The 72089-nt window shown below is 49.5% G+C and overlaps 2 protein-coding genes across 2 annotated transcripts; both read right to left on the reverse strand.

The window, feature by feature from the left end:
- Positions 1-999: 999 nt before the first annotated feature.
- Positions 1000-21901, reverse strand: LOC309561884 (dual specificity protein phosphatase 7-like; the record flags this gene model as incomplete). Its single annotated transcript, XM_082265947.1, has 3 exons — positions 1000-1640; positions 9203-9631; positions 21565-21901. The coding sequence occupies 3 exons, from the start codon at positions 21899-21901 to the stop codon at positions 1330-1332; spliced, it is 1077 nt and encodes a 358-aa protein (XP_082122073.1). The 3' UTR covers positions 1000-1329.
- A 3978-nt stretch (positions 21902-25879) lies between these two features.
- Positions 25880-56537, reverse strand: POC1A (POC1 centriolar protein A; the record flags this gene model as incomplete). The annotated part of the gene is made up of 11 exons (XM_082265697.1): positions 56492-56537; positions 55175-55259; positions 53080-53251; positions 50444-50623; positions 44157-44264; positions 43384-43499; positions 37389-37522; positions 35021-35089; positions 27710-27862; positions 26735-26899; positions 25880-25969 (listed from the first exon to the last, which is right to left on the reverse strand). Exons 1-11 carry the CDS (start codon positions 56501-56503, stop codon positions 25880-25882), a joined length of 1284 nt encoding a protein of 427 aa, XP_082121823.1. The 5' UTR covers positions 56504-56537.
- Positions 56538-72089: the final 15552 nt, after the last annotated feature.

Raw genomic sequence — 72089 nt, forward strand, 5'->3', positions numbered from 1 at the left:
TACATAAAAAAAAAGAAATAAAAAGAAATAATAAAATAAATACTTTGCAATGCTATGTACTGGGTAATTGTCTTGCAATATATATATATATATATATATATATATATATATATATATATATACACACATATATAATTTATTTATATATATATATATTTTTTTTATGTACAAGACAATTACCCAGTACATAACATTGCAAAATATTTATTTTATTATTTTTATTTACTTTTTTTGTATGTACTAGACAAATACCCAGTACATTGCAAAGTTTTTCTTTGTCTTGTACATAAAAAAAATAAGTACACAAGACAATTACTGAGTAAATAGCATTGCAAAGTATTTTTTTTTTTTTTTGTACAAGACAATTACCCAGTACATAGCATTGCAAAATATTTCAATTGCAATCCTTTGTACTGGGTAATTGTCTTGTGAAAAAAAAAAAAGAAATATTTTGCAATGCTATGTACTTGTCTTGTACATACAAAATAAAAAAAAAAAATTACCAGTACATAGCATTGCTAAATATTTTTTTGTTGTTTTTTTTTATGTACAAGACAATTACACAGTAAAAAAGCATTGTAAAATATTAGTATTTTTTTTTTTGTAATATTCTTTTATGCAAAATATTTCTTTGCGACAACTCGTTCAAAATATCCAGAAAAGGTTACTTTACAAAATAGGCATTGGCATTTTTTTGTTTTTTTTTGTTTTTTTTTTACACAAGACAATTACTTAATAAGCATATAAATAGCACTGCAAAGTATATATATATATTTTTTTTTTTTTTTTTTTGTACAAGACAACCCAGTACATAGCATTGCAAAATATTTCTACTGCAATGCTTTGTACTGGGTAATTGTCTTGTGAAAAAAAAAAAATAATAATATTTTGCAATGCTATGTACTGAGTAATTGTCTTGTGCAAAAAAAATTAAATAAAAATGGCTCTGCCATTGGATAATAAAGCACCATAAAAGAGAATATAAAACGGATAAAAAAGAAAAAAAAAAAAAATAGACAAATAAAGTTGATTGAACCCTGCCGTTATTTTAGGTTTTGATTGAAGGAATGCTGATTTGACGTTAAGTGCAAAGATCAAGAATAATTCTCCGATCGTTATTTGTATATAAAAAAAAGAAAGTTAAGTACTTACAATCACAAAAGTTTTGCATTATTACTATATATACCGATCGATATATATGTATATAGATAGGTATATAAAGGTATATAATGTATATAGACAGACTCCATGCAGACCTGATGCTCATTAATGCTGTGCCCACCACTCATCCGCACACAATACTCCCATACTCTGCTGATTGGGTGGGGATCATGTGATCTCCAGGCTGTCCAGCTGGAAGAGGTTGTTATTGGTGGGCGTGGTAAAGTAGAGCTGGTTGCCGGTCGGTGGGCGGAGCTCACAAGGGCTCTTCAGTCCCAATGTCCGTTCGAAGTCCAGCAGCTGCCCCATGAAGTTAAAGTTTGGGGAGATATTCGACTTTTTCCTCTTCACAAAGTCGTAGGCGTCGTTGAGGGACAAGTTGAGTTTCTGCATGAGGTACGCCACCGTCACCGTCACCGAGCGGCTGATGCCGGCCAGGCAGTGGACCAGGACCCCGCATTTGTTGGACCGGGCTTCTTCTGCAGGAAAAGGGAAATGGGAGGCGGTTACAGGTTATCGGTGCGGAACCGAAGATCAGCACTGCACAAGAGGAGCCGATGGGCATTATTAATGGGACCGTCCACCCCAGAAACTGGGATTCCAGAGATTCCAGCATGCTAAACCCACTGACCGTTTCTTCTTCCTTGAGGAGTCCATTAGTGAGGACACCTACTATGTCAATGATGAGGGGTTCCCACCATCCCTGTGCTGAGTTCCCAGGTCTGTACACCTGCTGTGCCCATTATGAGGGGTTCCCACCATCCCTGTGCTGAGTTCCCAGGTCTGTACATCCACTGTGCCCATTATGAGGGGTTCCCCCCATCCCTGTGCTGAGTTCCCGGGTCTGTACCCCCGCTGTGCCCATTATGAGGGGTTCCCACCATCCCTGTGCTGAGTTTCCGGGTCTGTACACCCGCTGTGCCCATTATGAGGGGTTCCCACCATCCCTGTGCTGAGTTCCCAGGTCTGTGCACCTGCTGTGCCCATTATGAGGAGTTCCCACCATCCCTGAGGGATACACAGACAGCAGAGAGGCTCCAACCCTTCCTTACTCCAAACACAACAGAAACATTGCATTTTGATGGAGTTGGGTGGGGGTTGGAGAGGTTTTTGGGGTGTTGAGGGATTTTTATTTCAGATGACATTCTGCTCCTGGAAGTCAGGAAGTTCCTTTACTCCAGAGATGAAGGCGTCTGTTTGCAGCTGATAAGGAGTTCAGGTTTCCATAGTGAAGGTCGCTCTTATCTCATTTTTTCTGACTCTAAAATGGGAAGAGAATCAGTCACAGTGCAGGCGCCCATTGTCACCCCGCGGCCTGGACTCTGAAAAGGGGGGTGCAGCACACCCCATAATAACGCCCATAACAACCCCATAATAAACATATAATAAACCCCATAATAACCCCCAATATAAACCCCATAATAATCCCCATAATAACCCCCAATATAAACCCATAATACCCCCATAAAAAACATATAATTAACCTCATAATAACTCCCAAAATAAACCTATAATAAACCCATAATAACCCCCAAAATAAACCCATAATAAACCCCATAATAACCCCCAAAATAAACCCCATAATAACACCCAAACTAAACCCATAATAACCCCCAATATAAACTCATAATACCCCCATAATAAAACTGATAAAAAGTTAAAAACCCTCCTAATATACCCATAATAACCCCCATAAAAACCCATAACAACCCCTATAATTACCCATAACCACCGCCATAAAAACCCCCATAATAAACCCTGCATTAAACCCATAATAAACCCAATTAAAAAAAAAAAAAAACATACCCATAATAACCCCCTAAATAAACCCATAATAAACCTGATAAACCCCCTTAATATACCCATAATAACCCCCTCAATAAACCCCATAAAACACCCATAATTAACCATACCCAACCCCATAACAATTGCCATAATTAACCCATAAAAACCCCCACAATAAACCAGATTAAAAAAAAAAAAAAAAAACATAATATACCCATAATAACCCCCTTAATAAACCCCATAAAAAAAACATCACAACCCCCATAATTAACCATAACAACCCCATAAAAACCCCCATAATAAACCCGATAAAAAAAACATAATATACCCATAATAAACCCCAAAATAAACCCATAATACCCCCATAATAAACATGATAAAAACCCCAATAATACCCCCATAATAACCCCCTCAATAAACCCCATAAAAAACCCATAACAACCCCCATAATTAACCATCATACCAAATCCCATAACAATCACCATAATAAACTAGATAAAAAATATATATATATATATATACCCATGATAACCCCTTTAATAAACCCCATAATTAACCCATAAGAACCCCATAATACACCCAGAACTACCCCCATAATAAACCTATAACAACCCCCGGCATAGGACAGAGGAGTTGAGGATTCCGGAGATCTGTAGCACCGGGGCGCTCTTATAGGAAGTGCGCAGTGCAGGAATTCTGCTTCTATTTTTGTTGCATTCAAACTAGGAGCGCAACTACTGATCAAGGGGCCCCATAGCGAGGTTCTGATGGGACCCTCAGGCAACTGCCCTACTGTAATTGAGCTTAACACAAGCAAGCACAGGCAGCAGGAGAGCAGTCAGCACAGTCAGTACAGTACGAGGGTGCAGAACCGGGGATGCACAGTCAGTACAGCGCAGAGCAGGGGATGCACAGTCAGTACAGCGCAGAGCAGGGGATGCACAGTCAGAAAAAGTGCAGGGGGTGCAGACCTGGGGATGTGCAGTCAGTACAGTGCGGGGGGTGCAGAGCCAGGGATATATAGTCAGTACAACACAGAGCCTGGGATGCACAGTCAGTACAGCGCAGGGCAGGGGATGCACAGTCAGTACAGCGCAGGGCAGGGGATGCACAGTCAGTACAGCGCAGAGCAGGGGATGCACAGTTAGTACAGTTCGAGGGTGAAGAGCCGGGGATGCATAGTCAGTACAGTGCGAGGGGTGCAGAGCCGGGGATGTGCAGTCAGTACAGTGTGGGGAGTGCAGAGCCGGGGATGCGCAGTCAGTACAGTGCGGAGGATGCTGAGCCGGGGGTGCGCAGTCAGTACAGTGCGGGGGATGCAGAGCCGGGGGTGCACAGTCAGTACAGTGCGGGGGGCGCAGACAGTACAGTGCGGGGTGCAGCCGGTACAGTGCGGAAGGTGCAGTCGGTACAGTGCAGGGGGTGCAGTCAGTACAGTGCAGGGGGTGCAGTCAGTACAGTGCAGGGGGTGCAGTCAGTAGTATAGTGCGGGGGGGGGGGGGAGCGGAGCCGGGAATGCACAGTCAGTACAGTGCAGGGGGGTGCAGAGCCGGGGATGCAGTCAGTACAGTGCGGGGGGGGGGGTGCAGTCAGTACAGTGCGGGGGTGCAGTCAGTACAGTGCGGGGGGGGTGCAGTCAGTACAGTGCGGGGGGGGTGCAGTCAGTACAGTGCGGGGGGTGCAGTTAGTACAGTGCAGTGGGGTGCAGTCAGTACAGTGCGGGGGGTGCAGTCAATACAGTGCGGGGGGGGGGCAGTCAGTACAGTGCGGGGGGTGCAGTCAGTACAGTGCGGGGGGGGGCAAGTCAGTACAGTGTCGGGGGTGCAGTCAGTACAGTGCGGGGGGTGCAGTCAGTAAAGTGCGGGGGGTGCAGTCAGTACAGTGCGGGGGGTGCAGTCAGTAAAGTGCGGGGGGTGCAGTCAGTAAAGTGCGGGGGGTGCAGTCAGTACAGTGCGGGGGGTGCAGTCAGTACAGTGCGGGGGGTGCAGTCAGTAAAGTGCGGGGGGTGCAGTCAGTAAAGTGTTTACCAATAAATTTCCATCTAATTGCACTTTTTTTATCATCTCAGATCTCAGAGCCCCTCAATGTCCTCCGCAGCGAGTGCTGACAGAGGTGGTGTAGTAAAAAGTAGTATCAATAGTAATGATCATCACCGGGGGTGCAGGGTCGGTATCATCACCGGGGGTGCAGGGTCGGTGTCATCACCGGGGGTGCAGGGTCGGTATCATCACCGGGGGTGCAGGGTCGGTGTCATCACCGGGGGTGCAGGGTCGGTGTCATCACCGGGGGTGCAGGGTCGGTGTCATCACCGGGGGTGCAGGGCCGGTGTCATCACCGGGGGTGCAGGGTCGGTGTCATCACCGGGGGTGCAGGGCCGGTGTCATCACCGGGGGTGCAGGGTCGGTGTCATCACCGGGGGTGCAGGGTCGGTGTCATCACCGGGGGTGCAGGGTCAGTATCATCACCGGGGGTGCAGGGCCGGTGTCATCACCGGGGGTGCAGGGCCAGTGTTCTTTACTGGAGGGTGCAGGGCCGGTGTTCATCTCCGGAGGGTGCAGGGCCGGTTTTCATCACCGGGGGTGCAGGCTCGGTGTCATCACCAGGGATGCAGGGCCGGTTTTCATTACCGGGGGTGCAGGGCCGGTTTTCATTACCGGGGGTGCAGGGCCGGTTTTCATCACCGGTGGTGCAGGGCCAGTTTTGGGTGCAGGGCCGGTGTTCATCACCGGGGGTGCAGGGCCGGTTTATCATCACCAGAGGGTGCAGGGCCAGTGTTTATCACAAGAGGGTACAGGGCCGGTTTCATCACCGGGGGTGCAGGGTCGGTTTTCATCACCGAGGGTGCAGGGCCAGTTTTGGGTGCAGGGCCGGTGTTCATCACCGGGGGGGCAGGGCCGGTTTCATCACCGGAGGGTGCAGGGCCAGTTTTCATCACCGGGGGTGCAGGGCCTGTTAATCACCAGAGGATGCAGGGCCGGTTTCATCACCGGAGGGTGCAGGGCCAGTTTTCATCACTGGGGCTGCAGGGCCGGTGTTCATTACCAGAGGGTGCAGGGCCGGTTTCATCTCCGGAGGGACGATGTTCATCACCAGAGGGTGCAGGGCCGGTTTCATCACCGGAGGGACGATGTTCATCACCAGAGGGTGCCGGGCCGGTTTCATCACCGGAGGGTGTAGGGCCGGTTTCATCACCGGAGGGTGCAGGGCCAGTTTTCATCACCGGGGCTGCAGGGCCGGTGTTCATCACCAGAGGGTGCAGGGCCGGTTTCATCACCGGAGGGTGTAGGGCCGGTTTCATCACCGGAGGGCACAGGGCCAGTTTTCATCACCGGGGGTGCAGGGCCTGTTAATCACCAGAGGATGCAGGGCCGGTTTCATCACCGGAGGGTGCAGGGCCAGTTTTCATCACTGGGGCTGCAGGGCCGGTGTTCATCACCAGAGGGTGCAGGGCCGGTTTCATCACCGGAGGGACGATGTTCATCACCAGAGGGTGCAGGGCCGGTTTCATCACCGGAGGGACGATGTTCATCACCAGAGGGTGCCGGGCCGGTTTCATCACCGGAGGGTGCAGGGCCAGTTTTCATCACCGGGGGTGCAGGGCCAGTTTCCATCACCGGGGCTGCAGGGCCGGTGTTCATCACCAGAGGGTGCAGGGCCGGTTTCATCACCGGAGGGTGTAGGGCCGGTTTCATCACCGGAGGGCACAGGGCCGGTTTTCATCACTGGGGGTGCAGGGCCGGTTTATTATCACGGGATGGTGCAGGGCCGGTGTTCATCACCGGGGGTGCAGGGCCAATGTTCATCACCGGGGGTGCAGGGCTGGTGTTCATCACCGGGGGTGCAGGGCCGGTTTATCATCACCAGAGGGTGCAGGGCCGGTGTTCATCACCGGGGGTGCAGGGCCGGTGTTCATCACCGGGGGTGCAGGGCCGGTGTTCATCACCAGAGGGTGCAGGGTCGGTTTCATCACTGGGGGGTGCAGCGCCGGTGTTCATCACCGGGGGTGCAGGGCCGGTGTTCATCACCGGGGGTGCAGGGCCGGTGTTCATCAGCGGGGGTGCAGGGCCGGTTTTCATCACCAGAGGGTGCAGGGTCGGTGTCCTCCTTTATACGGAGTGTTATCTTCCTATGCACACAGATATTAAAGGGTTTGGATTTTCTTAACAGTCCCTCCCCCTCCCCCTTCCAGTGCAATGTTTCAGGGAGAGGCCCGCCTTCCATCGCTGCCATCCTGATGCCAGGCTCCTCCCAGGACCAGCGGAGGTCTGTCTGTGGATGTTGTTATGTGAGGAAGCCCACCGGATAGGCTCCTCCTCCTTCTAGCGGTACCGCCTGCTGCAGCAGGTATGAATGTAAAACCCCTCTGTTACCAAGGAATTGGGGTGATATGAGGGGTGAAGGTGCAGGAAATGGGGTGATATGAGGGGTGAAGGTGCAGGAAATGGGGTGATATGAGGGGTGAAGGTGCTGGAAATGGGGTGATAAAAGGGATGAAGGTGCAGGAAATGGGGTGATATGAGGGGTGAAGGTGCAGGAATTGCTGTGATAAGAGGGGTGAAGGTGCTGGAAATGGGGTGATAAAAGGGATGAAGGTGCAGGAATTGGGGTGATATGAGGGGTGATAAAAGGGATGAAGGTGCAGGAATTGGGGTGATAAGAGGGATGAAGGTGCAGGAAATGGGGTGATAAGAGGGGTGAAGGTGCAGGAAATGGGGATGAAGGTGCAGGAAATGGGGTGATAAGAGGGATGAAGGTGCGGGAATTGGGGTGATATGAGGAGTGAAGGTGCAGGAAATGGGGTGATATGATTGGTGAAGATGAAGGAATTGGGGTGATCGGAGGGGAGAAGGTTCAGGAATTGGGCTGATCTCAGGGTTGCAGGAATTTGGGGCTGATCTGAGGGGTGTAGGAATCGGGGTGATCTGAGGGGTGCAGGTATCTGGTGATTTAAGGGGTGCAGGAATTGGGGTGATTTGAGAGGTGCAGGGATCGGGGTGATCTGAAGGGTGTAGGCATCATTGATCTGAGGAGTGCAGGAACCGGGGTGATCTGAGGGCTGCAGGTATCGGGGTTATCTGAGGGCTGCAGGTATCGGGGTTATCTGAGGGGGTGCATGTATCGGGTGATCTGAGGGCTGCAGGATTGGGGGTGATCTGAGGGGTGCAGGAATCGGGGAGATCTGAGGGGTGCCGGAATCGGGGTGATCTGAGAGGTGCAGGAATCGGGGTGATCTAAGGGGTGCAGGAATTGGGGGGATCTGAGGGGTGCAGGAATCGGGATGATCTGAGGAGTGCAGGAATCGGGGTGATCGGAGGGGTGCAGGAATCGGGGTGATCTGAGGGCTGCAGGTATCGGGTGATCTGAGGGGTTCAGGAATCAGGGTGATCTGAGGGGTGCAGGTATCAGGGTGATGAGGGGTGCAGGTATCGGGGAGATCTGAGGGGTGCAGGAATCAGGGTGATCTGAGGGCTGCAGGATTGGGGGTGATGAGGGGTGCAGGTATCAGGGAGATCTGAGGGGTGCGGGTATCGGGTGATCTGAGGGGTTCAGGAATCAGGGTGATCTGAGGGGTGCGGGAATCAGGGTGATCTGAGGGGTGCAGGATTGGGGGTGATCTGAGGGGTGCAGGATTGGGGGTGATCTGAGGGGTGCAGGGAACGGGGTGATCTGAGGAGTGCAGGGATCGGGGTGATCTGAGGGGTTCAGGGATCGGGGTGATCTGAGGGGTTCAGGTATCGGGTGATCTGAAGGGTTCAGGAATCGGGGTGATCTGAGGGGTGCAGGTTAGGGGGTGATCTGAGGGGTGCAGGAATCGGGGTGATCTGAGGGGTGCAGGTTAGGGGGTGATCTGAGGGGTGCAGGAATCGGGGTGATCTGAGGGGTGCGGGAATCAGGGTGATCTGAGGGGTGCGGGAATCAGGGTGATCTGAGGGGTGCGGGAATCAGGGTGATCTGAGGGGTGCAGGATTGGGGGTGATCTGAGGGGTGCAGGATTGGGGTGATCTGAGGGGTGCAGGGATCGGGGTGATCTGAGGAGTGCAGGGATCGGGGTGATCTGAGGGGTTCAGGGATCGGGGTGATCTGAGGGGTGCAGGTATCGGGTGATCTGAAGGGTTCAGGAATCGGGGTGATCTGAGGGGTGCAGGTTAGGGGGTGATCTGAGGGGTGCAGGAATCGGGGTGATCTGAGGGGTGCAGGTGTTGGGTAATCTGGGGGGTGCAGGAATCAGGGTGCAGGAATCGGGGTGATGACTTACCAATGAAGGAGATGGCCTCGGGGAAGAACTGGGAGAGGTTCTGGCTCCAGTGGTCGGAGATGGGGATCTGCTTGTACTTGAACTCCCCGTTGTGTTCGAAGGTGTTGGGCAGGTTGGGGGTGACATTCAGGATGTATTTGATGTTGTATTTCCCCAGAATATCCAGGTTGGCGGAATCCTTCGCACAGCCGAGGTACAAATACGGCAGGATCTGCACCGGGAAAGTCGACTGGTTGCTGAGGGTGGGGCTGCCTTCCGATTCGGTCGCACTGATTGGCTCCCTGTCAGACTCGCCGTCCGAACCTTCGGAACTGATCCTCAAACCCCCCAGGCCGAGGACGCATTCTGGAGTGGGATCGGTGGGGGAGGGGCTGTCGAGGCCGGCCTCACAATGATCGGGATATTCCCTCTGGAATTTGCTGTAGCCCCCTACAAGATAAAACAAAGGTGACATCAGAGGAGCACCGATGACATCACTACATACATATGATGACATCACTACATACAGTGAGTAAAATAAGTATTTGATCCCCTTAGTAGTTGGTGGAGAAACCCTTGTTGGAAGCACAGAGGTCAGACGTTTCTTGTAGTTGGAAGCACAGAGGTCAGACGTTTCTTGTAGTTGGCCCCCAGGTTTCCACACATCTCAGGAGGGATTTTGGTCCACTCTTCTTTACAGATCTTCTCTAAATCCTTAAAGTTTCTTGGCTGTAGCTTGGCAACTCAAAAGTTTCAGCTCCTCCATAAATTTTCTATAGGATGAAGGTCTGGAGACCCCATGACCTTAATGTGCTTCTTCTTGAGTCACTCCTTTGTTGCCTTGGTGGTATGTTTTGGGTCATTGTCATGCTGGAAGACCCATCCATGACCCATCTTCAGTGTTCTGGCTGAGGGAAGAAGGATCTCATCCAAGATTTTACAATACATGGCCCCGTCCATTGGACCCTCAATGCGGCAAAGTCGGTCTGTACCTTTATCAGAGCAACAGCCCCAAAGCATCATGTTTCCACCTCCATGCCTGACTGTAGGGACGGTGACTGTAGGGAAGGTGACTGTAGGGAAGGTGACTGTAGGGACGGTGACTGTAGGGATGGTGACTGTAGGGACGGTGAGTGACTGTAGGGACGGTGACTGTAGGGATGGTGACTGTAAACACCATCCCTACAGTCACCATCCCTACAGCCGCCATCCCCTACAGTCACCAACTCTACAGCCACCATCCCTACAGTCCCTCACCGTCCCTACAGCCACCATCCCTACAGTCACCGTCCTTACAGCCACCATCCCTACAGACACCATCCCTACAGACACCATCCCTACAGTCACTCACCGTCCCTACAGTCACTCACCGTCCCTACAGTCACCAACTCTAAAGTCACCATCCCTGCAGTCACTCACTGTCCCTACAGTCACCTTCCCTACAGTCACCATCCCTACAGTCACCATCTCTACAGTCACCATCTCTACAGACACCGTCCCTACAGTCACCTTCCCTACAGTCACCTTCCCTACAGTCACCGTCCCTACAGTCACCGTCCCTACAGTCACCGTCCCTACAGTCACCATCCCTACAGTCACTCACTGTCCCTACAGTCACCATCCCTACAGTCACCATCTCTACAGACACCGTCCCTACAGTCACCTTCCCTACAGTCACCTTCCCTACAGACACCATCTCTACAGACACCGTCCCTACAGTCACCATCCCTACAGTCACTCACTGTCCCTACAGTCACCATCCCTACAGTCACCATCTCTACAGACACCGTCCCTACAGTCACCTTCCCTACAGACACCATCCCTACAGACACCGTCCCTACAGTCACCTTCCCTACAGACACCGTCCCTACAGTCACCATCCCTGCAGTCACCTTCCCTACAGACACCATCCCTACAGACACCGTCCCTACAGACACCGTCCCTACAGTCACCTTCCCTACAGACACCGTCCCTACAGTCACCATCCCTACAGTCACCATCCCTAGAGTCACCATCCCTACAGTCACCATCTCTACAGTCACCTTCCCTACAGTCACCTTCCCTACAGTCACCTTCCCTACAGTCACCTTCCCTACAGACACCATCTCTACAGACACCATCCCTACAGTCACCATCCCTGCAGTCACCTTCCCTACAGACACCATCCCTACAGACACCGTCCCTACAGACACCGTCCCTACAGTCACCATCTCTACAGACACCGTCCCTACAGACACCTTCCCTACAGTCACCATCCCTACAGTCACCTTCCCTACAGTCACCATCTCTACAGACACCGTCCCTACAGTCACCATCTCTACAGACACCGTCCCTACAGACACCGTCCCTACAGTCACCTTCCCTACAGACACCGTCCCTACAGTCACCATCCCTACAGACACCGTCCCTACAGTCACCTTCCCTACAGTCACCGTCTCTACAGACACCGTCCCTACAGTCACCATCCCTACAGACACCGTCCCTACAGTCACCTTCCCTACAGTCACCGTCTCTACAGACACCGTCCCGACAGTCACCTTCCCTACAGTCACCATCTCTACAGACACCGTCCCTACAGTCACCATCCCTACAGACACCGTCCCTACAGTCACCTTCCCTACAGTCACCGTCTCTACAGACACCGTCCCTACAGACACCGTCCCTACAGACACCGTCTCTACAGTCACCTTCCCTACAGACACCGTCCCTACAGTCACCATCCCTACAGACACCGTCCCTACAGTCACCTTCCCTACAGTCACCGTCTCTACAGACACCGTCCCGACAGTCACCATCCCTACAGTCACCATCCCTACAGTCACCATCTCTACAGACACCGTCCCTACAGTCACCATCCCTACAGTCACCATCCCTACAGTCACCTTCCCTACAGTCACCATCCCTACAGTCACCATCCCTACAGTCACCATCCCTACAGTTACCATCCCTACAGTTACCATCCCTACAGTCACCATCTATGCAGTCACCTTCCCTACAGTCACCATCCCTACAGTCACCTTCCATACAGTCACCATCTCTACAGACACCGTCCCTACAGTCACTATCCCTACAGTCACCATCTCTACAGTCACCGTCCCTACAGTCACCGTCCCTACAGTCACCGTCCCTACAGTCACCGTCCCTACAGTCACCACCCCTACAGTCACCATCCCTACAGTCACTCACTGTCCCTACAGTCACCATCCCTACAGTCACCATCTCTACAGACACCGTCCCTACAGTCACCTTCCCTACAGTCACCTTCCCTACAGTCACCATCTCTACAGTCACCATCTCTACAGTCACCTTCCCTACAGTCACCATCCCTACAGTCACCATCCCTACAGTCACCGCCCCTACAGTCACCATCCCTACAGTCACCATCCCTACAGTCACCTTCCCTACAGTCACCATCCCTACAGTCACCATCTCTACAGTCACCATCTCTACAGTCACCATCCCTACAGCCACCGTCCCTACAGTCACCGCCCCTACAGTCACCATCTCTACAGTCACCATCTCTACAGACACCGTCCCGACAGTCACCTTCCCTACAGTCACCATCTCTACAGACACCGTCCCTACAGTCACCATCCCTACAGACACCGTCCCTACAGTCACCTTCCCTACAGTCACCGTCTCTACAGACACCGTCCCTACAGTCACCATCCCTACAGACACCGTCCCTACAGTCACCTTCCCTACAGTCACCGTCTCTACAGACACCGTCCCTACAGACACCGTCCCTACAGACACCGTCTCTACAGTCACCTTCCCTACAGACACCGTCCCTACAGTCACCATCCCTACAGACACCGTCCCTACAGTCACCTTCCCTACAGTCACCGTCTCTACAGACACCGTCCCGACAGTCACCATCCCTACAGTCACCATCTCTACAGACACCGTCCCTACAGTCACCATCCCTACAGTCACCATCCCTACAGTCACCATCCCTACAGTCACCTTCCCTACAGTCACCATCCCTACAGTCACCATCCCTACAGTCACCATCCCTACAGTTACCATCCCTACAGTTACCATCCCTACAGTCACCATCTATGCAGTCACCTTCCCTACAGTCACCATCCCTACAGTCACCTTCCATACAGTCACCATCTCTACAGACACCGTCCCTACAGTCACTATCCCTACAGTCACCATCTCTACAGTCACCGTCCCTACAGTCACCGTCCCTACAGTCACCGTCCCTACAGTCACCGTCCCTACAGTCACCACCCCTACAGTCACCATCCCTACAGTCACTCACTGTCCCTACAGTCACCATCCCTACAGTCACCATCTCTACAGTCACCTTCCCTACAGTCACCTTCCCTACAGTCACCATCTCTACAGTCACCTTCCCTACAGTCACCATCCCTACAGTCACCTTCCCTACAGTCACCTTCCCTACAGTCACCATCTCTACAGTCACCTTCCCTACAGTCACCATCCCTACAGTCACCATCCCTACAGTCACCGCCCCTACAGTCACCATCCCTACAGTCACCATCCCTACAGTCACCTTCCCTACAGTCACCTTCCCTACAGTCACCATCCCTACAGTCACCATCTCTACAGTCACCATCTCTACAGTCACCATCCCTACAGCCACCGTCCCTACAGTCACCGCCCCTACAGTCACCATCTCTACAGTCACCATCTCTACAGTCACCATCCCTACAGTCACCATCCCTACAGCCACCGTCCCTACAGTCACCGCCCCTACAGTCACCTTCCCTACAGACACCATCCCTACAGTCACCATCCCTACAGTCACCGTCCCTACAGTCACCATCTCTACAGACACAGTCCCTACAGACAGGCACGGAGGTGGAAACGATGCTTTGGGGCTGTTTCTCTGCTAGAGGGACAGACCAACATTGCTGCATTGAGGGGAAAATGGGCGGGGCCATGTTTTGTAAAATATTGGATGAGATCCTTCTTCCCTCAGCCAGAACACTGAAGATGGGTCATGGATGGGTCTTCCAGCATGACAATGACCCAAAACATATCACCAAGGCAACAAAGGAGTGGCTCAAGAAGAAGCACATTAAGGTCATGGAGTGGTCTAGTCAGTCTCCAGACCTTAATCCTATAGAAAATTTATGGAGGAGCTGAAACTTCGAGTTGCCAAGAAACCTTAAGGAATTAGAGAAGATCAGTAAAGAAGAGTGGAGCAAAATCCCTCCTGAGATGTGTGCAAACCTGGGGGCCAACTACAAGAAACGTCTGACCTCTGTGCTTCCCAACTACAAGAAACGTCTGACCTCTGTGCTTCCAACTACAAGAAACGTCTGACCTCTGTGCTTCCCATCTACAAGAAACGTCTGACCTCTGTGCTTCCAACTACAAGAAACGTCTGACCTCTGTGCTTCCATCTACAAGAAACGTCTGACCTCTGTGCTTCCAACTACAAGAAACGTCTGACCTCTGTGCTTCCCAACTACAAGAAACGTCTGACCTCTGTGCTTCCCAACTACAAGAAACGTCTGACCTCTGTGCTTCCATCTACAAGAAACGTCTGACCTCTGTGCTTCCCAACTACAAGAAACGTCTGACCTCTGTGCTTCCAACTACAAGAAACGTCTGACCTCTGTGCTTCCATCTACAAGAAACGTCTGACCTCTGTGCTTCCCAACTACAAGAAACGTCTGACCTCTGTGCTTCCATCTACAAGAAACGTCTGACCTCTGTGCTTCCATCTACAAGAAACGTCTGACCTCTGTGCTTCCAACTACAAGAAACGTCTGACCTCTGTGCTTCCCAACTACAAGAAACGTCTGACCTCTGTGCTTCCCAACTACAAGAAACGTCTGACCTCTGTGCTTCCAACTACAAGAAACGTCTGACCTCTGTGCTTCCCATCTACAAGAAACGTCTGACCTCTGTGCTTCCATCTACAAGAAACGTCTGACCTCTGTGCTTCCATCTACAAGAAACGTCTGACCTCTGTGCTTCCCAACTACAAGAAACGTCTGACCTCTGTGCTTCCCAACTACAAGAAACGTCTGACCTCTGTGCTTCCAACTACAAGAAACGTCTGACCTCTGTGCTTCCCAACTACAAGAAACGTCTGACCTCTGTGCTTCCATCTACAAGAAACGTCTGACCTCTGTGCTTCCATCTACAAGAAACGTCTGACCTCTGTGCTTCCATCTACAAGAAACGTCTGACCTCTGTGCTTCCATCTACAAGAAACGTCTGACCTCTGTGCTTCCCAACTACAAGAAACGTCTGACCTCTGTGCTTCCATCTACAAGAAACGTCTGACCTCTGTGCTTCCAACTACAAGAAACGTCTGACCTCTGTGCTTCCCAACTACAAGAAACGTCTGACCTCTGTGCTTCCATCTACAAGAAACGTCTGACCTCTGTGCTTCCCAACTACAAGAAACGTCTGACCTCTGTGCTTCCAACTACAAGAAACGTCTGACCTCTGTGCTTCCATCTACAAGAAACGTCTGACCTCTGTGCTTCCCAACTACAAGAAACGTCTGACCTCTGTGCTTCCAACTACAAGAAACGTCTGACCTCTGTGCTTCCATCTACAAGAAACGTCTGACCTCTGTGCTTCCAACAAGGGTTTCTCCACCGACTACTAAGGGATCAAATACTTATTTTACTCCCTGAACTGCAACTCCATTTATAACATTTGTATCATTTTTGGTTGATATTCTGTCTCTATCATATAAAATACACCGATGATAAAAATTATACACCCGACATTTCTATGTAAGGGGGAAAACTTACACAATCTGCAGGGATCAAATAACAACCCCCCCCCCCTGTATATTCTACGATGACATCACTGCATACAACCAATCACCTTCACTGCTCCCCAATCCGCTACTACATAAGGATCAGATTTCAGAGAAGCTCCACCCATTATCATTAAAAAGCCGTCCTTAGTCTCCACTCAGTGACTCCGCCTAGGCTGAGATGATGTCATCAGTCTGCTGCAAGCAGAAGGAGGCATTTCCTCAGTCTCCCCTCCCCCAGTGATCAGACTGTACATTGTAACCTTGTAGAAGGAGGAGGAGACATTTCCTCAGTCTCCTTTGGAAATGAAAGGTGGAATTGGATTGGTTGCAGAGTGTCTCCAGTCTTAGTATTGTGGAGGGGAATGTATTGGGGGGGGGGGGGGGCAGTATCCTCGCTGTCCTCCAGTGTCATCAGACGCGGATAATTGTGTCACCCCGGTGACTACGTTATCACTGCGCGGGATCTCCGAGGAGGACGGGGGGATGGTGAAAGGTCTCACACACGACTCCGCACACGCGTGTCTCCGGATCTAACAATTCCCAGGATTTCCTTTTATTAAATTATGTTTCCAAATTGCCACAATTGATAGAAATCTACTTTGTGAACCACAAACCCAGATATTACCTTGTAAAAGTAGCAGTGACATCATCACTGGGCTGTACTACAGAAAACTACAGGAGGGGGGGAGGACACCAGACCAGTCCCCATGTACAAGGAGAGGGAGCAAACATGTGGGAGGGGCCAGTAGGCTCCACCCACTGCAGACAATTAAAGGAGGGGGCGGAGAGAGGACCAGTCCCCCTGCACAGAGAGAGAGAGAGCAGAGCTGTGGGAGGGGACTGGCAGGCTCCACCCACTGCAGAAAACTGGATGGCAAATTCTGCAGATGAAGACTCAGCGGGGTTCAAAGGCCAACTACAGCATACTGAACAACCCTCCCTGAACAGGGGCGGGGCCTTCACACTATCCGTCCTCTATATATAACAACCCACACCTTCCATCATATGAATAGAAGGATTAACACCTATGCAAACTCTCTGACACCTCCCACCACCCACAACTCCGCCCCCCCCGACACATCAGCAATCTTGTCTCCATACATTACCCAAACTGTCCTCTAAGCTCGCTCCTCCCACAACCTCCAGCCCTGCTCCTCCCACTACCTCCAGCTCTGCTCCTCCCACAACCTCCAGCCCTGCTCCTCCCACTACCTCCAGCCCTGCTCCTCCCACTACCTCCAGCTCTGCTCCTCCCACAACCTCCAGCCCTGCTCCTCCCACTACCTCCAGCTCTGCTCCTCCCACTACCTCCAGCCAGCCCTGCTCCTCCCGCTACCTCCAGCCAGCCCTGCTCCTCCCACTACCTCCAGCTCTGCTCCTCCCACTACCTCCAGCCAGCCCTGCTCCTCCCACTACCTCCAGTTCTGCTCCTCCCACTACCTCCAGCCAGCCCTGCTCCTCCCACTACCTCCAGTTCTGCTCCTCCCACTACCTCCAGCCAGCCCTGCTCCTCCCACTACCTCCAGCTCTGCTCCTCCCACTACCTCCAGCCAGCCCTGTTCCTCCCACTACCTCCAACCAGCTCTGCTCCTCCCACTGCCTCCAGCTTCACTCCTCCCACTGCCTCCAGCTCCGCTCCTCCCACTGTGCCTTGAAAAAGTATTCAAACCCCTTGAAATTTCCCACATTTTCTCATGTTACAACCAAAAATGTAAATGTATTTTATTGGGATTTTATGTGATAGACCGACACAAAGTGGCCATAATTGTGAAGTGGAAGGAAAATGATAAATCATATAAATAAATCAAGTGTGGGGGGGGAGGGGGGGCATTTGTATTCACCCCCCTTTACTCTGATAACCATAACTAAAATCTAGTGGAACCAATCGCCTTCAGAAGTCACCTAATTAGTAAATAGAGTCCACCTGTGTGTCATTTATTCTCAGTATAAATACAGCTGTTCTGTGAAGCCCTCAGAGGTTTGTTAGAGAACCTTAGTGAACAAACATCATCATGAAGGCCAAGGAACACAGCAGACAGGTCAGGGATAAAGTTGTGGAGAAGTGTAAAGCAGGGTTAGGTTATAAAAAATCTCCCAAGCTATGACCATCTCACGGAGCGCTGATCAATCCATCATGGGAAAATGGAAAGAGTATGGCACAACTGCAACCCTACCAAGACATGGCCGTCCACCTAAACTGACCGGCCGGGCCCCTACCAAGACATGACCGTCCACCTAAACTGACCGGCCGGGCCCCTACCAAGACATGACCGTCCACCTAAACTGACCGGCCGGGCCCCTACCAAGACATGGCCGTCCACCTAAACTGACCGGCCGGGCCCCTACCAAGACATGACCGTCCACCTAAACTGACCAGCCGGGCCCCTACCAAGACATGACCGTCCACCTAAACTGACCGGCCGGGCCCCTACCAAGACATGGCCGTCCACCTAAACTGACCGGCTGTCCACCTAAACTGACCGGCCGAGCCCCTACCAAGACATGGCCGTCCACCTAAACTGTATGTAGCGTACTCCTGAGCCCTGCACCCTTTACTTGGCTTGCTATTTGGGGCACTGGTTAAGGGGGAGGAGCCAGGAGCGTCAGTGAGGGATCTGAGAAGAGGAGGATTGGGGCTGTTGCACCCAGGGCAGCCGCCCCTCCTGCCCACCCCTTGTTCCGGCCCCGTTATCAATACACACAGACAATCATCATCACCGGGAGAGAATACAGAGGGGGGGTGAAGCCTCCAATAATCGCCATCATTGGAAACCCGACCTCCATCTATTATCATATTCTACACACACCGCATCTGAGCCTCAGGAGTGTCATTTTAGGACCCGTCTGGTGATCAGTGCAGAGCATGCTGGGAGTAGTGAAGGTGTGGGTGGGGTTAGGCAGTGGGCATCTCACCTGTCAGGTAGGAGGGGCATGCTGTCAGCAGTGGTGGGTGGAGTTAGGTACCGTGCAGTTCTCACCTCTCAGGTAGTAGGAGGGGCATGCTGGGAGTAGTGTTGGTAGTGGGTGGAGTTAGGTAAGGGGCGTGTCTCACCTCTCAGGTAGAAGGCGGGAGTATGCTGGGAATAGTGATGGGTGGAGTAAGGCAGGGGGTGGGTCTTACCTCTCAGGTAATATGCAGGGTATAATGGGGTAGGGGGTGGGCGGAATTAGTCAGGGGGCGGGTCTAACCTCTCAGGTACTAGGAGGGGTATGCAGTGGTAGGTGGAGTTAGTTAGGGCTGTGTCTTTATGTCTTACCTCTCAGTAGGCGGGGAATGATGGGGGTAGGGGTGGACAGAGTTAGTCAGGGGCGGGTCTTCTTACCTTTCAGGTAGGAGGGGTACGCAGTATTGGCCGTTGTTAGGGGGCGGGTCTTACCTCATAGGTAGTAGGAGGGGTATGCAGTGGTGGGCGGGTTTAGTCAGGGGCTTACCTCTCAGGTAGGAGGAGTATGTAGCAGTGGGCGGAGTTAGTCAGGGGGCAGGACTTACCTCTCAGGCTCTCAGGTAGTAGGAGGGGTATGCAGCGGTGGGTGGAGTTAGTCAGGGGACAGGTCTTACCTCTCAGGTAGGAGGAGGAGTATGCGGCAGTGGGCAGTTAGTCAAGGTGCGGATCTTACCTCTCAGGTAGTAGGAGGGGTATGCAGCGGTGGGTGGAGTTAGTCGGGGGCGGGTCTTACCTATCAGGTAGTAGTAGGAGGAGTATGCGGCAGTGGGTGGAGTTAGTGGGGGCGGATCTTACCTCTCAGGTAGTAGGAGGGGTATGCAGCGGTGGGTGGAGTTAGTGGGGGCGGATCTTACCTCTCAGGTAGTAGGAGGGGTATGCAGTGGTGGGTGGAGTTAGTCGGGGGCGGATCTTACCTCTCAGGTAGTAGGAGGGGTATGCAGCGGTGGGTGGAGTTAGTGGGGGCGGATCTTACCTCTCAGGTAGTAGGAGGGGTATGCAGTGGTGGGTGGAGTTAGTGGGGACGGATCTTACCTCTCAGGTAGTAGGAGGGGTATGCAGTGGTGGGTGGAGTTAGTCGGGGGCGGATCCTACCTCTCAGGTAGTAGGAGGGGTATGCAGCGGTGGGTGGAGTTAGTGGGGGCGGATCTTACCTCTCAGGTAGTAGGAGGGGTATGCAGCGGTGGGTGGAGTTAGTGGGGGCGGATCTTACCTCTCAGGTAGTAGGAGGGGTATGCAGTGGTGGGTGGAGTTAGTCGGGGCGGATCCTACCTCTCAGGTAGTAGGAGGGGTATGCAGTGGTGGGTGGAGTTAGTCGGGGCGGATCCTACCTCTCAGGTAGTAGGAGGGGTATGCAGCGGTGGGTGGAGTTAGTGGGGGCGGATCTTACCTCTCAGGTAGTAGGAGGGGTATGCAGCGGTGGGTGGAGTTAGTCGGGCGGATCTTACCTCTCAGGTAGTAGGAGGGGTATGCAGCGGTGGGTGGAGTTAGTGGGGGCGGATCTTACCTCTCAGGTAGTAGGAGGGGTATGCAGTGGTGGGTGGAGTTAGTCGGGGGCGGATCCTACCTTTCAGGTAGTAGGAGGGGTATGCAGCGGTGGGTGGAGTTAGTGGGGGGCGGATCTTACCTCTCAGGTAGTAGGAGGGGTATGCAGCGGTGGGTGGAGTTAGTCGGGCGGATCTTACCTCTCAGGTAGTAGGCGGGGTATGCAGCGGTGGGTGGAGTTAGTGGGGGCGGATCTTACCTCTCAGGTAGTAGGAGGGGTATGATGCAGTGGGCGGAGTTAGTCAGGGGCGGATCTTACCTCTCAGGTAGTAGGAGGGGTATGCAGTGGTGGGTGGAGTTAGTCAGGGGGCGGATCTTACCTCTCAGGTAGTAGGAGGGGTATGATGCAGTGGGCGGAGTTAGTCAGGGGCGGATCTTACCTCTCAGGTAGTAGGAGGGGTATGCAGCGGTGGGTGGAGTTAGTCAGGGGGCGGATCTTACCTCTCAGGTAGGAGAAGTATATGGCAGTGGGTGGAGTTAGTGGGGGCGGATCTTACCTCTCAGGTAGGAGGAGTATATGGCAGTGGGTGGAGTTAGTGGGGGCGGATCTTACCTCTCAGGTAGTAGGAGGGGTATGCAGCGGTGGGTGGAGTTAGTGGGGCGGATCTTACCTCTCAGGTAGTAGGAGGGGTATGCAGTGGTGGGTGGAGTTAGTCAGGGGGCGGATCTTACCTCTCAGGTAGTAGGAGTGGTATGCAGTGGTGGGTGGAGTTAGTTGGGGCGGATCTTACCTCTCAGGTAGGAGGAGTATATGGCAGTGGGTGGAGTTAGTTGGGGCGGATCTTACCTCTCAGGTAGGAGAAGTATATGGCAGTGGGTGGAGTTAGTGGGGGCGGATCTTACCTCTCAGGTAGGAGGAGTATATGGCAGTGGGTGGAGTTAGTGGGGGCGGATCTTACCTCTCAGGTAGTAGGAGGGGTATGCAGCGGTGGGTGGAGTTAGTGGGGCGGATCTTACCTCTCAGGTAGTAGGAGGGGTATGCAGTGGTGGGTGGAGTTAGTCAGGGGGCGGATCTTACCTCTCAGGTAGTAGGAGTGGTATGCAGTGGTGGGTGGAGTTAGTTGGGGCGGATCTTACCTCTCAGGTAGGAGGAGTATATGGCAGTGGGTGGAGTTAGTGGGGGCGGATCTTACCTCTCAGGTAGTAGGCGGGGCAGCCGTCCTCTCGCAGTCTGGCCAGTAGGAGGCCGAGGACGGAGGAGGGGGCGGGCTCTTCCCGGGTGTTGTCGTCATAGAGGAGGAGTTCTCGGTGATCCAGGCGGCGGGGGGCGGGGAGGACGGAGCGGGCGGACAGAGTTCCTCTCCGGAGGCGGCGGAGGAGAAGGCCGGGGAGGGAAAGGCTGAGGGCGGACTCGATGTGTCCGGCCTGGTAGCGCTCATGTGGCCGGCAATCTAGGAGGAGAAGGCCGGAGCCGGACTCCAGTTCAGCCTGAAGCCAGCCGGAGCTTTTCCCGGGGGGAACCACCGCCATCAGCCGCTCCGACACCCTCCGGGACCTGCGTGTATGAGAGGGGGAGGAGCTACACTCCCTGCCACACCCACCTCCCCGACCTGTCCTACCACAGGGGGGAGGAGCTACACCTCCTCAGCTCAAACACAAACTGACGGCGGGCACCGCCCCTTAGAGGGAGGGGCTACAGAGCTTCACCCCCCAACTTGTGACCTCTCCGGAATCAACGTCCAGTAACCACACCTCCTGAGGGGAGGGGCCGCCTATCACACCTCCTGCAGTTACATCGCGTCATAGAGGTGAATGGGGAAGCCAGGAGCGCGCATGTCGGATATCAACAGAGACCGGGAGCGCGCATGTCAGATATCAATGGGGAGGCCGGGAGCGCGCTCTGTGCCCGCGCCTATAACACGTCGTGCAGGAGTTGGACAGCTTTAACCACTTAAGCCCCGGAAGATTTTACCCCCTTCCTGACCAGGCCCTATTTTGCGATTTGGCACTGCGTGACTTTAACAGACAATTGTGCGGTCGTGCGACGCTGTACCTAAACTAATTTGATGTCCTTTTTTCCCCACAAACAGAGCTTTCTTTTGGTGGTATTTGATCACCTGTGCGATTTTTATTTTTTGCGCTAAAAACAAAAAAAAAAAAAAAAAAGACAATTTTGCAAAAATAACAATATTTTTCACATTTTTTTTATATGAAATTCCCCCCAAAAAAATTTAAAAATCAAAATTTTTTAACATTTTAGGCCAATTTGTTTTCTGCTACATAATTTTGGTAATTAAAAAAAAAAAAAAAATCACAATAAGCGTATTTTGATTGGTTTGCGCCAAAGTTATTGCGTTTACTAACTAAGGGAAAGATTTTGGTCATTTTTGTTGTTTTTTTTTTCTAAACGAGTAATGGCGGCGATCTGCGATTTTTTTTTTTTGCGGGACTGCGGCATTGCGGCGGACAGATCGGACCCTTGACTGACATTTTTGGGGGTAGCAGTGACATTTCTACAGTAATCAGTGCTATACATATGTACTGTTACTGTAACAATGACACTGGCAGTGAAGGGGTTAACTTTATTAGAGAAGGAGGGGTTAAGTGTGTCCCTAGGGGTGTGCTTCTTACTGTAAAGGGGCGTGGCTAGTGATTTAACCACAGAGACATACGATCCTACATAGCAGGATCCTATGATCTATGCAGTTACACCAGGGAGAATGACTGTTTACATCAGCCGCCTGCCTTTCACCCGACAATCGCGAGTGAGCGGGCGGATATCGGGTCCGCCACTCACAGGGACGGGGGGGGGGGTCCGTGACCGCGCGGGAGCGTGCCTCCGGCGGCACGCGCTCGCTCCTTAGAGCCTCACAGGCTAGCAACGTAGATAAACGTTAAGCAGTCAGCAAGTGGTTAAAGCGAAGTTCCGGCCTCAAATACCTTTTTTTTTTTTTGAACTAAAAATACCCCTATAATACTAATCCATCGCCTTTTACAGAACCGCTATTCTCATACTTACAAGGTGTACAGTATTGGATTTTAGTCAAAATCTTTATTTTAAAAAGCACCGTCTGGGCGTGGCCATCTTGGATGTGGGCATCTGAAGCCGCAGTGTAATCTGCTGTGCCCTTCTTCCTGATTCCAATGAATATTCTGGGAGTTCTTCCTGGTTCCAGCCTCCTGGGAGTTCTTCCCGATTCCAGGGAGAGTTCGGGGAGTTCTTCCCGATTCCAGGGAGAGTTCGGGGAGTTCTTCCCGATTCCAGGGAGGGTCCCGGGAGTTCTTCCCGATTCCAGGGAGGGTCCCGGGAGTTCTTCCCGATTCCAGGGAGGGTCCCGGGAGCTCTTCCCGATTCCAGGGAGAGTTCCGGGAGCTCTTCCCGATTCCAGGGAATGTTCTGGGAGTTCTTCCCGATTCCAGGGAATGTTCGGGGAGTTCTTCCCGATTCCAGGGAATGTTCGGGGAGTTCTTCCCGATTCCAGGGAGAGTTCCGGGAGTTCTTCCCGATTCCAGGGAGAGTTCCGGGAGTTCTTCCCGATTCCAGGGAGAGTTCCGGGAGTTCTTCCCGATTCCAGGGGGTGTTCTGGGAGTTCTTCCTGATTCCAGGGAGTGTTCTGGGAGTTCTTCCTGATTCCAGGGAGTGTTCTTCCTGATTCCAGGGAGTATTCTGGGAGTTCTTCCCGATTCCAGGGAGTGTTCCGGGAGTTCTTCCCGATTCCAGGGGGTGTTCTGGGAGTTCTTCCCGATTCCAGGGGGTGTTCTGGGAGTTCTTCCCGATTCCAGGGAGTGTCCGGGGAGTTCTTCCCGATTCCAGGGAGTGTTCGGGGAGTTCTTCCCGATTCCAGGGAGAGTTCCGGGAGTTCTTCCCGATTCCAGGGAGTGTTCCGGGAGTTCTTCCCGATTCCAGGGGGTGTTCGGGGAGTTCTTCCCGATTCCAGGGGGTGTTCGGGGAGTTCTTCCCGATTCCAGGGAGAGTTCTGGGAGTTTTTCACGATTCCAGGGAGAGTTCTGGGAGTTCTTCCCGATTCCAGGGAGAGTTCCGGGAGTTCTTCCCGATTCCAGGGAGAGTTCCAGGAGTTCTTCCCGATTCCAGGGAGTGTTCCGGGACTTCTTCCCGATTCCAGGGAGTGTTCTGGGAGTTCTTCCTGATTCCAGGGAGTGTTCTGGGACTTCTTCCTGATTCCAGCCTCCTGGGAGTGATGACAAACAGCTCCCAGGATGCAATGCAAAGGCAGAAGTGATGTTGGTGGCCGCGGCCACAGAGGGGGGAGGAGGAGGAAATACAATCAAATGCCCTGATAAAAAGGTAAGGGACCCCCGAAAAAAATTAAAAAAATGCCCAATTATTGATCAGCATTGCGAGAACTTGCAAAATAGGCCGGAACTCCGCTTTAAGTCTGAAAACTGGAAATAAAATTTTGTACGACAAACAATTGGGGAATCATCTGATTAGTAGGGCGATTTCTACAGCCGGATTCGGACTTTTCGGATGGAGAACACGGAAGGTTGAAGCTATAAAATGTTCATCGTAAGCGAACACAACGTCCAATTTTCATTTACCTGCTCACGGAGCGCCGCGCGTACAAATACTGCGGCCCCTTACAACAAACATACCTGTACAAGTTCTTCTCTTCCAGGTCTGGGGGGAGAGTGCTGCCGCTGTGATTTGACACAGCAGGAGCCAATCAGCAGGTCCAGGCGGACCAGATGTCCACCAGGCCCCACCCATCGTTCCCGAGACAGGCTGAACAACAATCTATGTAAACAAGGCAGATCGCTGTTCTGTGGCAGAAGACAGAGATCCCGTGGTACTGCTAAGCAGGAATCTGGCCTCCCCCAGTCAGAGCACCTCCCCCACACAGTTAGAAAGCACTCCCTAGGAACATTTAACCCTTTGATCGCCCCTGATATTAACCCCTTCCCTGCCAGTGTCATTAGGATTTATACACAATGTAGGGGTATAGGACGGATGCACAATGTATCAGTATAGGATGGATACACAATGTAGGGGTATAGGATGTATATACAAAGTAGCGGTAGAGACATATACACACACACAATGTATCAATAGGGGCGGCGCTTCCTTTAACCCTTTCACTGGCAGAGATGTTTTAGCATTTTTTGCACATTTTAGGCCTGAAGCTTAGTTTAAAACCCCCCAAATGCGATTTATTTTATGAAAGCAGAGACCCCGGGGAATATTGGAGCGGTAGTTTCAATTTTATCAAACAATATTAGCACAATGGTTTATCAATCACAAAACTGGAAGCCAACACTCAGCTTGTCAGTATTACACACAGCATTCCCCCTCCCCCGCCGACATAGGACATATGTCAGTGGCAGTGAAAGAGTCAACAGAGCCAATCAGATCTCTGCAAAGGCCCCGATGGCGGTGCTGCCTGGAATCAGACAAAATATTTTTTTATAACAAACTTTATTAAAATAAAATATAATAAATATTTACACACAAAAACCCACATAAATGTGAAAGGAACCTCGGCGGCGGGGTCACATGTCGGGGGCGGGGCCCCTCTTCTCTATACATTCCCTCAGCTTGTCCTCCGTCAGGGAAAGTCTCTGCTCCAGAATGGCCACCGTCTGTACAGAGAGAGAGAGAGGTCACATGACACTGGATGACCAATGGTATGGATTGGGGTGGGTGGGGGGGTTATACACTGGGAGCACCCTGGGATGGGGGGGTGGTTATACACTGGGAGCACCCTGGGATTGGGGGTGGTTATACACTGGGAGCACCCTGGGATTGGGGGGAGTGGTTATACACTGGGAGCACCCTGGGATTGGGAGGGGTTATACACTGGGAGCACCCTGGGATTGGGAGGGGTTATACACTGGGAGCACCCTGGGATTGGGGGGTGGTTATACACTGGGAGCACCCTGGGATTGGGGGGGGGGGTTATACACTGGGAGCACCCTGGGATTGGGGGGGGGGTTATACACTGGGAGCACCCTGGGATTGGGGGGGGTTATACACTGGGAGCACCTTGGGATTGGGGGGGGGGGGTGGTTATACACTGGGAGCACCCTGGGATTTGGGGGGGGTGGTTATACACTGGGAGCACCCCCGGGGATTGGGGGGAGTGGTTATACACTGGGAGCACCCTGGGATTGGGGGGGGAGTGGTTATACACTGGGAGCACCCTGGGATTGGGAGGGGTTATACACTGGGCGCACCCTGGGATTGGGAGGGGTTATACACTGGGAGCACCCTGGGATTGGGGGGTGGTTTATACACTGGGAGCACCCTGGGATTTGGGGGGGTTATACACTGGGAGCACCCCCGGGGATTGGGGGGCCCCAGAGAGGTTAAAGTGGAACTCTGTATGTGGTGGGGGCCCCGCTTACCTGGGTGAGGATATCCAGCTGTCCCACAATGTGCTCCAGCGTGTTGGCGACGTTGTGAAGGTCGCTGCTCTCTGGCTGTGCGTTTGGCCGCTCATCAGACTGAGGTCCGGGGCTCCGCCTTCTCCCTACATCCACAATCATACCGGGAGCATCAAATTCACCCGCCTGGAACCGCAAAACACAAATCATCGATCAGGAAAAGAACGAGGAGGAAACATTTCCTGCAGAACTGCGACACCCAATATGGGGATACCGGGGGGGGGGGGGGGGGCGGACAAATTGGACACTAAGGGGTTTATTTACTAAACTAGACATTAAGTCTGTTAAATTAACGGGCGCTAGAACATATGGCTGACTGAGCGTCTCTCGCTTATCTCTTTTTTTTCTAACAACGCGAGAGCCGCATGACATAGCCAGCTCTGCAAATAGCGTCCCTGTTGCCCTAGCAACAGAGACACACGCAGAGCTGACCGAGCGGCTCTCGCGTGCCCGCGCACACCCGCCGCTTCAAGAGTTTTGGCCGGCCGCCCGACTGGGGTGTATGTAGGATATCTATTCTATATTAATAATATGCAAGTGTCTCTGCGTCCGTCCCTGTGTCTGTGGGATTGCGCTACTGCGCATGTGCCCCACGGACAGCCGTTGGGACTGGGGGCGGGCACCATGCCAGTGGCCCCAGAAGTAAGTCACACTGACCTGTGTAGGATGGGGAGCTCCTCGTTGTCGGAGTTTGGGGGTTCTAAGTAATTTTCTAGCAATGAATATTGGTTTTTAACTGGTAAACAACAAGTGTCAGAAATAGGCCCGGTCCTTAGGTGGTTACATAGGCAGACCATCATTCTGCTTCTCTCTGCACCGCCGGACCTGCTGATTGGCTCCCGCACACAGTCGCACGCTTTAGTGCCCCCCTCATGTGAACAAAGCCAAACTGTTCAGCGTCTTCCACAATATAACTAAATATTACACACTGATCACCTCGTATATTGGATGACTCGGGGGAGGGGGATGTGTCGGTTTGGGCGGACATCTTGTTTTGCTCTCCATGCCGTTCACGTTGGCATCTCGCGCTCGGTGCTTCAGGAGGTCGCTGTAGGTGGAGGAGTCAAAGTTGGTTTTCCACACCATGATCTGAAAGAGAAAAACGAGCTGAGAATCCGTCCTCTATAATTATCCCTCTCCGCACATCTCCATCCAAATATAACCGATCCGAGGACCGCCCACTTCCTGTGCCATGGAGAAACCCATCATTTGTTGTGGTTTGTGAACTCTCTGTACTCTCACATCTACAATTGTCACCAATCACCCCCCGACACACGCAGCATCGCTCCACTCCCCTGCCCCCCCCTCCCCAAAAACAGCATCCTTCCACTCCCCCCGCACCCCGACACACGCATCATCCCTCCGCTCCCTCTCCCCCAACACACGCAGCATCCCTCCGCTCCCTCTCCCCCAACACACGCAGCATCCCTCTGCTCCCTCTCCCCCAACACATGCAGCATCCCTCCGCTCCCTGTCCCCCAACACACGCAGCATCCCTCCGCTCCCTCTCCCCCAACACACGCAGCATCCCTCCGCTCCCTGTCCCCCAACACACGCAACATCCCTCCGCTCCCTCTCCCCCAACACACGCAGCATCCCTCCGCTCCCTCTCCCCCAACACACGCAGCATCCCTCCGCTCCCTCTCCCCCAACACACGCAGCATCCCTCCGCTCCCTCTCCCCCCAACACACGCAGCATCCCTCCGCTCCCTCTCCCCCCAACACACGCAGCATCCCTCCGCTCCCTGTCCCCCAACACACGCAGCATCCCTCCGCTCCCTGTCCCCCAACAGACGCAGCATCCCTCCGCTCCCTGTCCCCCAACAGACGCAGCATCCCTCCGCTCCCTCTCCCCCAACACAGGCAGCATCCCTCCGCTCCCTGTCCCCCAACACAGGCAGCATCCCTCCACTCCCTGTCCCCCAACACACGCAGCACCCCTCCGCTCCCTGTCCCCCAACACACACAGCACCCCTCCGCCCCCTGTCCCCCAACACAGGCAGCATCCCTCCGCTCCCTGTCCCCCAACACAGGCAGCATCCCTCCGCTCCCTGTCCCCCAACACACGCAGCATCCCTCCGCTCCCTGTCCCCCAACACACGCAGCATCCCTCCGCTCCCTCTCCCCCAACACACGCAGCATCCCTCCGCTCCTTCTCCCCCAACACACGCAGCATCCCTCCGCTCCCTCTCCCCCCAACAGACGCAGCATCCCTCCGCTCCCTCTCCCCCCAACAGACGCAGCATCCCTCCGCTCCCTGTCCCCCAACACAGGCAGCATCCCTCCGCTCCCTGTCCCCCAACAGACGCAGCATCCCTCTGCTCCCTGTCCCCCAACAGACGCAGCATCCCTCCGCTCCCTGTCCCCCAACACAGGCAGCATCCCTCCGCTCCCTGTCCCCCAACACAGGCAGCATCCCTCCGCTCCCTCTCCCCCAACACACGCAGCATCCCTCCCCTCCCTCTCCCCCAACACACGCAGCATCCCTCCGCTCCCTCTCCCCCAACACACGCAGCATCCCTCTGCTCCCTGTCCCCCAACACAGGCAGCATCCCTCCGCTCCCTGTCCCCCAACACACGCAGCATCCCTCCGCTCCCTCTCCCCCAACACACGCAGCATCCCTCTGCTCCCTCTCCCCCAACACACGCAGCATCCCTCTGCTCCCTCTCCCCAACACACGCAGCATCCCTCCACTCCCTCTCCCCCAACACACGCAGAATCCCTCCGCTCCCTCTCCCCCAACACACGCAGCATCCCTCCGCTCCCTCTCCCCCCAACACACGCAGCATCCCTCAGCTCCCTCTCCCCCAACACACGTAATTCATTCCAGGAGTCTTCATGGGAGGAGGGGCTTTCTCAGCTAAGCACACCCTCCTTCCTGCCCAAGCTAAGGGCAGATGGGATCTAGGAAGCAAATGCTACTACATGGGTCCTGTGCCCTTACTCAAGATGGCCACCACTAGAAATGCTAGGGGGATGTTTTTCAAAGTGATTGCTCAACAAAATAAATCATGGAGACATAGGGGGTTGGGGGGGGGGGGTTTGAATAATAAGATGCACTAAAAGTATAGGACTTTTTTTTTTTTTTAAACCATACTTACCTAGGTGGATGCTGCATTGGTCCCCTGCCAGCTCTAACACTAAGAACTGAGCAATCAGACACTGCCAATCACTCGGTTCTCACAGCTCTCTGCTCTGCCCCCTCCCCCCCAGTGCTCACTAGGACACTCCGCTTTGGAGGGGGGAGGCAGGGGCTCACTTAGATGCTGAGCAGTGTGCCGGGTCTACGCATGTGGGTGGACCCGGTCCCAATCTTTCTCCAGCCTGGACAATCTCTGTGATGTCAGCCGACAGCGGGCTTCAGCCTGCTGTCTGCTGAAAATGGGTCACAGGAGTGCAGAACGAAATTCCCTCTTGTGATCCCCAGAGGTAGTACAGCCAAACAAGCTTTCCCTGTACTTCTCCTTTAAGTAATGTTTTCAGTTAGTGATGCTCAGATGCAGCTTAGTTCCAATAAGGCTACGTTCACATGTCAGCGTATCGATCGCGGGCAGAATCACCGCGATTCTGCCCGGGATCCGGAAATCATTGCAAATCGCGGGACGCCTGTGCGTTGCCCACGATTTGCAATAGCACCCCAAACGCTGTGCGATGTTGCCGGTGATTTCCACCTGCCGAATCGCGGTACCATCGCGCAAAAAAAATCCCGGGACGCATGACGCCCCAAAGAAGCTCTTGTACCTTTTTTGGGCGTAATGCGTCCCGCGATTTTACCACGATTCGGCAGGCGGAAATCGCGACAACATCGCACAGCGTTTGGGGTGCTATTGCAAATCACAGGCAACGCACAGGCAATGATTTACGGATTGCGGCGATTCTGCCCGTGATCGCTACGCTGACATGTGAATGCAGCCTAAGTGGTCAGGGTCAGGAGCATCGAGAGGAGGAATATAGGACTCCAGCTCTTACCCAGCAATTCTTCACCAGGGCGCTGTTTGGGTTCCCCAAGGTTGGCGTGAGCATGAGACCCAGTTTGCCTGATGTCAAGAGATGGATGAGAGGACTCCGATGTGAAGGTGGGGGGGGGGGGGGGGTAGTCGTCCGTATACAGCGCTGTATATCAGCAGCGGGATGGGAGCTTCCTGTCCTACTCCCAGCATAAAATGTAGATTTGGGCTGAACACTGCTCATCCATTCATAGGGAGCTATGTATTCTTTGAATAAATACAAACCTTCCTTTGATTGGCTGAGGTGGAAAGGTGGGTGGATGACATGATCTCCGACTCATTCATAGAACACAAAGCTTCCTGTAAATGGATGAGCAGTGCCCAGCCTGAATTAATACTGTATACAGCGGAGGCTCCATACAGGTCACACACCTAGCAAGAGCACCTGTTACTGCAGTAAACAGTTAATTTGGGTCAGCTTGGCCCGAATTAACTATGTATAGGGGACAATAACCACTTGCCGACCGCCCCCCCTGTGTGTGTGTATTATATATATATATATATATATATATATATATATATATATATATATATATTGTGGGGCAGCTCCTACAGGCGAAATCACATACCTGTACGTGATTGCCTCTTCCGGGTTTGCGACACGCCCCGCCGGCAACCAGCTAGAGCTGAGATTGGAAACAGCAGAGGCAAATCAGTGGGTCCGGCGGACCCGATGTCTGAAAGGACCCCCCCCCCCCCACCCCGATTGTTCCAGAGAAAGGCAGAACAGTGGTAAACAAGGCAGATTGCCATTCTGCCACAAGGGAAGACAGAGATCCTGTGTTTCTGCTAAGCAGGAACACAGATCTCTGCCTTCCCACAGTCAGAGCACCTCCCCCACTGTTAGTAAACACTCCCCTATACTGAACTGCCAGGTCTGGGGCACCCACGCGTGCCACCGGCGACCCACTCTTGCTGTAATTGGACACAGGGGGAGCCAATCAGTGGGTCTGGGGGACTGTCCCTCAGGACCCGCCGATCGTTCCCGAGAGAAGCAGAACGGCGGTTTGCCTATTTAAACAAGGCAGATTGCCATTCTGTGACACAGGAAGAGAATGATCCTGTGTTACACGGATCTCTGCCTTCCCATGGTACAAGTACCTCCCCCCCACAGTTAGAAAGCACTCACTGGGTACACAGTTAACCCTTTGATTGCCCGTTAACCCCTTCCCTGCCAGTATCATTAGTACAGTAACAGCGCACTGATCACTGCATTGCTGTTACTGGCCCCCAAAAAGTGTAAAAAAATAAATAAAAATTCCATACATATACCCGTTAACCATATACTTTTATGCAAACAAATGGATATACACTTATTGGGGGTTTTTTTTTTTTTTTTTAACAAAAAACATGTAGCAGAATACAAATTGGCCTAAACTGAAGAAAGTTTTTTACATTTTTTTATTGGATGTTTTTGTAGCAGAAATTAAATAATTTATTTTTTTTTCCAAAAAATTGTCAGTCCTTTTTTGTTTAGGCTCCATTCACACCTGGGCGTTTTCAGCTCCAAAAACGCTCAAAAGAAACGCTTCCAAAACGCCCAACAAGTAAAACCCCATTCATTTAAATGGCCCCTGTTCACATCTGAGCGTTTTGCAAAACGCCTGAAGCTGAAAAAAGTACATGAGCTTCTTTTTGGGCTGATTACCAGCGTTTTTGATAGATGTCAATGAAAAACGCCTGAAAAAATAGTGGTAAAATCGCGGTAAAAAACGCTACGCTCAAGTGTGAATGCAGCCTTATAGTGCAAAAAATAAATAAATAAATAAACCGCAGAGGTGATCAACCACCACCTAAAGAAAGCTCTACTTGTGGGACAAAAAAGGACATAAAAAAGGTTATTTGGATACAGCGTTGCACAACTGCGCAATTGTTAGTTAAAGTAACTCAGCGCCGTGTTGCAAGAAAAAAAAAAAATGACCTGGTCATGAAGGGGGGGGGGGGGGTAAATCTTCCAGAGGAGGAGAAGAAGTGAAGAGGACATTTGTCTCCAATAATAAAATGGAAATTACGTTGGAGTTGGTTGGGAATCTTCTTATGATCAGCACAGATGTCCAGTTACAGAATATTCTGCATTTCCTTCTTCCTTCATGAATGATGAAACGCCAGAAAGGGCGTGACCTTCACATATGAGGCTCCGCCCCTTCCATCCTCTTGCACAAGACAATTTCTTAACCAATGTTGTGTAGTAAATGTGTGTGTGGTCACACTGACCAGGAAGTCAGCAATGTGCACACATCCCCAATAATGACTCCTCTCTATCCAGCTTTCTTTTGCTGGTATTTCATCACCTCTGCGGGTTTTATTTTTTAAACTATAAACAAACAAAAAACACAAAAAAAACCCCACAATATTTTGTACTTTCAGCTATAAAACATCCAATAAATAAAAAAAAAAAAAAAAAAAAGTCGAATCTATAAATTTAAGACAATCTGTATTCTGCTACATATTTTCAGAAAAAAAAACAAAGCCTATATTGATTGGTTTGCGCAAAAGTTATGTCTACAAACTAGGGGATATTTTTATTTTTTATTTATTTTTTGTACTAGTAATGGCGGCGATCAGTGATTTTTAGCGGGACAGCGACATTGCGGCGGACAAATTGGACACAACACTTTTGACACTTTTTTGGGGACCAGTAAAACAAATACAGTGATCAGCGCTAAAAGAAATGAACTGTTACTTGGCAGGGAAGGGGGTAAATTTCAGGGGTGATCAAAGGGTTTAATGTGTTCCTAGGGAGTGCTTACTCACTGAGTGGGGGAGGTGCTTGTACTGTGGGAAGACAGAGATTTTTTTTCCTGTTTAGCAGAAACACAAGATCTCCATCTTTCTCTCCGCTTCTCCTGTGAATGATTGGCGGGTCCCAGATGACGGCGGGTCTGCAGGACCTGCTGATTGGCTCCCGCTTTATCCCATCACCAGATCATTTGGTGGAGGGGGGGATTATGGTGTGGGGGTGTTTTTCAGGGGTTGGGCTTGGCCCTTTAGTTCCAGTGAAGGGAACTCTTCAGGTGTCAGCATACCAAGACATTTTGGACAATTTCATGCTCCCAACATTGTGGGAGGAGTTTGGGGATGGCCCCTTCCTGTTCCAACATGACTGCGTACCAGTGCACAAAGCAAGGTCCATAAAGACATGGATGAGCGAGTTTGGGGTGGAGGAACTTGACTGGCCTGCACAGAGTCCTGACCTCAACCCATTTTGGGATGAATTAGAGCAGAGACTGGGAGCCAGTCCTTCTCATCCAACATCAGTGCCTGACCTCACAAATGCGTTTCTGGAAGAATGGTGAAACATTTCCATAGACACTCCTAAACCTTGTGGACGGCCTTCCCAGAAGAGTTGAAGCTGTTATAGCTGCAATTGCCATTAAATTGATGTGTGTGTAAAGGCAGGTGTCCCAATACTTTTGGTAATATAGTGTATATAGAGAGGCATCCCAATACTTTTGGTAATATAGTGTATATAGAGAGGCGTCCCAATACTTTTGGTAATATAGTGTATATAGAGAGGCGTCCCAATACTTTTGGTAATATGGTGTATATAGAGAGGCGTCCCAATACTTTTGGTAATATAGTGTATATAGAGAGGCGTCCTAATACTTTTGGTAATATGGTGTATATAGAGAGGCGTCCCAATACTTTTGGTAATATAGTGTATATAGAGAGGCGTCCCAATACTTTTGGTAATATAGTGTATATAGAGAGGCGTCCCAATACTTTTGGTAATATGGTGTATATAGAGAGGCGTCCCAATACTTTTGGTAATATAGTGTATATAGAGAGGCGTCCTAATACTTTTGGTAATATGGTGTATATAGAGAGGCGTCCCAATACTTTTGGTAATATGGTGTATATAGAGAGGCGTCCCAATACTTTTGGTAATATAGTGTATATAGAGAGGCGTCCCAATACTTCTGGTAATATAGTGTATACAGAGAGGGGTCCCAATACTTCTGGTAATATGGTGTATGTAGGGAGGGGGTGTGTATAATGTTTGGGGGATTTGGGAGTTATTTTCTAGCAAAAACAAAAACAATGTTTCCATGTAGGAGAGAAGTGTGAGAATTGGCGAGCGCAGGGCTGAGATTCGGGAGATCCCGGTGTAAGCAGAGGGTTGAGGTTGATCAGTGCTGGGAGTGCGGCGTGTTCTCACATTCCAGGGACGTGCACACTGGGCGCTCACATGAACTCTCTGCCGGGTATTCCAGGTATTTCTGACTTTCTTGCACTTACTTGTTCATCGGATCCCCCGGAGGCAAAGAAATCTCCTTCACGTGAAAACCGGACAGCAGTCACAGCGCCCTGCGCACAGCATGGAGAGAGAACAGCGATATCAGTCAGCAAATATCAACTCTACATACAACGCAGGGCAGCAGGGGGGGGTCACTGCACATACAACGCAGCGCAGCAGGGGGGGGTCACTGCACATACAACGCAGCGCAGCAGGGGGGGGTCACTGCACATACAACGCAGCGCAGCAGGGGGGGTCCCGTACATTGTAGAGATAAATAACCATTTCAGATTATACTTCTTAAAGTGATAGTAAAGGCAGAAGGTGCATTCTATGCATTAAGATAGCCTTCTGTATGCAGCCCCTCCTCAGCCCCCCCCTCCTCAGCCCCCCCCCCCCCCCTCCTCAGCCCCCCATCTTTTTCTTTTTTTTTTGATTAAAATAATAAACACACAAGACTTTACAAATCACTTTAAAGCCCCATCACACCCAGAACCAAACATTTATTATATCGCAGCGACGATCTAAGTGTAACAGTAAGGCTACATTCACACCTGAGCAGAGCGTTTTTCGCGCGTTTTTTACCGCGATTTACAGGCGTTTTTTGTGCAGGCGTTTTTTGATTGAATAGAGACCAATGGAAAACGCCTGTAATCTGCCCAAAAAGAAGCTCATGTACTTTTTTGAGCGTTGGGCGTTTTGCTCACAGCGTCAAAACGCTCAGATGTGTACAGGGGCCATTGAAATGAATAGGATTTGTCTTGTTGGGCGTTTTGAGAGCTGATCCTAGAGCAGAAAAACTCCCCAAAAATGCCCCAAAACGCCTACATGTGAATGGAGCCTAACAGTTTTTTTCGTCTCTTTTGGGATAAAGATTTTACATAAAAAACTGATCATTGTAAGCACCCCTGCCAGTGGTAAATGGTTTGTCTCATCCCTATAACTGCTACATCTGCAGGACAGCTTGTTCTTTTAAAAAAAAACTCTGGCTGGATCACCAGAGGGAACTAAAAGGAAAAAAAAAATAAATAAAAAATAAAAAAATAAAAAAAAGGGAATGCAGCCGTCAGATCCAAGAATCGGTAAGCTGCAATAAATGAAAGGTTTGCTTTAAGGATGCAGTGAAGAATAGAGAGCTACAGTCATTTGTGTCTTCTATATTCTGGGTAATCTGCGCTCTTCTTTTAGTGTTTTCCTTGTAAGCACACGATCACTACACCAAAACCGATTGGCTCCTTGTGTTGCTTCTCCCTCCCTCAGTCTGAGCTCTGCTGTGCAAGGACAGCAACCACGTACAGTACTTACACGGCTTGTTTCTAAAGAAATATATTTTAATAATGGAACACCGAATACAGAGTTGTGTTATTTTGGGTCTTTTATATCTGCCAGGAACTCAGCTCCTTTGTAGGAAGTGAAGACACTGAGATAAGTCCAACTAGGTGCATGGCACCTCCTGGACTTCTCTCCATTATTTACATTTGGCTGGTTTATACTACTGGAAGACAGACAATCCTTCTGATCTCTGCATCTTCAACAGTAGAGTCACTGCAGCTGCTATGCCCGCCCCTTCCCTCCTTCTGCCCAGTCACAGAAGTCTTGGTATTGTGTGAACATATTCACAAAATACCAAGGCTTCTGTGAACGGGCAACAGGATAGCAGAGTCACTGCAGCTGCTATGCCTGTCCCTGTCTAGTGCCCATTCACAGAACCCCCTTGCATTTTTTGAATATGTTCACATAACAAAACCTCTGATTGGGCAGGTGGAGTGGGGAAGGGCAGGTATAGCAGCTGCAGCGACTCTCCTCTGTTGCACATTCACAGAAGCCTTTGTATAATATGTTCACATAATACCAAGACTTCTGTGATTGGGCAGGATGGGGATGGGCAGGCATAGCAGCTGCAGAGACTCTACTCTCCTCTGTTGCCCATTCACAGAAGCCTTTGTATTTTGCAAATATGTTCACATAATACCAAGACTTCTGTGATTGGGCAGGAGGAGTAGGGGAGGGGTGGGCATAGCAGCTGCAGCGACTCCTCTGTTGCACATTCACAGAAGCCTTTGTATAATATGTTCACATAATACCAAGACTTCTGTGATTGGGCAGGATGGGGATGGGCGGGCATAGCAGCTGCAGAGACTCTACTCTTCTCTGTTGCCCATTCACAGAAGCCTTTGTATTTTGAAAATATGTTCACATAATACCAAGACTTCTGTGATTGGGCAGGGGCACAGGTGGTCGGCCGCTCAGCATGCGCACAGAGAATGTTTTGCACCCACTGAATGAATGCTAAGCGATCTCTGACTGGACGAGGCGGAGGGCGTCCGGATGTATGGAGGGGTTGGATAAGAAAGGTATGACCCCCGTTACCTGATGTCCATGTAGTGTATACAATAAACGTCCTTCCAATAAGTCCAGGATCTTCAGGGTGGAGTCATTAGAGGAGGTGATGAGATAATTACCGGAGGGGTGGAAGGAGAGCGAGTTCACCACCCCGCTGTGCACTGCAAGACAAGAGAGCCATAAGAGTGATCCCCCTGTGCTACCCCAACACTCCCTCCTCCTGCCTGTGATGACAGCAATCCCCAATATTGAATTGTGAAAAAAACATTTTTCTGGAAATAATGTCAAAGTGTTCGGAGATAAAATGGAGAAGAGTTAATGCCATCTGTATCCATTTTGGCTGGATTTCCCCTCACTTCCTGTGTGGTCACAGGGACAGGAAGTGAGGGGAAAACTGCCAATAGGGACACAAAAAAAAAAAAAAAAAAAAGGGATTTTGGTCTTACCGTAAAATCCTTTTCTCTGAGGTTCACTGACAGACACAGCTTCAAGTCTTTAGACCATTGGGGCTTATGCTGCTCTCTCTTCAGGAGTAGGACTAGGCAGAAAATTTTGGCCACGCCCCTGAGGCAGTCCCATTACTTACTGGTGTAGGACTCCAGTTTGTAACAAAAAGTGTCAGAAGACCTAAAACTCAACCCCAACAGAGAGGTGGGTGCTGTGTCCATCAGTAAACCTCAAAAAAAAGGATTTTACGGTAATACAAAAAAAAAAATCCAGTTTTCGATCGTTCACTGATGGACGCAGCTTCAAAGGATTTAGACCATTGGGATGTCCCAAAGCTGTGTCAATATGAGGGGTGGGAAAAACACAGTAAGAGATACATTTACCCAACAAGGCTAAACACAGCCAACCAGAAAAACTGGAGCTCACCACCAAGAATAAATCCCACCCAAGAGGCGGGAGCCTCTGCAACCACAGCCTGCAAAAACTTTGCGGCTGAACGCCGCATCCGAAGATGCAAGTACATCCACCTTATAAAACATTGTGAAAGTGTGTACAGACGAACACGTAGCCCCCTTGCACCCCTGACCCCTGATGCTGGAAGACCCAGGAGGCACCAAGCGCCCTCGTAGAATGCGCTTTAAAACAGGGAAAGGAGAACCCTGACCCTTAATAGATGGAGGACTGCACCACCGTCTGCCTGATCCACTTGGAAATAGTCGCAGCAGATGCGGCCTGCCCCCTTACGAGGTCCATCCGTAAGAACAAAGAATCCGATTTTAGAAATAGTTCAGTCACCGCCAGGTACACCGGAATTTCCTGTACCACATCTAAGGAATGTAATTTCCTTAGGATGTTTCCGCTTAGGACATAAAGGACGGCAACACAATATCTTCATTCAAATGAAACCCCCGAGACAACCTTAGGAAGGAACGCCTGACAGGGTCACAACACCACTTTGTCCCTATGATTCACCAGGTAAGGCAACCGACAGGACAACGCAGCCAACTCCGACACCCTACGTGCGGATGTAATAGCGACTAAGAAGGCCACCTTCTGCCAGAGTGAGCAGAGGAAGTTCTAATACTTTCAAAGGGAGGCTTTTGAAGCACTGATAGTACCAAATTGAGGTCCCACGGAGGCACCAGGGATCTCATGGCGAACTCCCTGCACAAAAGTCTGAACCAAGGACTTTGCCGCCAACGGACTTTGGAAAAATATAGCCAAAAGCGGAAATTTGGCCCTTAATGGTGCCGAGAGCCACACACTGGTCTACGCCCAGTTGTAGAAACTCCAACAGGCGAGACACCGAAAAAGAATGGGGAGAACCCCCACCCCCGAGACTCACACCAAGTAATGAAACGCCTTCCAAACTCGATGATAAATATTCCTGGAGGTAGATTCCCTAGCTTTTAACAGCGTAGGACTCACCAACTAAGCCAGCACTGTCCTTCAGCACCTGGCTTTCAATTGCAAGGCCGTTAAAGCCAGCGACTGTGAAGCAGGATGGAAGATTGGTCCCTGAGACAGAAGATCTTCCCTGGGAGGAAGTTTCCAAGGGGCATCTGCTACCAGCATTAACAGGCCTGCATACCAAGAAAGGTGAGGCCAGTCTGTTGCCACCAGAATGACTGGAATCCCTTCTACCTCGATTATGCGTAGCAGTCTCGACAGAAGTTGTATTGGAGGAAAGGCAGAAATCAGACGATACGGACCCTAAAGGGGCAACCAGGGCATCTGCAGCGTCGGCCAGAGGATCCCGAGACCTTGACACAAACCTCTGCACCTTCCTGTTGAGACAGGAGGCCAGTAGTTTAACATCGGTGGTCCCCCACTGAAGGAACAATTGATGAAACACCTTCGGGTGAAGAGACCATTCTCCCTGATTCAACATCTCAAAACTGAGATAGTCCGCTTGCCAATCCTCCACCCCCAGAATGTGCACAGCAGAGAGGGCCGCAACATATAGTTCTACCCACCTCAAGATATCGGCCATTTTCCGGCCGCCAGGGCACTCTTTGTGCCCCCTTGATTATTGACATATGCCACAGCCATAGCATTGTCCAATTGTATCTGCACAGTGCGTCCCTGCAGACGATCCATCTATTGAGACAGAATGTCTGATCATCCAAAGTTCCTCTCGAGTCCAAACACCTTGGGCCCAGTACAGTCCCAAGACACCTCTCCCCATCCGGACAGACTGCCATCCGTAGTGATCACAGTCCAATACCGGGGTAGAAAGGATTTTCCCAGACGAACGGCCGGGGAACGAAGCCACCATAGCAGAGACTTCCTCCAACCCCAACTCAGCAGGATCAAATTGTCCAAAGACAGTGGATCCTTGTTCCATTTGGTCAGAATCAACCTTTGCGCAGTTCCATACCAGACCTCTGCAAATGGAACCGCCTCGAAGGTGGAAACCATCAGACCCAGCACTTGCGTGCAAGTCTTGAGCGATGACCAACGGTTGGACAACAGCAGCCGAACAGCATCCTGTAGCTTCAGAGGTGTCGCCTGAGGAAGAAACACCCGGGCTGACGCCGAGTCCAGCGTCAGACCCAAGTAGACCAGCTTGGTGGGCGGAGTCAGAGCGAATTTCTGAAAATTCGGCATCCAGCTTTACTCCTGTAGAGTTTGTACAGTTATGTCCAAGTCAGCCTCTAGAGCCGAGGAAGACTCTGCGCGCAGCAGATTGTCCAGGTAACCCAGTACCGCAATCCCCTTCTGTTGTAGCAAGGCCAGAACTGGGGCCACGGCAAAACAAAAAAACGCTGATGCCCAACATATATTTGAATATGAAGGTAAGCATCCTTGAGACTGATAGAAGCCAGAAGATCCCTTTGATGAAGGAAAGCTACTACGTGCGAATGGACTCCATCCGAAATTTCTGAACCTGCACAAAGTGGTTCAGAACCTTAAGATCCAAGATCGGACGAACCTTGCCTTCCTTCCTGGGGACTGTAAACAGATTTGAATAAAATCCTTGAAAACATTCCGACTCTGGAACCGGCACAACTCCTTGTGCTAACATGTCCTGCACTGCCCCGCAGAGGCCCTGTAGACGCTCGTGAGACACAAATTGGAAGGAAAGAACCTTGCCGGAGGCAAGGAACGAAACTCGATCTTGTAACCAAACAGAATCAGCTTGTGGACCCATCTGTCCTGAATGAGCAAAGTCCACGGATCCAGAAAAAGGCGAAGACGTCCCCCCCACCCCTGAAGCGGGTAAGGGCGCCTCTTCAGGCTGGTGAAGGCTTGTCTGCAGAACCAGAAGTGCCGGCTTTGGACTTACAATTCCAGGGTCTCTTGGAGCCTTCCGCAAAGTTACGGGTGGATCTCGAACTCTTTTCCTGCGATCAAGACGGACGAAAGGGCTGCTTGTGAGCCGAGAAGAAAGGACCACGTTTAGGAGGTTCCTTGCCCTTAGCAACCTGAGGAAGTAATGTACTCTTACCTCCTGTAAGACCCGTAAGAATGATCTCTTCCATAGAGACCCCGAAAAAACGGTCACCTACAAACAGTAGATCAGTCAGCACCCTTTTAGAAGCCTGGTTGGCGGACCAGTACTTCAACCATATCATGCGGCAAAGAATCACCGCCGTCACAGATACTCTGCCAGCCAAGGGGGCCGCATCCAAAGATGCATCACAAATGTACTGTAAGCCCTGGATCAGCTGATCCGCCAGCTCAGGAGGGTGTTGACCCCCTTCCAGATCCTGGTGTAAAATCTTAGCCCATTCCGTTAAGGTCTGAGATACCAAGGTGATAGCAAAACACCAGTCTCAAAATTGAACCAGCCACGTTGAAAAAAAAGGTACCGAACCAGAGCCTCAGCTCTCTTGTCCACGGGATCCTTAAAGGATGGAGGATTCGCCACTGGCAAAAGTGTGGCCTTATTTAGCCTGGAAACCTGAGAGTCCACCGATGGTGGAACAGACGTCAGTTTCTTCAGAAGAGACTCCTCAAAAGGGATATCTCCTAGCGAAACGCTTAGGTATTCCATCTGTACGTTTTGGGGAATCCCACTGACTAGTGACAATCTTGTCAAAATTGGCAGGAAAGTCCTTAGTCACCTTGGAAGATTTGCGGGTGCCAAACTGCGCCAGCGTCGCCAACTCAGCCTCCGCTGAGTCTTCCAACTTCAAACCGCACTGACACAATTAGGGCCTCCACCAGTGCTTTTTCATGCGCGGCTCCTAGCCCACCACAGTCCACCCGGGAAACAAAGGACTCCATGACCGCAATCAGTGCATCAATGGAGGGCTGGGACCCCGAGGGACCTGCTGCATCCTAGAGGGGGTCAGGTGGGGGAACATGCTTTTGAGACTCCATAAAAAGGTAAAGGGGGAACCCACCAGCAAAACCCATCTAGCACCGCTAGGGGACTCACCCACCTAAGGCACCGCACCTGTATCACCACAAGGGCACCTGAAAGCAGAGCACCCAATAACCTACAGTAGAGAGTAACCCCACTAGATTAGCACAGTCTGCACCAGAAATAGCCTGAATCCGTGTGCGGCGTTCAGGGGAAAAAGGAAACCCAGCACCAGGGGGAAAAGGAGAAGCCCCCACAGCCATATTTGCCCCAGCCAAAGGCTCCATTGTCATGGCCGCCGCTCCTTATGCATGTTGGACCAACCAAAAATGGCCGCTGGCCATAGAGAATCACACAGGCCCAAAACATAGTCCCCAGCCACAGCAAATGGAGGGGAGCCTGCAGGCCTGACCGTCACAGGAGGGGGTGCACGCGTCTGCCCCAAACCACATCCAGGGGGAAATGTACTCCCCATAAACAGAACTCAGACGAGCACCACTCCAGACAGAACCTTCCTCACTACCGAAATCAGAGGGAGGTCGGCCAGGAGAAACGCTGCGACTCCAGCCAAGACCCGATCAGATGCGACTTCGGGAAGTGTTTGAATGAAGAAATGTCATCAGCACTCCAAGGATTTCTCAGAAGGGTCCACAGCTTTATTGTCACACGGTACAGATACGGCAACGTTCCCGAGCCACGCAGAGCCCCTTCGTCAAGCACATGCGGCCTTTAACTCACAGGGCAGCCCCCATCAAGTGGGGCTATTTTGTGGCCGACCCAGCGTGGAGCTCTGGCCTGCAGACTGGGGGGGGTGGACCACTGGATCTAACTAACCAGCCCGTCGCCCCGTCTGGCAGTTGATTGTAGACCTCACAGGAAAATAAATAAAATCAAAACATTTTAAAAAGAAAAAATGGCCACAACCAAAAATCCCAGCAGGGAGCTCGGTCCTTACTTCTGATTAGGCAGAAAAAATACTGAAGGCCTATGGTAGAGGGGGGGGGGGGTATGTATACCAGCTAGGACCGCCCATAAGCGCAGCCAAGTCTTTTTTTCTGCCTAGTGTCCTACTCCTGTAGGGGGCGATATAACCCCACGGTTCTGAATTTGGAACTCTGTGTCTGTCAATAAACGAAAGATAAAAATACCTTTACAATAATTTTAAAGTATAAAAGTAATGTAAAAAAATAAAAAAAAAATACAATGTATATACTGCCTGGGATCAGACAGCGCCCGGTTCCTCAGGCGGTGAGTATTGTATACCTTGGTAGTGTTGGAGGAGTTTGTTCATTCGAATATCCCAAACCTTCACTGTGTTATCAGTTGCAGCTGCAGCAATACAGGTCCCGCTGGGGTGAAAGTCCACATAGTTCACAAACCTGCAAGAAAAAGGAGGAGAACAATAATACAGGGGAGGAAAAACAACATACTGAAGATATCCGGCCCAATCACATTCCCTTATCACATGTATCCCCCCCCCCCCCCCAAAAAATAAAGGAAGTAACATATGACATTTATACCCTTATGGACAAATCCTTTAAAAGGAGTCTGTGGCTAGGATGTGGACATTCAGAGATTTAAATATTCCTAACAAAAACTAGATAAGTTTAAAAAAAAAAAAAAAAAAAAGAAGGGGGCCCTCACTTACCTCTGTAGGTGCAGGCACCGTGGAGCAATTCATTGTCAAAGTTCACAATAGAAGCAAATAAATCACCCAAGTCCTTCCCTCAGCAACACAGGTCCCTCTAGCTTCCTGTACCCCCCCCCCCCCACCTAGCAGTGAGTAAGCAGCAACTCGACAGCTCTCCTCACCCCGCTACCCCCTACCAGCAGTGTCCCAGCAGCTCTATGCAGGAAAGGATGGATGAAAGGTTCTTAGATTGCTGCAATCACAAATCAAAAGTGAGCAGCTGATGAGAGGTTCATTGTCCGGCTGTACATACACTAATACTTTAGTTTTGCTGCCCTTGAATGTTGGAAAATTGAAGCAAACGCCAACAATGCCTCGTAAAGCGTCCTCAGTGTGAGCGACTCACCCGGCCTGCTCACAGAAGGAGTGGATACATTCTCTGCTGGTCTTGTCCCACAGCTTTATGGTTTTATCATCGCTGGCCGACACGATGAGTCTTCCGTCCGGGGAAAATCTGTACAGGAAGAGATGAATGAGATCCGGAACCTTCAGCGGGTAAAGTATTGAACACTTCAACATTTTTCTATTAACATGAAATTTTCCACACGTTAGTAACCACCCATGGAATCCATACATACAGAGACACCAAATCAGAAATGAAGCTCTGTGTAATAAAATGGAATGACACAGAGAAAAGGTACTGAACACATGAAGAAAGGGAGGTGCAAAAAGGCATGGAAAGCCAAGGCACCAGCTGAAATCTATCAGTAATTAGAAAGAAATCCCGCCCCTTGTCAGTTTTATATTAATATCATCTGGTTCAAGCGTAACTCCACTTTTGTTGAGAAAAAAAAAAAAAAAAAACATTCCCCTCTGGGTGATCTCTGTACATTGCAGGGATTATAACAAATTTTGTTGCAGATTCCTTCCTTTTGTTATTCTGAAGAAATCATTGTTCGTTCCTCTGTGCTGAGTGAGTCTAATGGGAGTGGTTTCATAATTATCTATCAGCTGCGGCAGCTGCAGAGCACTAATGAGGAAATCTGCTGCATGCCTTTAGACGTGTTCCTATTGGGAGGATCTCACCAAAAATGACATTTGTGTTGCAAGGGATGCCAGAAATCTGACTTGTATCTTAGTGCAGACTGGAAAATTGGTGAGCCAATCACACCAGCAGGAAGTGATGTTTCTGGGGGTGTGGTCAGTATACATTCTGTGTACAGAACGCCCCAAGGCGGCCATATTGTATTGCATTTTCAGAATGGGAGTGGTTTCATAATTATCTATCAGCTGCTTCACCTGTGGGGCTCTAATGAGGAAATCTGCTGGGCCTGCGTCCCTTTAGACGTGTTCCTATTGGGAGGATCTCACGAAAAATGACATTTGTGACTTAGTGCTGACTGGAAAATTGGTGAGCCAATCACACAAGCGAGAAATTAGGTTTCTGGGGGTGTGGTCAGTATACATTCTGTGTACAGAACACCTCCAGGCGGCCATATTGTATTGCATTTTCAGAATGGGAGTGGTTTTTTATAACTATCTATCAGCTGTGGCAGCTGCAGGGCTCTAATGAGGAAATCTGCTGGGCCTGCGTCCCTTTAAATGTGTTCCTATTGGGAGGATCTCACCAAAAATGACATTTGTGTTGCAGGGGATGCCAGAAATCTGACTTGTATCTTAGTGCAGACTTGTGGGAAAATTGGTGAGCCAATCACACAAGCAGGAAATTATGTTTCTGGGGGTGTGGTCAGTATACATTCTGTGTACAGAACAGCTCCAGGCAGCCATATTGTATTGCATTTTCAGAATGGGAGTGGTTTCATAATTATCAGCTGCTTCACCTGTGGGGCTCTAATGAGGAAATCTGCTGGGCCTGCGTCCCTTTAGACGTGTTCCTATTGGGAGGATCTCACCTAAAATGGCATTTGTGTTGCAGGGGATGCCAGAAATCTGACTTGTATCTTAGTGGAAAATTGGTGAGCCAATCACACAAGCAGGAAATGCTGTTTCTGGGGGTGTGGTCAGTATACATTCTGTGTACAGATCAGCTCCAGGCGGCCATATTGTTTTGTTTTTTCGGAAAATTACAACAGCTGCAGATTGAAAAGGAAAGGTAATTTTTATTAACATTCAATTACAATATGATTTGTGTCACAATTGTATACGCTATATTGTTTTTTCTTTATTTGCTATTCCCCCCCCCCACGAAAGTAGAGTTACCCTTTCAGTCTCAACTGATGGCCTATAAAAAGGTATCTCATTACCAAGGTGTCACACAGGAGACATCTCACGATGGGTAAAAGCAAGGCGCTCCCTCAAGACCATTGCAACCTTGTTGAAAACATACTGATTGGTTACAGAAGGATTTCTAAACTTGGGAATGTTCCAGTGAGCACTGTTGGGGCCATAATCCAGAAATAGAAGCATCATTTTAGCATAAACCGGCCAACACCAGGTGCTCCTCACAAGTTTTCTGGCAGAGGAGTGATCAGAACTATTAGAAGAGTTATCCAAGAGCCAAGGAGCACTTGTGGAGACTTTCAGAAAGACCTGGGATTAGCAGGTATAACAATAAGTAATGCGGTCACCCGCCATGGCCTGTAGGCACACTCACCACGCAAGGCTCCATTGCTGAGGAAAAAGCATGTTGAAGCTCGTTTAAAGTTTGCTGCACGTCATTTAGACAAGCCTGTGAAATACTCTGAGAATATACAATGCCTTGAAAAAGTATTCACACCCCCTGAAATTCTCCACATTTTCTCATGTTACAATCAAAAACGTAAATGTATTTTATTGGGATTTTATGTGATAGACCGACACAAAGTGGCCATAATTGTGAAGTGGAAGGAAAAATGATAAATGATACAAATAAATCTGTGAAAAGTGTGGCTGCATTTGTATTCACCCCCCGCAGTCAATACTTTGTAGAAGCGCCTTTCCCTGCAATTACAGCTGCAAGTCTTTTTGGGGATGTCTCTACCAGCTTTGCACATCTAGAGAGGACATTTCTGCCCATTCTTCTCTGCAGAATATCTCATCTCTGTCAGATTGGATGGAGAGCGTCTGTGAACAGCAATTTTCAAGTCTTGCCACAGATTCTCAATGTGATTTAGGTCTGGACTGTGACTGGGACATTCTAACACATGAAACCATTCCATTGTAGCTCTGGCTGGAGGTTTCGGGCCGTTGTCCTGCTGGAAGGTGAACCTCCGCCCCAGTCTCAAGTCTTTTCTTCTAAGATTGTCCTGTATTTGGCTCCATCCATCTTCCCATCAACTCTGACCAGCTTCCCTGTCCCTGTTGAAGAAAAGCATCCCCACACCATGATGCTGCCACCACCATGTTTCACAGTGGGGATGGTGTGTTCAGGGTGATGTGCAGTGTTAGTTTTCCCCCACACATAGCGTTTTACTTTTAGGCCACAAAGTGTAATTTTGGTCTCCTCTGAGCAGAGCTCCTTCTTCCACATGTTTGCTGTGTCCCCCACATGGCTTCTCCCAAACTGCAAACAGGACTTCTTATGGCTTTCTTCCACCAATGGCTTTCTTCTTCTCACTCTTCCATAAAGGGCAGATTTGTGGAGCGCACGACTAATAGTTGTCCTGTGGACAGATTCTCCCACCTGAGCTGTGGATCTCTGCAGCTCCTCCAGAGTTCCCATGGGCCTCTTGGCTGCTTCTCTGATGAATGCTTTCCTTGCCCGGCTGGTCAGTTTGGGTGGACGGCCATGTCTTGGTAGGGGCCCGGCCGGTCAGTTTAGGTGGACGGCCATGTCTTGGTAGGGGCCCGGCCGGTCAGTTTAGGTGGACGGCCATGTCTTGGTAGGGGCCCAGCCGGTCAGTTTAGGTGGACGGCCATGTCTTGGTAGGGGCCCGGCCGGTCAGTTTAGGTGGACGGCCATGTCTTGGTAGGGTTGCAGTTGTGCCATACTCTTTCCATTTTCCCATGATGGATTGATCAGCGCTCCGTGAGATGGTCAAAGCTTGGGAGATTTTTTTTATAACCTAACCCTGCTTTACACTTCTCCACAACTTTATCCCTGACCTGTCTGGTGTGCTCCTTGGCCTTCATGTTGCTGTTTGTTCACTGCGGTTCTCTAACAAACCTCTGAGGGCTTCACAGAACAGCTGTATTTATACTGAGATTAAATGACACACAGGTGGACTCGATTTACTAATTGGGTGACTTCTGAAGGCAATTGGTTCCACTAGATGTTAGTTAGGGGTATCAGAGTAAAGGGGGCTGAATACAAATGCTCCCCCCCCCCCACACTTTTCACAGATTTATTTGTATAATTTTCCTTCCACTTCACAATTATGTGTCACTTTGTGTCGGTCTATCGCATAAAATCCATTTATGTTTTTGGGTGTAACGTGACAAAATGTGGAACATTTCAAGGGGTATGAATACTTTTTCAAGGCTCTGTATTCTTGTCAGAGGAGACCAAAATTGAACTCTTTGAATGCTATAATACACATCATGTTTGGAGGTCACATGGCACATCACCCCCAAAACAACCCCCATACCAACAGTGAGGTTTGGAGGTGGGAACATCAAGGTGTGGGCGGGGCTGTTTTTCAGCGTACGGTACTGGCAAACTTCATATCATTGAAGGAAGGATGAGAAAATAAAAAAAATAAATAAAGCAGCCGCCATCTACCAGGATGATGAAGATGAAACGAGGACGGACATTTCAGCAAGACAATCATCCCAAACAAAGCCAAGGAAACTCTCCATTGGGTTCAAAGAAAGAAAAATTGGATTTTTGACTTACCGTAAAATCCATTTCTCTGATGTTCATTGACGGACACAGCACCAGGTCATCGTAACCATTGGGTTATACTGCCCCCTACAGGAGTCAGACACTAGGCAGAAAAAAAAGTGACTATGCCTATGGGCAGTCCCAGGGGGTGTACGCCCTCTCCATGCTATAGGTACCCAGTTTTGTTACAAGCTGTGTTAGAAGAATTCCACCGAGGGGTGAGTGCTGTGTCCTGCAATGAACATCAGAGAAATGGACCTCTAAACAGCAGCCTGAAAAAACCTTGCAGCCAAAAGGAAATCACCTGCAGATGCCAAACACATCCACTTTATAGAACTTTGTACAAATGTGCACCGACGACCAGGGGGCTGCCTTGCAAACCTGCAGCAGAATGCACCTTGACAGGGAAAGGAGGAACCTGGGGGCAGAAAGGGAGGAAGGAACCTGGGGGCAGACAGGGAGGAAGGAACCTGGGGGCACAAAGGGAGGAAGGAACCTGGGGGCACAAAGGGAGGAAGGAACCTGGGGGCACAAAGGAGGGGAGGAACCTGGGGGCACAAAGGAGGGGAGGAACCTGGGGCACAAAGGAGGGGAGGAACCTGGGGCACAAAGGATGGGAGGAACCTGGGGCACAAAGGAGGGGAGGAACCTGGGGCAGAAAGGAGGAACCTGTGTGATGCCGAGTGATAAAATTACCTTCTCTGAGAAGACACCGACCCCAGGAACCCTTCACTACCTACTGCCAGATTTTAAATAGTTGCCTGCTCACTCTGAGGGCTTCTTTACACTATTGGTTGAGGAGCAGTAAAACCCTGCGGTTGAGCTGCATTTTTACTAACACAACAACTCCCCCTTTAGCTGCAGAGGCGGCAGCGGGTGGGAGTACGCATGCCATAGTATAAGTAATACCCCATTGCTTTCGGCAGGTATAGTGCCCGCTGAGTGCAACCCATTCAAGTGAATCGGGTCACTCTGCAAGAGTAATGCACATGGCTGTAAAGCACTAGTGCAGGGTCGGGGGTGGGAGTCGAGGGGTTAAAGCCTCCTCACCACCTATCTTGAAGTGCAATCTGTACATGGATCACTCTTCATACATCAAAGCACGTGTGAACGAGTCCTAATGGGGACTCTCTGGGTACACCAGAGCTTTCTTTTCACCTGTGCCGTTCTCTTGGTTACAGACCCCCCCATCCCCCGACCCTCTACACCTCCCCCTTCTACTACCTCTATTCTCTTTGTTTCTTCACATCCAACGTATTTAAAGTGGGATATAAAAAAAAAAAAAAAAACACACACACACAGGTTATACTTACCTGCTCTGTAATGGTTTAGCACAGAACACCCTGAATCCTCCTCCCCCCACCCGTCATCACTCCTGACCCCTCCCTCCTGCCAACTGCCCCCACAGAAAGCAGCTTGCAATGGGGGGCACCCAAGCAGACGCACTCCCAAGCCATTGTTGTGTGTGTCCATTCACACACAGAGCTGCAACTTGGCCCCGCCCCCTCTATCTCCTCATTGGCAGAAGCAGGAGCCAATGGCTACCGCTGCTGTCTCATGTCTCAGCCAATGAGGAGGGAGAGTCCCTGGAGAGTGCACATTGGTGGATCATGATGGGACTCGGGTAAGTATTGGGGGGGGGGGGGGGGCTGCTGCACACAGGTTTTTTTACCTTCATGCATAGAATAGAATGGAATAAAGGTAAGCAACCTGGAGCCTTTACCATTTTAAAAAGGAGCCTATTTTTGATTTCTATTGGGTCTTATTGTGCAAATACACGCCACACCCCCCTCCGTCCTATAAAAGGTGCCTGCTGGATCTCTCTATGCATAAATGTTACATGACGCAGCCCAGGAACGCAGAGGCTGTACAGGATGTGGGGGGATGGGATAGTAGAGGATGATGGTGCTCCGGGTGCAGGGACCACTCACCTAGCACAGCGCACCCAGTTGATATGCTGGTTCAGAGAGAAAAGGAACTTCTGCCGGTGAACCGTCCACACTTTCACCGTCTTATCATCGGACGCCGTGACCAGAGACTGCCCATCGCCAGAGAAGCTGACACTTCGCACCGTGCCGGTGTGAGCCTTAAACACGGTGGATTCCCCTTTTCTGCAACAAAAAACAGAAATCTCATCATTTCTATACCGTGTATGGGGGGGGGGGGGTCTATAGGGAGGATTAAATAGAACAGAACAGCTCTACATATCCCCAAGTGAGGACAAAAAGGTCATCAAACCATCCCCCTCCCTCCTATGTTCTACCGCACCCCCCCCCCCACACCTATATCATACTGCACCCCCTCCTATATTCTACCGAACACTCCCCCTCCCTCCCCTCTTATATTCTCCAGCACACCCCCCCCCATATTATACAACGCAGTTTCCCTGCTTTTTATTTTTTTTTTAAACTCTCAGCTCTTTTATAAAATCATAGTCAGGCAACATAAAAAACACAGTAATATTTATTATGGCAAAGATCAGGGCGCTGGTATGGGGCATGGCGGCCGCAATCAGGGCGCTGGTATGGGGCATGGCGGCCGCAATCAGGGCGCTGGTATGATGGCCGCAATCAGGGCGCTGGCATGACGGCCGCAATCAGGGCGCTGGCATGACGGCCGCAATCAGGGCGCTGGCATGACGGCCGCAATCAGGGCGCTGGCATGACGGCCGCAATCAGGGCACTGGCATGGGGCATGGCGGCCGCAATCAGGGCACTGGCATGGCCTAGGGGGTCATCAGGACACTGGTATGGGATATGGCAGTGATCAGGGCACTGGTATAGCCTAGGGTGTGATCAGGACACTGGTATGGGGTATGGTGGTGATCAGGATGCTGGTATTGCATCGGGCAGTGGTCTCCAAACTGTGGCCCTGGGGCCAGATGCGGCCCTTTGCTTGCCTTTATCCAGCCCTTGGATTGCTATTCCTCCCACTGACACCAATGATGGGGCATTATTCCTCCCACTAAGGATGTGGCATTGTTTACTCCCGCTGACACCAGGACATTTTCTACTCCCACTGGCTACATTCTGTCCCCCTAAAGTTTAAAAGGACAGTAAATTGGTCCTTTGCTTAAAAAGTTTGGAGACCCCTGGCATAGGGGATGATCAGAATGCTTGTATAGGGTACGGCGGTGATCATGGTACTGGTATAGGGTACGGCGGTGATCATGGTACTGGTATAGGGTACGGCAGTGATCATGGTACTGGTATAGGGTACGGCAGTGATCATGGTACTGGTATAGGGTATGGTGGTGATCATGGTACTGGTATAGGGTACGGCGGTGATCATGGTACTGGTATAGGGTACGGCGGTGATCATGGTACTGGTATAGGGTACGGCGGTGATCATGGTACTGGTATAGGGTACGGCGGTGATCATGGTACTGGTATAGGGTACGGCGGTGATCATGGTACTGGTATAGGGTATGGCGGTGATCATGGTACTGGTATAGGGTACGGCGGTGATCAGGACATTGGTATTGTGTAGGACAGTGTTTTTGTTAACACTTGGACAGGTGACAGGGCTGGCTGCCTTTTTTAGTACATTATGGGGGTCAGTGACCAGGAACACTGGGGCAAGTTGGCAATGGCATTTATGAGTTTACATGTAGTGTGACCGGCTGATGTACACTCACAGGCTGTAGCATCGGTTCCCTTTGCTCTCACAGTGAGAACCGATCTTACTTTCAGTTTCTGTTTACTATAATTGCTGTAAATGGAGACCGCAATCACATTGTAAAACAACTTCCTATCACCTGGACACAACGGTAATGTGATCCGCTGTCCCCGAGTGACATACCGACCACTGGGCTCCTGGGTGCGCGCTCTGTGAGCCACGCAGGAGTCGCCAACGTGAGGTGACGTACGGGTACGTTACCTGCATCGGCGCTGCATCCCGTCCGCTGGTTATAGGCAATGGGCGGACGGGAAGTAGTTAAGCTTTATAACTGAATTGCAATATGCCTGTTTTTAGAATATCTGTAGTTCTGATATATAATATGCATTTTATTTATCTGGTAAGGTTTAACCACTTTACCACCAGAGGATTTTGCTGTCTTACGTCCAGGCCACTTTTTGCGATTCGGCGCTGTGCGACTTTAACTGACAATTGCGCGGTCATGCAACGCCGTACCCAAACTAAATTTACGTCCTTTTTCCCCACAAACAGAGCTTTCTTTTGGTGGTATTTGATCACCTGTGCGATTTTTACTTTTTGCGCTATGAACAAAAAAAGAGCATTTATTTTAAAAAAACAACAATATTTTTGACATTTTTTTTATATGAAATTCCCCCCAAAAAAATGTAAAAATCAAATTTTTTTAAAATTTTTGGCCAATTTGTTTTCTGCTACATATGTTTGGTAAAAAAAAAAAAAAAACACAATAAGCGTATTTTGATTGGTTTGCGCAAAAGTTATTGCGTTTACTAACTACGGGAAAGGTTTCTGTCATTTTTGGTGTTTTTTTTTTTTTTTAAACGCGTAATGGCGGCGATCTGCGATTTTTTTTGCGGGACTGCGACATTGCGGCGGACAGATCGGACCCTTGACTGACATCTCTACTCACATGCTGGGGACCCAGAGGCGGACGGTTTTATCTCTGGATGCTGAAGCGAGAAGATGCCCGGAGGGTGAGAATTCCACGGACAGGACGGCGTCTTTGTGGCCGACGAAGCGATACGCTCTCATCTGAGGCTTCATGTTCCACACCATCACACAGGAGTCCATGGAGCCGCTGGCTGCGACCGGGAGAAAACAACAATTACTGAGCAATCCAATGTAAGATGAGTGACACCGACAGCTGAGCGATGGAAGAACTCCACGTATGGCAAAGTTCCAGCTCTGTATACCTGAGGGATCCCTCTAGAAGCTGGAAGTGTGAGCAGCCAAGGCACACCTTCCTCTGACTGCCAGGGTCACCAGGATAGGAGGAGGATTTGGTACGGCTCAACATTCTCCTTCCTGGAGGGGAAGCTGCACCTGAGGACCTGCAGTGCAAGGATCTCCCTGCCTCATCCATTCTGTGCTTCTTACCCCTCTATCATTACCCCACCAGTCATCAGGGGGGCAGCTCTGACATGAGGTAGCAATGTTCTGCCTCTACCAAGATGGCCGCCTCCACACATACACAGTGCAGAAATAGGCATTGTAAGGCAGTAATGGGGAAAAGATCAGCTGCAGGGGGACCACAGACAATACTGTGGATTACTAGAGCAGTGTAAGAGCGGCTGAGGCACTGCACCCCCTGACAGTTAGTACAGCAATGACATCACCGAATGCTGCTCTTACACTGCAGATCTACAGCTATGAGGCAATAGAACAGGAGTGCCTAGGCACAATCCTATACTAAGAAGGACCTGGACTGTGAAAGCTTTGCAAGCAAGCAAAGGGCGAAGAACTAGTAGTTACCGGTATTGTCTGTGGTCTCCCAGCAGCTGATTTTTCCCCATTACTGCCTTACCATGCCTTGTTCTGCATTGTGTCTCTGTGGAGGCGGCCATATTGGTAGATGCAGGACATTGCTACCTCATGTCAGAGCTGCCCCCCCTTGATCAGTGCTAGTCTTGTGACTAGAGGGGTAATGATAGAGGTGGAAGAAAGACAGACCCACAGAATGGATGAGGCAGGGAGATCCTTGCACTGCAGGTCCTCAGGTGCAGCTTCCCCTCCAGCAAGGAGAACGGGGATCAGTACAGTAATGACATCACCAAATGTCACTCAAATCTGGTGAGACCGATTCCTGTTCTCCTTGCTGGAGGGGGAAGCTGCACCTGAGGACCTGCAGTGCAAGGATCTCCCTGCCTCATCCATTCTGTGGGTCTGTGCTTCCTCCACCCCCCTCCAGTCCAGTTATGCTCCTGAAGAAGCGGCATCGCGAAACATGTTGAGCTAACACTCCATTATACCACCGTATAGCATCACGGCCACACCGATATCCCCCGAGGATTTCTGGTATTTATCACTATTCCCGTAGGGGATTTGGCTACATGACCAAAGCTGCTATTCGGGTCTATGGCTTTTATATTATCTTCATGTAACTACTGCTAATTTCTTCCTCTTTTTTAAATTTTATGTCCTTTTTTTGTATGAATACATTTTGATACTTTTTATATATGTGCCTACAAAGTCCATATTTTCACATTTGGTGATGTCATTACTGTACTGATCCCCGTTCTCCTTGCTGGAGGGGAAGCTGCACCTGAGGACCTGCAGTGCAAGGATCTCCCTGCCTCATCCATTCTGTGGGTCTGTGCTTCCTCCACCTTTATTATTACCCTTCCAGTCACAAACAAGACCAGCAGTGATCAAAGGGGGGGGGGCAGCTCTGACATGAGGTTGCAAAGCCCTGCTCCTCTACCAAGATGGCCGCCTCCATGCAGTGCATGGTAAGTCAGTGACGGGGAGAGGAGGAAGATCAGCTGCAGGGGACCCTCAGATAATACCGGAGAGGAGTCCTCTTCCCTCTGCTCAGCTTCCACAGACAGCTCCTCTTTATATCGTCATGTAGCAGTTAGAGGGCACAGAGGGATCTCAGCGCCCCCCCCCCTCCTCCCCATTCACAGCACAGCAGAGTTTTAGGTTATCCTGGGAATGTCCCCCCCCCCTCAGTGTGAAGACCATGCCCCCCCTTCATGTTGAAGACCCCCCCCCCCCTCACTCACCGAGCTGCTTCATGTTGGGGTTGAAGTCCAGGCTGGTGACGGTGTCTCTGTGGCCCTTGAAGTGGCGCTCCAGGGAAGGATCGTCCTGAGAGAAGAAGAAACACACAGGGGTCAGTGACAACTCATACACAGAACCATCGTCCAGGGGGGATGAAGAGTCACACCCATCACTCTGAATTCCCCCCATTCCTGGTATATAAACCCAACCTCTACTTCCAGAAATAAAAAGATGGAGGGGGGGGGGGGGAGTAGGTGGAGGGAAAGAAGGAAGGAAGAGGAAGGGGGGGCGTGAAGATTTCTGCTGACTTCCTGTTGTGTCTCTGAGACAGGAAGTGAAAGGACATTTTCCAGATGGGGAAACCTGTTCTGGTGACAACTAGCTGAAAGGGGATGTCCTCAGACAAGGAAGGAGAGAGGAGTTAGCAGAGGGGGGGGAGGAAGGAGGGGGCGTGGTCTGTGTGAGGGGAGACGGGAATTTTAGTAAATGAAGGTAACAAATCACAGTCCTGAATAATGTGACGGTGTGGGCGGAGCCTCGCTCAGCTGTGCTGAATTCAGATCATTATTCATACAGAAGAGGGATCTCCCCCCCCCTGCTGTTCAGGTTAGGGAGGATGGGTTGGAATTTGGTAGGAGATCATTCTATACCCCCCCCCCCATTACAGATCTATAGCACAGAGCTCACTCCGGAAATGTGATCCATCCAATGACTGCAGACAGATGACTCTGAACCTTCCCTGCATTGCCGGTCCTACTCAGTGCTGTGCGTATGTGAGGGGACTAAAGGACGCTACGGGGGGGGGGGGGGGGGGGACAATACAGCAAGGGGGGTGATGTGAATGGGGGCAGGGGATAGTACTGTGGGGGGCAGAGAACACTACTATGGGGGGGGGGGGTGATGTGTGGGGGGCAGAGGACACTACTGTAGGGGACAGGGGTGCTATCAGGTGTCACCAGAACAGGAAAGGAGAGGAAACCTTCCTCCGGGGACACCTGTTCTGCTGCCTGAGAGGAAGTTCCTTCACTTCCTGTTGTGTCTCTGAGACAGGAAGTGGGGGGAAATCTCCCATGGGGACACCTGTGTAAGAGGGAAATTCCCTTTTATTTAAGAGAGATTTCCTTACTTCCTGCTGTGTCTCTCGGGCAGGAAGTGAAGGGAAATCTCCCCAATGGGGACAACTTAGAAATGTCCTTCATTTGTGGGAGCTTTCCTCTCTCTTGGGGGACACAGGTCGGAGGTGTAGAGGAGAGAAGGAAGAAGTCCCCGGAACCCCGATGGAAGGTTTGTGTGCGGCTCCCCCCTCCCATCCCCCTCACCGGCCGCTCCATCCCGCTCAGCTCCTCCGCGTCTCCTCCACCAAACCGAATGCCCGGGTCTCCTTCTCCTCCCCGCCCCTCCGCTCCTAGCCACTTAGAAATCGCGCCTCTTTCACCGCCTCTATCCTGATTGGCCAACGGAGGGGTGAAAGGCGGAGCCAACGATTTCTCAGGGCTAGAGAAGAGTTGCTAGGAGACGGGAAGCGGTGGGGAACGTCATATCCGGTTATCATGGCAGCCATGATGAATAGGGCGGGAGCGGGGTGACGTCATCTCACACAAACACCTCCCGACCACAGCGGAAACGTTCTTCATAGCCCCACCCCTCATTTCACACTGGCACCTCCCCCTCCACTCCGCTCTCCGCCCACCTGACCACAGAGCTCCGCCCTCTCCTCTCACACTGTGCTCTCCCCTGGGGGCGCTGTTGATTCTCACGGAACGCTGCATTACATACAGTGCCGTGCGCCGGAAGTGACGAGGGGTAGGTAATTCTCACACCGGAAATACAGGCTGTATGGGAGCTCCCAGCCTGACAGTGTATGGATCCAGGCTTGCAGTACCTCTTCTCTCCATTAGTAGCCGCTGTAAAGAAGAGGAAGTTGGCGGGACGTTTCCTCCTCATCAGCTTCTGAATATCTATTGCTGTGCACGTGGGGGGAGGGGCTCCCTCTCTTCTATACTTCTCCTACCAAGTACCAACCAAGAATAGGAGAATGAGGAAGAAGAAAGTGTGAAGGTAACTGTGACTGCACAGACAATGGAGGCAGTGCTGTGTTCATTCATTCTGGGGTGGGGGGGATGGAGGCAGTGCTGTGTTCATTCTGGGGTGGGGGGTGGAGGCAGTGCTGTGTTCATTCATTCTGGGGTAGGGGGTGGAGGCAGTGCTGTGTTCATTCATTCTGGGGTGGGGGATGGAGGCAGTGCTGTGTTCATTCATTCTGGGGTGGGGGGATGGAGGCAGTGCTGTATTCATTCATTCTGGGGTAGGGGGTGGAGGCAGTGCTGTGTTCATTCATTCTGGGGTGGGGGGGTGGAGGCAGTGCTGTGTTCATTCATTCTGGGGTGGGGGGATGGAGGCAGTGCTGTGTTCATTCATTCTGGGGTGGGGGGTGGAGGCAGTGCTGTGTTCATTCATTCTGGGGTAGGGGGTGGAGGCAGTGCTGTGTTCATTCATTCTGGGGTGGGGGATGGAGGCAGTGCTGTGTTCATTCATTCTGGGGTGGGGGGATGGAGGCAGTGCTGTATTCATTCATTCTGGGGTAGGGGGTGGAGGCAGTGCTGTGTTCATTCATTCTGGGGTGGGGGGGTGGAGGCAGTGCTGTGTTCATTCATTCTGGGGTGGGGGGATGGAGGCAGTGCTGTGTTCATTCATTCTGGGGTGGGGGGGATGGAGGCAGTGCTGTGTTCATTCATTCTGGGGTGGGGGGGTGGAGGCAGTGCTGTGTTCATTCATTCTGGGGTGGGGGGGTGGAGGCAGTGCTGTGTTCATTCATTCTGGGGGGGGGATGGAGGCAGTGCTGTGTTCATTCATTCTGGGGGGGGATGGAGGCAGTGCTGTGTTCATTCTGGGGTGGGGGGTGGAGGCAGTGCTGTGTTCATTCATTCTGGGGTAGGGGGTGGAGGCAGTGCTGTGTTCATTCATTCTGGGGTGGGGGATGGAGGCAGTGCTGTGTTCATTCATTCTGGGGTGGGGGGATGGAGGCAGTGCTGTATTCATTCATTCTGGGGTAGGGGGTGGAGGCAGTGCTGTGTTCATTCATTCTGGGGTGGGGGGGTGGAGGCAGTGCTGTGTTCATTCATTCTGGGGTGGGGGGGTGGAGGCAGTGCTGTGTTCATTCATTCTGGGGGGGGGATGGAGGCAGTGCTGTGTTCATTCATTCTGGGGGGGGGATGGAGGCAGTGCTGTGTTCATTCATTCTGGGGTGGGGGGGTGGAGGCAGTGCTGTGTTCATTCATTCTGGGGTGGGGGGGGGATGGAGGCAGTGCTGTGTTCATTCTGGGGTGGGGGGGTGGAGGCAGTGCTGTGTTCATTCATTCTGGGGTGGGGGGGATGGAGGCAGTGCTGTGTTCATTCATTCTGGGGTGGGGGGGATGGAGGCAGTGCTGTGTTCATTCATTCTGGGGTGGGGGGATGGAGGCAGTGCTGTGTTCATTCATTCTGGGGTGGGGGGGGGATGGAGGCAGTGCTGTGTTCATTCTGGGGTGGGGGGGTGGAGGCAGTGCTGTGTTCATTCATTCTGGGGGGGGGGGTGGAGGCAGTGCTGTGTTCATTCATTCTGGGGTGGGGGGGATGGAGGCAGTGCTGTGTTCATTCATTCTGGGGTGGGGGGGGATGGAGGCAGTGCTGTGTTCATTCATTCTGGGGTGGGGGGATGGAGGCAGTGCTGTGTTCATTCATTCTGGGGTGGGGGGGGGATGGAGGCAGTGCTGTGTTCATTCATTCTGGGGTGGGGGGATGGAGGCAGTGCTGTGTTCATTCATTCTGGGGTGGGGGGGGGATGGAGGCAGTGCTGTGTTCATTCATTCTGGGGTAGGGGGGATGGAGGCAGTGCTGTGTTCATTCATTCTGGGGTGGGGGGGGTGGAGGCAGTGCTGTGTTCATTCATTCTGGGGTGGGGGGGTGGAGGCAGTGCTGTGTTCATTCATTCTGGGGTGGGGGGGTGGAGGCAGTGCTGTGTTCATTCATTCATTCCTAGGAGATGATCCCTGGTGATTGGACATTCACCCTTTGTTATTGCTGGTGGATGAGTTGGAAATCTGTGATTAACTCTCTGTTTGCTACAAGATCTGTGTGCTGAAAGTCCTGATTATTAACCCTTTTATTGCTATCAGATCCCTCTTGTAAATGCAGAATTACTCCTTCTAATAGCTGGAATAAAGGGATAATCCTGCATTTCTACCAGGGCTCAGCCATTAAAGAAAGGGTTAATCGCCTGCTTCCATCAGAGATCCGACAGCAAATAAATAGTTAATTATGTCCAGCCACCAGGTCAGTAAGGATCTGCTGGCAATAAAAGGGTTAATCGTGGCTCCACCCACCAGAGAGCCTCACTGACCTAAGATCCCTGGTGGGTGGAGCCACGATTAACCCTTTTATTGCCAGCAGATCCCTGGTGGCTGGACATGGATCAACTATTCTATTGCATTGCTGTAAGATCCCCTGGTGGAAGCACATAATTAACCTTCTTGTAGAACCACACCCATATTCAATGAATGCCCCGCCCCTCATGCTCCGCCTACAGCAGCTTTCTATACACAGACAAAAAAAAAATGTCCCTAAAAACGCTTTTAACCGGTTGCCGACCGCCGCAAGTACATTTACTGCGGCTGTCAGCCCCGGCCAGGCAAAGTGACGTATCGCCTGTAAGCTAATAAGGGGCGAGTGCGCGCCGCCGGAGGCATGCTCCCGCCCCGCCCCGTTCACGGACACCTCCGTGCGTGTGACCGCCGGACCCGATGTCTGATGTCCGCCGGTCACTTGCGATCGTCCGCTGTGAAGGGAGAAAGGCAGGCGACTAATGTAAACAAAGCCGCCTGTCATTGTCCCCTGTGTAACTGCAGAGATCATATGATCCTGCTATGTAGGACCGTAGATCTGTGCTGTTACATGTAAAGCCACATCCCACAACAGTTAGAATCACGCCCCTAGGACACACTTAACCCCTCCTTCCCCAATACAGTTAACCCCTTTCCTGCCAGTGTCATTATTACAGTAACAGTGCATATGTTAAGCACTGATTACTGCAGTAATGTCACTGGTACCCCCAAAAGTGTCAAATGTCAGTCAAGGGTCCGATCTGTCCGCCGCAATGTCGCAGTCCTGCAAAAAAAATCGCAGATCGCCACCATTACTAGTAAAAAAAAAAACACCAAAAATGACAAAAATCTTTCCCTTAGTTAGTAAACGCAATAACTTTTGCGCAAACCAATCAAAATACGCTTATTGCGATTTTTTTTTTTTTTTTTTTTTTTTTACCAAAAATATGTAGCAGAAAACAAATTGGCCTAAAATGATAAAAATATTTGATTTTTACATTTTTTTGGGGGGGAATTTCATATAAAAAAAATGTGAAAAATATTGTTATTTTTTCAAAATTGATGCTCTTTTTTTTGTTTATAGCGCAAAAAGTAAAAATCGCACAGGTGATCAAATACCACCAAAAGAAAGCTCTGTTTGTGGGAAAAAAGGATGTCAAATTTAGTTTGGGTACAGCGTCGCACGACCGCGCAATTGTCCGTTAAATTCGCACAGTGCCGAATCGCAAAAAGTGGCCTGGACGTAAGACAGCAAAATCCTCCGGTGGTAAAGTGGTTAAAATGTTGGCAACTATGTGTGGGGAGCATTATTTCCCTGTACTCTGCTACCCCCTGGCACTATATACATGTATATGGATGTCTAGCTGTTCCTGGCACTATATACCTATCCCATACCTGTAGAATACAGGTATATAGTGCATGGAGCAGCTAGACATCCATATACAGGCTGTATACAGTCCAGTTAAAGTTATTGGGTGCCTGAGGTCCCATAGGGCTCCCCCTTGTGTCATGGGAGCGTAAGCTGGCAGCAGAGGAGGAGGTCACATGATTAGACCTCAGCCAGGGTTCATGCTGGGACTTGTAGTCCTTTGCTTTTGGGGATGTAACCCCCCCCCCCCCCCCCAAAAGTGAAGGACTACAGGTCCCAGCATAAGCCCCTCAGAGCTCAGCATGAGTCACACACCCCTGATCCCCCAGCTAGTAAAAGACTACAGGACCCACTCTCCCAGCTTAAGCACTTCCAGACCGCCCACCACATATATAGTGTGGCAGGGTGGGGCCCGGCTGTGCAAAATCACATACTGGTGCGTGATTTTGTGCATGGGTTCTAGGGGGCGCGACACAGAGGGAGCCAATCAGCACGTGACCTGCGATCATGCAGGAGAACGACAGAACGGCGGTCTGCCTTTGTAAACAAGGCAGACGGCTGTTCTGTCGCAGGAAGACGGAGATCTGGTGTTTCAGCTAAGCTAAGCTGAAACACAGATCTTTTTTTTTTTTCCTCTAGTACATCCATACCCCACACAGTAAGAAGGCATTCCCTAGGAGCAAACTGAACCCCTTGATCACCCCTAGTGTTAACCCCTTCCCTGCCAGTGTCATTTATACAGTAGCAGTGCATTTTTTAGCATTGATCACTGTATTGGTGTCACTGGTCCCCAAAAAGTGTCACTTAGTGTCAGATTTGTCCGCTGCACTGTCGCAGTCCCACTAAAAATCACTGATCGCCGCCATTACTAGTAAAAAAATAATAAAAAAAATCCATAAATGTATCCCATAGTTTGTAGACACAATAAAATTTGCACAAACCGATTAATATGCACTTATTATTTGTTTTTTTTTCTAACCAAGAATATTTAGCAGAATACATATTGGTCTAAATTGATTAAAACATTTTTTATTTTTTAAATTTTTTTATTGGGAACATTTTATAGCAGAAATTAACCACTTTACCACCGGAGGATTTTGCTGTCTTACGTCTTGGGCCACTTTTTGCAATTCGGCGCTGTGCGACTTTAACTGACAATTGCGCGGTCGTGCAACGCCGTACCCAAACAAAATTTACGTCCTTTTTTTCCCACAAATAGAGATTTCTTTTGGTGGTATTTGATCACCTGTGCAATTTTTTTTTTTTTTTTTTTTTTACTTTTTGCGCTATATACAAAAAAAAGCGACAATTTTTAAAAAATAACAATATTTTTCACATTTTTTTTTTTTTTTATATGAAATTCCCCCCCAAAAAATGTAAAAATCTAAATTTTTTAACTTTTTTTTTGCCAATTTTTCTGCTACATATTTTTGATTGGTTTGCGCAAAAGTTATCGCAGCAACTAACTATGGGAAATTTATGTCATTTTTATTGTTTTTTTATTTAACTAGTAATGGCGGCGATCTGCGTTTTTTTTTTTTTTTTTTTTTTTTTTTTTGCGGGACTGCGACATTGCGGCGGACAGATCGGACCCTTGACTGACATTTTTACACTTTTGGGGGTACCAGTGACATTACTACAGTAATCAGTGCTATAAATATGCACTGTTACTGTAAAAATGACACTGGCAGGGAAGGGGTTAACTTTTATTGGTGATCAAGGGGTTAATGTATGCCTGGTGCTTACTGGCGTGTGTGGGGGGGGGGGGGGTGACTGAGTGACACAGGGACAGATCGCAGGTTCGGCTATGCTGAATCCTGTAATCTGTCCCTGCCTGTCACATAGGAGATCCGCCTGCTTTGTTTACACAAGCGGGCGGATCTCCACACTCGATCCCCGACGATCGGGGAAGAGCGGCGGTGATCACCGCCGCTCCTCCCCTGGCCCGACTCCCGCTGTAACTGAATACAGCGGTAGCGAGCCTCCGGCGGCGAGCGCGCGCCGCCCACAAGGGGAGGAGTCCAGCGACGTAGGTCTACGTCGCTGGACGATAACGAGCCACATTGCCGCAGTAGCAGCAATGTGAGCGGTCGTAACGTGGTTAATCCTAATTGCTGGGGCATATATCACTTTAGATGGACAAAGACCATTCTTTTTTCGCATTCTTATATATTGTAATAAGGCTAGTTATATATTGTAATAAGGCTAGTTATATATTGTAATAAGGCTAGTTATATATTGTAATAAGGCTAGTTGTTAGTGTGTACCAGCCGTTCAATGTTCCGTATATTATTTTTCATCGCCTCTATAAAATTATAATTTTTTTTTTTTTTTCTAATGCCTTTATCAAGATTTGATCATTTTGTTTATTACTAAGATTTTACCAACCTGTGTGCACAGGTTTTGATGCTGCATGTTCGCTGATAGTGGTGTGCTTTTATGTTTTAGGTATGGAGAAAAAGTGGGAAGAGGTTTACAATTTTCTCTCCGTGAGAGCATACCCATCGGGGTTTTCCACAAATATGAAACGCAACCTTCGTAAGTATGCCGCCAAATTCACACTAAATGGTGAGTGTCAGAAATACAATCTGTTGCCGTGTTTAGGTAAGATAGCTTTTTAATGAATGCAGCTTTTAATGTCCACTTTTAATTCTAGATGGAAAGCTGTTCTATGGCAACCGAAGAGCCATCCAAACCAAAGAAGAAGCCAAGAAAATCTTCGAGGAGTTTCATTCTTCACCACTTGGGGGTCACACCGGCATAATAAGGACGCGGTCTGCAGTGTGCTCCAGATATTACTGGAATGGCATAACTGTAGATATTGACAACTGGGTATGCAATCTACTTATTTTTGTGTATGTACAGATTTGAGAAAACTGCACATATGTCTTTGTTTTTCTTAAAGGTCCTGGAATGTGATAAATGTAAGAAGGTGGGAAAAAGGTTAAAAGTTTGCCAGCCATTGCAGTTTATTAAGGTAAATGTTCCCAAAGCAGAATCCTATTTTACATAAACTACAAAGTATATTTTGAATCAAGTATCCAATGGGATGTCTTTATCAACTTAAGCCCCAGGAGATTTTACCCCCTTCCTGACTGGGGCCTATTTTGCGATTCGGCACTGCGTGACTTTAACGGACAATTGCGCGGTCTGTGACGCTGTACCTAAACAAATTTGACGTCCTTTTTTTCCCACAAACAGAGCTTTCTTTTGGTGGTATTTGATCACCTGTGCGATTTTTTTTTTTTTTTTTTTTTTTTTTTTTTTTTTTTTTTTTTTTTTTTTTTTTGATCATGCGCTATAAACAAAAAAAAGAGCGTCAATTTTGCAAAAATAACAATATTTTTCCCCTTTTTTTATATGAAATTCCCCCCAAAAAAATGTAAAAATCAAATTTTTTTTTTTTTTACCATATGTTTGGTTAAAAAAAAAATCGCAAAAAGCGTATTTTGATTGGTTTGCGCAAAAGTTATTGCGTTTACTAACAAAGGGAAAGATTTTTGTCATTTTTGATAGTTTTTTTTTTTTTAACACGTAATGGCGGCGATCTGCGATTATTTATTATTTTTTTTTTTCTGCGGGACTGCGACATTGGGGCGGACAGATCGGACCCTTGACTAACATTTTTGACACTTTTGGGGTTACCAGTGACATCAGTGCTATACATATTCACTGTTACTGCAAAAATTACACTGGCAGTGAAGGGGTTAACTTTTTTTGAGAGGGAGGGGTTATGTGTGTCCCTAGGGGCGCGTTTCTAACTGTGATTGGCTGTGGCTTGATGTGTAAGAACAGTGATCAACGGTCCTACATAGTAGAACCGTTTGATCACCATTCTTACAGAGGGGAGAATGACAGGCGGCTTTGTTTACATTAGCCGCCTGCCTTTCTCCAGGTGTAACGGACGATCGCCGAGTGACCGACGGACATCGGGTCCGCCGGGCACACGCGCAGGAGAGTGCATGACCGCGCCTCTGGTGGCGCTCGCTTCCTCCCTAGAGCCTCACAGGCTAGCGACGTAGCCCTACTGCCGATGTAAATAGTCGTGCGGCGGTCGGCAAGTGGTTAACATGTAGGAAGGGATGGGAGGAGGATGTTGGTCCCATGTCTAATGAGGAATGGTCCAATATTCTGGAAAATGTGACTGTCTCCCTCTCATCCACACAGAAGATAACACAGCTATTTATTGTGCATCGTACATACCATACCCCTACTCGTTTATACAAATGGCAAAGGAGGGACTTTCCGCTATGCCCTCGTTGTAAGATTCATAATGGTACGCTTATTCATATGTTATGGAAATGCCCCAAACTTACCCGATACTGGAAAACAATAATATTAACTATTAATAATACATGGAATATTACTTTCCCTTATGAACCAAAAATAGGATTGGTAGGTTGCTTGAATGGGAAGGATTATTCTTCAAATATACAGACGGCAATTCTTGGAGTGCTTTTTTTTAGCCAGAAAGCTTGTTGCGAGAAAGTGGCTTTCTCCTTCTCCCCCCAGTCATTCCGAGTGGGTTGAGGAAGTTAACATAACACTACTTCGTGAATATCTTGCATACAAACATAGAGGCAGTCTTAAAAAGTTTGATCGTATTTGGGAACAATGGCTAGCTGGCCAGGGGTTGGCCCCCGGCACAGATGGCCGCTATTAGAATTTTTGGAGGCACACCTCCTTAAGTTTATAAAACTGTTGACTCTCAGAGACCCTAAAAGGTAGACCAATGTAATGTGCTAGGAGAAAACTATATTGATTTTCGAGTATATATCGATCTTGCCAGAGGTGCTTTTTTTTTTTTATTTTTTTTTTTTTTCTTCTGTGGGGGGGGGGGGGGTGTTAAGAATGTAGTTTGTTAGGATGTAAAATGGAAAAAATAGTTATATACTGGAGTATATGCATGTGACGAGATGAAGGTATTTTTGTACAGAGATAAATAATGATCACATATATATGTATTGATGGATGTACATAGATTTGTTGCGATATTGGTGTATGTGTGTGTATATGTGTGTGTGTGTGTGTATGTATATATATATATATATATATATATATGTGTGTGTGTTTGAGTTCTGATTATTGTACCTATCTTGTTGTAGTGTTAATTTTTTCTTTAATAAAAATTATCTGATTGGAAAAAAAAAGGTAAATGTTCCCAAAGCAGTATCCTATTTTACATAAACTACAAAGTATATTTTATTTAAAAATATATATATATATTTTTTTTTTTTTTTTTGGAATCCTCTTAGGTCTCAAATGTCTGGGAGCTGGTTGGCATCGACCTAACAGGACCTATTCCAACAACTGTTGATGGATATCGATATATCCTCACAGCAACGGACTATTTTTCTAAGTGGGTGGAGGCTTTCCCACTAAAAACCAAAAGTGCTGCTGAAGTGGGACAACACCTTTGTTCAATGATCTACAGGCACGGTTGTCCCAAAAGAATCCTGTCGGACCAAGGCAGAGAGTTTGTGAATCAAGTAGGTGTACTTTCAAAATGGCATTGTTGTAACAATGATTTAAGAGGCATTATCTTACTATTGTCTTTTGTATTTTATAAATCCTTCTCTTTTTTTACAGCTGAACGATCGGCTTGTTAGTCTACTGGGCATCGAAAGGAGTGTGACAGCTGCGTACCATCCACAAACCAATGGGCTGGATGAGAAAACGAACGACAACATAAAGCGGCAAGTTTAATTCAAATTGTGGTTTAATAATGTTTTATGAAGACTTTTTTTTTCTTATTATATCTATTTATTTTTTGGGCATTACACTGTTTTTCAGTAGTGCACCTTTTATATTTAGAAGTATTGTACTGATTTGAAAGAGTTGTAAATGTTTTTTTATTTAGATATTTTTTTTTTTTTTTTTTTTTATATATATATTTTTTTTGGCATTGTAGAGCACTTACAAAATTGGTCAACGAGAAACAGGATAACTGGGACATCTACCTGGAGGCAACCTTATTTTCCTTGAGGTCGAAAGTGCAAACCACCACAAAACATTCGTCTTTTGCACTCGTGTATGGAAGGGAGGCCGTTTTTCCCCTCAGAGGTTCCTGTTGACATGCCGGTTAGCTATGTTTCTATCTAACATAATCATTTGTTATAAGGAAGCAGTTTGTGGTGTAGATGTCCAGATTCACAATAGGCATATACAGTGCCTTGCGAAAGTATTAGGCCCCCTTGAACTTTGCGACCTTTTGCCACTTTTCAGGCTTCAAACATAAAGATATAAAACTGTAATTTTTTGTGAAGAATCAACAAGTGGGACACAATCATGAAGTGGAACGAAATTTATTGGATATTTCAAACTTTGTTAACAAATAAAAAAACTGAAAAATTGGGCGTGCAAAATTATTCAGCCCCCTTAAGTTAATACTTTGTAGAGCTACCTTTTGCTGCGATTACAGCTGTAAGTCGCTTGGGGTATGTCTCTATCAGTTTTGCACATCGAGAGACTGAAATTTTTGCCCATTCCTCCTTGCAAAACAGCTCGAGCTCAGTGAGGTTGGATGGAGAGCGTTTGTGAACAGCAGTTTTCAGTTCTTTCCACAGATTCTCGATTGGATTCAGGTCTGGACTTTGACTTGGCCATTCTAACCACTGGATATGTTTATTTGTGAACCATTCCATTGTAGATTTTGCTTTATGTTTTGGATCATTGTCTTGTTGGAAGACAAATCTCCGTCTCAGTCTCAGGTCTTTTGCAGACTCCATCAGGTTTTCTTCCAGAATGGTCCTGTATTTGGCTCCATCCATCTTCCCATCAATTTTAACCATCTTCCCTGTCCCTGCTGAAGAAAAACAGGCCCAAACCATGATGCTGCCACCACCATGTTTGACAGTGGGGATGGTGTGTTCAGGGTGTTGAGCTGTGTTGCTTTTACGCCAAACATAACGTTTTGCACTGTTGCCAAAAAGTTTGATTTTGGTTTCATCTGAGCAGAGCCCCTTCTTCCACATGTTTGGTGTCTCCCAGGTGGCTTGTGGCAAACTTTGAACAACAATTTTTATGGATATGTTTAAGAAATTGCTTTCTTCTTGCCACTCTTCTATAAAGGCCAGATTTGTGCAGTATACAACTGATTGTTGTCCTATGGACAGAGTCTCCCACCTCAGCTGTAGATCTCTGCAGTTCATCCAGAGTGATCATGGGCCTCTTGGCTGCATCTCTGAGTCTTCTCCTTGTATGAGCTGAAAGTTTAGAGGGACGGCCAGGTCTTCGTAGATTTGCAGTGGTCTGATACTCCTTCCATTTCAATATTATCGCTTGCACAGTGCTCCTTGGGATGTTTTTGTATCCAAATCCGGCTTTAAACTTCTCCACAACAGTATCTCCGACCTGCCTGGTGTGTTCCTTGTTCTTCATGATGATCTCTGCGCTTTAAACGGACCTCTGAGACTATCACAGTGCAGGTGCATTTATACGGAGACTTGATTACAGACAGGTGGATTCTATTTATCATCATTAGTCATTTAGGTCAACACTGGATCATTCAGAGATCCTCACTGAACTTCTGGAGAGAGTTTGCTGCACTGAAAGTAAAAGGGCTGAATAATTTTGCACGCCCAATTTTTCAGTTTTTTATTTGTTAACAAAGTTTGAAATATCCAATAAATTTCATTCCACTTCATGATTGTGTCCCATTTGTTGTTGTTTCTTCACAAAAAAATAGTTTTATATCTTTGTTTGAAGCCTGAAATGTGGCAAAAGGTCGCAAAGTTCAAGGGGGCCGAATACTTTCGCAAGGCACTGTATGTTAACTCCGCATCATGGGGTGTTTTTAGATTACATGATTTTAAGGTTAACCCCAGTGACAGCCCTGCTCTACATTGGTAATCTTTCATTTTTACCTAATTCCGAACCTAATTCAGAATATTCTACATGCACCATTTGGGTAGGAGCCATGTTACGGGTTCCCAGCAGTGGTTGTGGGGCTCAAATCAGGAATTGAGACAACTGGCCATGGCAACTAAAATGCCTTGGGCAACCAATACATATTTCCCACACAAAAGGATGTGTAAAAGCAATACATTTCCCACACCTCTCCTCTCCTTTATTTCCTGTAGTACATTTTCTACAATGGAGAGGATTCACACTATCTCCGTCTCTGTGAAAGACAATCTCACAGAGTGTGAGTCGGGTCAAGTGACACCAAGGGTATGAAAATGAGTGTCTGTGTCTTACTGGTAGTGTATGATGGAGTGGCACAGATTGTGAGAGGGTTGAATAGTACAAAGAGTGTGTCTCTATGTCACAGTGTGAGAGTGAGTGGCTTAGACACTATGATGAAGCGTGAGTTACACAGAGATTTACCACTTTACCACCGGAGGATTTTGCTGTCTTGCGTCTGGGCCACTTTTTGCGATTCGGCACTGTGCGAATTTAACTGACAATTGCGCAGTCATGCAACACCGTACCCAAATGAAATTTACGCCCTTTTTTCCCCACAAACAGAGCTTTTTTTTGGTGGTATTTGATCACCTCTGCAATTTTATTTTTTGTGATATTAATAAAAAAATGCGACAATTTTGAAAAAATAACTATTTTTCTACTTTGACAGTTAAAAAATATGCAATATATTAAATTTTTGTCATATATTTAGGCCAAAATGTATTTAGCTACATGTCTTTGACAAAAAAAATTCTCAATTTTTAACCACTTTAAGACCGTAAGATTATACCCCATTCCTGACCAGGCCATATTTTGCAATTCGGCACTGCGTTATTTTAACGGACAATTGCGCGGTCGTGCGACGCTGTACCCAAATTAAATTGACGTCCTTTTTTTCCCCACAAATAGAGCTTTCTTTTGGTGGTATTTGATCACCTGTGCGATTTTTACTTTTTGCGCTATAAACAAAAAAGAGCGACCAATTTTGAAAAAAATAACACATTTATTCAAAATTTATACAACATTTTTCACATTTTTTTTTTTTATATGAAATCCCCCCCCCAAATGTAAAAAATCAAAACTTTTTTAACATTTTAGGCCAATTTGTTTTCTGCTAGTTTGGTAAAAAAAATCGCAATAAGCGTATTTTGATTGATTTGCGCAAAAGTTATCGTAGCTACTAACTACGGGAAATTTGTCTTTTTTTTTTTTTTTTGGTGGGACTGCGACATTGCAGTGGAAAGATCGGACCCTTGACTGACATTTTTGACACTTTTGGGGGTACCAGTGACCTTACTACAGTAATCAGTGCTATAAATATGCACTGTTACTGTAAAAATGACACTGGCAGGGAAGGGGTTAACTTTTATTGGTGATCAAGGGGTTAATGTATGCCTGGTGCTTACTGACATGTGTGGGGGGAGGGGACTATGTGACACAGGGACAGATCGCAGGTTCAGCTATGCTGAATCCTGAAATCTGACCCTGCCTGTCACTTAGGAGATCCGCCCGCTTTGTTTACACAAGCGGGTGTATCCCCACACTAGATCCCCGACGATCGGGGAAGAGCGGCAGTGATCACCGCCACTCCTCCCCTGGCCCGACTCCCGCTGTGACTGAAAACAGCAGGAGCGAGCCTCCGGCCGCGCGCGCCCACCCGCGAGAGAGGGGAATATCTGGTGACGTAGGTCTACGTCGCTGGACGATAACGAGCCACTGTGCCGCAGTAGCAGCACAGTGAGCAGTGCTAAAGTGGTTAATTGGAAGGGAACCAGACGCAGTCTGCGACTCTGCGTCACACACAGTGTCATTTCACTGACACTCTCTCTGTGATAGACACTGAGTGAAATGGAGGCGCAGTGTTCTTCACATATTTCCCCAGAGAGTGACTCCACTGTCTCCATCACTCTCTCTCCCACTCTGTCACCCAGAGGTTTAGAGAGAGGGACACACTGTGAGAGAATAAGTAACAGCGTGAGAGAGCGTGTAATAAAGGGACAGTGATAGGCAGTTGGATCCTTCTCTTCACAATATTGTAGGCAGGTTCCAGGGGGGTAATGCAGATTCCTTCTTAGGCCTGAGATGATCACCAAGATTCTTGATAATCCTCCGTGGATCCTGCAAAAGAAATTTATGTGTAAGACAGTGTGTTATACAGACCTCCATGTGTACTGTGTTGCTGAATATAAAACACTAAGCTTTAAAATAATACAAACAGCACAGTGTGTTCAAGGAGATGTACAGCCAAAGCTCAATTGGCTGCACTTTTCTATGGATCACAGGAGTGCAATTCAATGTCAGTCCAGGCACCGCGTCATCATGACAATGATGTTTAATTTGGGTGTCCCCATCGGAGTGCTCCCTTACATCGGTGTCCCCATCAGAGTGCTCCCTTACATCGGTGTCCCCATCGGAGTGCTCCCTTACATCGGTGTCCCCATCGGAGTGCTACCTTACATCGGTGTCCCCATCGGAGTGCTCCCTTACATCGGTGTCCCCATCGGAGTGCTCCCTTACATCGGTGTCCCCATCGGAGTGCTCCCTTACATCGGTGTCCCCATCGGAGTGCTCCCTTACATCGGTGTCCCCATCGGAGTGCTCCCTTTCACCGGTGTCCCCATCGGAGTGCCTCCTTTCACCGGTGTCCCCATCGGAGTGCCTCCTTTCACCGGTGTCCCCATCGGAGTGCCTCCTTTCACCGGTGTCCCCATCGGAGTGCCTCCTTTCACCGGTGTCCCCATCGGAGTGCCTCCTTTCACCGGTGTCCCCATCGGAGTGCCTCCTTTCACCGGTGTCCCCATCGGAGTGCCTCCTTTCACCGGTGTCCCCATCGGAGTGCCTCCTTTCACCGGTGTCCCCATCGGAGTGCCTCCTTTCACCGGTGTCCCCATCGGAGTGCCTCCTTTCACCGGTGTCCCCATCGGAGTGCCTCCTTTCACCGGTGTCCCCATCGGAGTGCCTCCTTTCACCGGTGTCCCCATCGGAGTGCCTCCTTTCACCGGTGTCCCCATCGGAGTGCCTCCTTTCACCGGTGTCCCCATCGGAGTGCCTCCTTTCACCGGTGTCCCCATCGGAGTGCCTCCTTTCACCGGTGTCCCCATCGGAGTGCCTCCTTTCACCGGTGTCCCCATCGGAGTGCCTCCTTTCACCGGTGTCCCCATCGGAGTGCCTCCTTTCACCGGTGTCCCCATCGGAGTGCCTCCTTTCACCGGTGTCCCCATCGGAGTGCCTCCTTTCACCGGTGTCCCCATCGGAGTGCCTCCTTTCACCGGTGTCCCCATCGGA

Source organism: Pelophylax lessonae (assembly GCF_965119305.1).
Source record: "Pelophylax lessonae genome assembly, chromosome: 8".
Taxonomy (NCBI): Eukaryota; Metazoa; Chordata; class Amphibia; order Anura; family Ranidae; genus Pelophylax; species Pelophylax lessonae.